The sequence below is a fragment of the Miniopterus natalensis genome, chromosome 9 (assembly GCF_054644295.1).
Source record: "Miniopterus natalensis isolate mMinNat1 chromosome 9, mMinNat1.hap1, whole genome shotgun sequence".
Taxonomy (NCBI): Eukaryota; Metazoa; Chordata; class Mammalia; order Chiroptera; family Miniopteridae; genus Miniopterus; species Miniopterus natalensis.
The window spans coordinates 79,406,605-79,478,693 of NC_142089.1; the positions used below are offsets into that span (position 1 = coordinate 79,406,605).

General features: G+C 42.8%; 1 protein-coding gene across 1 annotated transcript; it reads left to right on the plus strand.

Moving 5' to 3' along the window:
* Positions 1-17,120: 17,120 nt before the first annotated feature.
* Positions 17,121-42,260, plus strand: SLC5A7 (solute carrier family 5 member 7). Its single transcript, XM_016214312.2, has 8 exons — positions 17,121-17,298; positions 22,038-22,151; positions 22,904-23,059; positions 31,254-31,402; positions 33,655-33,798; positions 36,795-36,948; positions 40,352-40,569; positions 41,631-42,260. Exons 1-8 carry the CDS (start codon positions 17,121-17,123, stop codon positions 42,258-42,260), a joined length of 1,743 nt encoding a protein of 580 aa, XP_016069798.2.
* The last annotated feature ends 29,829 nt before the right edge of the window (positions 42,261-72,089 follow it).

Genomic DNA, 72,089 nt, shown 5'->3' on the forward strand with positions numbered 1-72,089 from the left:
TTCTTTATACTGCAGGCAGCTATTGCAAGCTTTTTTTGTACAGGGTTATGACTTTTTTAAAATTTATCTTTATTGTTGGAAGTATTACAGATGCCCCCTTTTTGTCCCTCATTGTCGCCCCCGCCCCAGGCCTTCACCACACTATTGTCTGTATCCGTGGGTTACGTATATATGTATATAAATTCCTCGGTTAATCTCTTCCTGCCCTCCCCCATTTCCCTCTGAGATTCATCAGTCTATTGCATGGTTATGACTTTTAAAGGGAAAAACCATTAAAATGCTTATTCCAGATATCACATTTACCTTCAATTCAGTTCTATAAACCAGGGATCCATCAAGCAGAAAACTTCAATCAGTTAGAAGATTTTGAAATTATATCCTAAGCCATTTGCTGCAACCACAGTGATCTCTCTCCCCATGGGTTATTTGGAATCCCCATGGGAAATAAAGACATGCAGTAGCAATACTCACTCTTCTCCACAGTCAAACCTCAGTTCTTGACGTCTTCCATCTTGAACAATTTGGTTCTTGACCAAGTTGTTCACAGAAAAAATGTCTCAGTTGTTAAACAAAACTTTGATTCTTGACCCAACAACCTTCTCAGGCTGATGATCAGTCATGGGTCTCTCAGGGACAAAGAAAGGAAAGAACGTGCTGGTAGAGTCACTTTACTATTAAACCTCGTGCTGCTAACCTCTCAGGATATGGTACTGTGAATATTTTTGTGTTTTTTTTGCTTTTGTTACTTATTATTATTAAATGCATATAGTAAGTCACCATGGGTCCCAAGAAAGTTGGCGATAGCAGCAACGTGAAAAGGAAAGTACTGAGAACAGCGATAGAGTTTGTGATATAGTTTTGATATATTAACACATTTATCATTACAAAATGTCTATTTTTCATCTAGTAAAAATTATGGTTATAAAGTCTATTTTCTATAATATTACTTTATTCACTCAAGCCCTGTTTTGAGTTATTACTTCTTGATATACTTTTTCATACTTTTACTTTCAACCTACTTGTGTCTTTGAATTTAAAGTATGTTTCTTATAGTTTTAGTATATACCTGGATCATGGTATTTTAATAATTAATTCTGACAATTTTCTGCCTTGTTTGGAAGGTTGATCCCTTCATAATCAAATAATTACTGATAATGTAGAATTTACATCTACCATATTGCTATTTGATTTATAGCATTTTTATATGTCTTATGTTATTTTGTTTAGCTATTACTTCATTTCTGCCTTCTTTTGTTTTCAACATATTTTTAGTATACTATTTTAATTATGTTGTCATTTCTTTTTCTCTTATTTAGAAAGAGGAAAGCAGGGCGGGGAAAGAGAGAGAGAGAAAGAGACATCAGTGTGAGAAACACTGATTGGTTGCCTCCTGCACACATCCCAACTGGGGATGGAACCCGAAACCTGGGTGTGTGCCCTGACCTGGAATTGAACCCGCTTCCCTTTGGTGTTTAGGATGATGTTCCAGCCAACTTAGCCACACTGACCAGAGCTCTTATAGTTTCTTTTACTATTCTTTAGTTACTTTCTTAGTAGTTGTCCAAAGTTTACAAATAACATTGTTATTTACAATAATTTCAATTAGCACTAATTTAATTTTAATAATTTAAAAAATCATTGTTCATATGTAGTTTCATTTCATTTCTATTCTCTGTGCTCTTATTGTGATAAAAATTACAGCTTATTTATTATGTGCCCATTAAGACAGATTCATAATTATTGCCTTATGCATAGCAATGTTGTTTTTTACATAGGTAGGAGAAAAAATATTACAAACAAAAACACATTTATACTGTCCTTTACATTTATATTGTTATCATTAACCATTCTCTTTAATTCTTCATGTAAATTCAGGTTACCACCTAGTGTACTTTTATTTAGTATGTACTTCAGAGCAGGTCAAAAAATAATAGAGAACTGAACTTTGGAGGAGCTCCACAGTGTTTGCCACTTTTTGCCTCTCTCTCTTTCTATCTGTATCTCTGTCTCATTAGTACTTTTTTGTGTGTTTGTTTTATCTCCTGGAATTCAAGGAAAACTCTGCGAAAACATCAGCTGAAAGTGAGCTAAAGGAACAGATATTTCAATGATCACACACAACAAGTAATAGTAGACAAATCCTTAAAAACAAACTGTCTTAAACAGGCTCAAAAATTAAGGGAAACATGGACAAGGAACTAAAGAAAATTATATATGCCCAAGATAAACATATTAACAAAGAGATAAAAGTTAAAGTTATAAAAAGCAACTAATCCAATATTTGGAGCTAAAAACTATGGTAACTGAAACAACAACAACAACAAAAAATCAACAAAAGAACAACAAACATTTTTCTGAATGTACATGGAACATCCTCCAGGACAGAACATATACAAGGGCACAAAGCAAATCTTAATAAGGTTTAAAGACTTAAATTATACAAAGCAAATTTGCAATCACAAGGGAATAAAACTGGAACTCTATATCACACAAAAAAACTGGAAAATTAAGAAATATGTGGAAATTAAACAATACAACACTCTAATAAAAATATACTAAGTCCTAGAATAAAACACAGGAAAAAAAGTAAAAATAACTTGAGATGAATTAAAATGAAAGCATACCAATATTTGTGGAGTACAGTAAAAGCAGTGTTCAGAGGAAAATTCATAGCCATAAACACCTATATCAATAACCTAACTTTACACCTGAAGAAACTAAAAAAAGAACTGCAAACTAAGTCCAAAGATAGAAGGAAGGAAATAAAGGTTAGAGTGCATATATATAATATAAAATGTAGAGAAGAATAGATAAAATCAATGAAAACCAAAGTTGGTTCTTTATAAACATCAGCAAATGTGACAAGCTAACTAGTTTTAAATAGATAAAAGACTCAAATTACTAAAATCAGAAATGAAATTGGAGATATTACTACTGATTATGCAAAAATAAAATAGATTATAAGAGAAGACTATGAACAATTGTATGCAAACAAATTGGATAGATAAAATGGACAAATTTCTAGAAACACGTAATCTAACAAAACTGAATAATGAAGAAATAGAAAATCTAAAAAGACCTATAACTACTAAGCAGATTGAATCAGCAATAAAAAAATTTTCCAGTAAGAAAGGCCCTGAGCCAAATGGCTTCATTGTAAATTCTACCAAACATATAAAAACACAAAACAAATTTTTCTCATACTCTTCTAAATAATTAGAGAGAACACTTCCTTACTAATTCTATGAGGCTGGCATTATCCTGACACTAAGACCAGATAAAGACACTAAAGAAATGAAAACTACAGATCAAAATTTCTTATTAATGTTAATGCAGATACTTCAACCAAATTTTAGCAAACAGAATATAACAACTTATTAAAAGGACTGTACACGTGACCAAGCGTGACTTAATCTCATAATTCAAAGATCATTCAACCTGAGAAAATAAATCAATGTAATATACCATATTACTAGAATGAAAGGGGAAAAATCCTACATGATCGTCACAATTGATGCATAAAAGCTTTCATATATTTAACACCCTTAAATGATAAAATATCAAAAAAGCAAGGAATTTAAAGAAAACTCCTCAACATGATAAAAGGCCCATATGAAAAACCTACAGTTAACACCATATTTCCTAGTGAAGGCTTACAGCTTTCCTGCGAAGATCAAGAACAAGACAATGATATTTGAATTTACCACTGTTATTTAGCATAGTATTGGAATTGTAGCCAAAGTAATTAAGCAAGAAAAATAAAAGAAATCCAAACGGAAAATGAAGAAGGAAAATGATCTCTATTTCCCAAAGAATACACACACTTAGAACAAAGAAATTCAGTAAAGTAGCAGGGTACAAGATGAATAGACAAAAAATAGTTGTGCTTCCTTGTGTTTCTATACACCAAGAGTAAACAATATAAAGAGTAAAAGTAAATGAAATTGAAAACAGAAAACAGAAAGAAAAACAAACTCAAAGCTGGTTCTTTGAAAATATCAGTTAAATTTATAAACCTCCAGAAAGACTGACAAAGCAAAAAAAGAAGACACACATTATTTTTTTTTTTATGCAAACACTTTTATTTTTTATGCAAAGGCCATTCTGAGAATTTATATAAATACAGGAGAGAGGTAACTGGGCAAGAGCTTCCAGTGCAGCTGTTGCCCCATGGGTCACTTGCAGGGTCTTCTGCTTTCCCCAAGGGGACAGATAGGAAAGCAAAGGGAGTTACTCCAACCTCAGCTGTGCCTGCCCTTCACAGAGCGCCTGGTTATCAGGGCCTTGGGCCTAGCTTGGGCTCCATTGCATCCAAGTTTGGGGGTGTTAGAAATGGAGGGTAGCAGAAGCAGAAGAAAATTGCCTGTGCTGAAGCACATTTCCTTGTTTATTTATTTACTTTTTTGGAGGGAAAGGTCCCTGCAAAATGCCTTCATCATAGGAGGGATCGGAGCACCTACAAATCCCGAGGGAAGTACGCAGGCCTGTGTTGGCTACAAGGACCATGACCGATTCCTGAGGTTTCCGAGCCTGCCGCAGTGGCCGACAGCGACCCCCCTCCCCTCCGGGCCCAGGGGCTCCTGTTCTAGCTCCGCAGGTGGGGGAGGCCCAGAGGGGCCCGGGGACGAGACAGCAGCAGAGGCAGGGGCCGGCGGGGAGCGGGGTCTGCCCGCGCGCCTGAAGAAGGCGTTGTTCACATGCGGGGGCCGTGGATTTGGAGCCCGCGGTCTGCCTGGGCCGCGGTCCTGAGGTCGTAGCTCTGTCTCCTGTGGGCAATAAGCAGACATGTCCCGAGAGCGCGTCCCCAGCCTCGGCGAACGGCGGTGACCGGGACAGGGCGCGGCCCTGGCGCCAGCGGGCCGGGGGCTCCGTCAGGGCCGTGGGCAGCCACGGTCACCACGGGGCCAGTGAGCCCGGCGTCCCCCCGGAGAGCCGACGGCGGCCCGGCCCCGAGGGCAGCGCGGGGTCCATCCCGCGCAACCCCCGTCTTTAGTTTCTAAGCTCGCCGTGGACTTGACCCGGGTGCCAAACGCGTCCACTGAGGCTGCGGAAAACGCTCGCCCACGGGGCGCCGTGGACACTCGGGGCAGGGATCGCCGGGGCTGGAAGGTGGCCTCCGCGAGCTGCCCCAGCAGGGCGGCGGGCGGACCTCACCGCGGGTGGGGAACCTTCTGCGGGCCGCGGGGACCCGGCCGCCAGGTGGCCCTGGAGCACGCGGGGCCCGGCCGCCAGGTGGCCCTGGAGCTCGCGGGGGCCCGGCCGCCAGGTGGCCCTGGAGCACGCGGGGCCCGGCCGCCAGGTGGCCCTGGAGCTCGCGGGGGCCCGGCCGCCAGGTGGCCCTGGAGCACGCGGGGCCCGGCCGCCAGGTGGCCCTGCAGCTCGCGCTCACGGAGAGTCCGGCGTCCAGCCGTGACGTCCGCTGCCCAGGGAGCGGGCCCGTCTACCTGCCCGGCGACCAGGGCGCGGTGCGCGGCTGTCGCTCGTCTCCCCGACCCCGTGCGCCCGCCCAGCGCCGGCTCCAGCGCCCAGCTCCTCCCTGCTCCAGCCTGGGCGGCGGAAAGCGGCGGGTCCCAGAGCCACGCCGGCACCGAGCAGCCGGTCCTTGAAGCGCACGTGCTTCTGCGGTGTGGCCGCGGGCAGGCCCGGCCCGCAGGTGATCACCTGACTCCTGCACCCTGTTCCGCTGCTGGGCCGGCCTCCTCCCTGGCCCCTGGCACCCGCGCTGCAGGGCAGGGCCCTTCCAGGCCCTCTGGGTGCTGTGGCAGGAACAGAAATCCCTGGGCGCGGCGGGCACTCCACCGCCTCGAGGGACACAGAGCGCCTGACCGCACGCACATCGCCATCTTCACCTCTAGAGGGCGGTGCTGGCGGTGCCTGCTGCTCCAGGTGCCATTGGGTCTCGGGTTCGAGCCCCAGTGGTGAGAGGTGGGTGCAGGGGAACCCCGACAGAGCCACCCAGGGCCCTGTGACTACCGGTCTCACCAGCACCCCACGAATTAGTAACCTAATTACTATAGAGGGGATATCACTACATACCCACAGACATTCAAAAACTAATGAGGCTTTAGAAAGTGATCCCCTGATAGTTCCAGTACCCAGCTGGCACCATCTGTTATTGACTATATTCCCTGTGCTGTACTTTACATCCCCAGGACTATTTTGTAACTAACAATCTGTACCTCTCAATCCCTTCATTTTCCCCCACTCTCCCAAACCCCTCCCCCTGACAACCATCAGTCTGGTCTCCGTATCTGAGTCTGTTTCTGTGGTGCTTGTTCATTTATATTGTTCTTCAGGTTCCACGTGTAAGTGAAATTACATGGTATTTGTCTTTCTCTGGCTGACTCATTTCACTTCGCATAATACCCTCTAGGTTTATCCATGCGGTCGCAAATGGTAAGGTTTCATTCTTTGTTATGGCCGAGTAGTGTTCTGGGTTTCTTCAGGAATATACCAAGAAGCAGAATTGCTAGATCATAAGGCAGATCCGTTTCTAATTTTGGAGGGAACTTCCATACTGTTTCCACAGTGGCTGCACCAATCTACCTTCCAACCCGCCCTGCAGGAGGGTTCCCTTTCCTCCATGTTCTTGCCAACACTTACTTCTATAGCCTTCAAATCTATTTGTTTAGTTGTTTCTTCGCTCTCTCCCTTCCTCTCTCTAAGATCAATAAAAACATATTAAAAATATTAAAAAACAAAAGAACCATATATGATTTCACTCATCTGTGGGATATAAAACTGAAAGCAACAAATGAACTAACAAGAAAAACAAAAACTCATAGAGACAACAGCATGGTGGTTACCAGAGGGAAGGGGGTTGAGGGGTAGTGAAGAGTAAAGAGGGTCAAATATATGGTGACAGAAGATGATTTGACTTCGGGTGGTGGACACATAATGCAATATACAGATCTTGTATCATATAAATGTAGACTTAAAACCTATATAATTTTATTAACCAAGTTCACCTCAATAAATTTAATTTAAAATTAAAATTAAATTAAAATTAAAAACATTTTGGTATCATGACTCAGCAAAATCTGCTTATTATGACCCAGCAAATCCACTTAATATGACAGCAAAATTGCTTACCATGACGCAGCAAAAATGGCTCATCAGGACAGCAAAAATACCCACCATGACTCAGCAAAAATCACTCACCAAGGGTGACTTGAGCACAAGCACTGTGCTACCTCAATAGTCATCTGATCATTGAGATGGCTACTAAGTCACTAATGGCAGGGAGTATATTCAGTATGGTGATGGTGGACAAAGGGACGATTCACACCCTGGGCGGGACAGAGTGGGATGGGGTGAGATTTCATCCTGCAACTCGGAATGGTGTGCAATTTGAAGCATATGAATTGTCTTTTTCTGGAATTTTTCATTTAATAGCTTCTGACAGTGGTTGACCACAGGTAACTGAAATTGTGGAAAATGGAATCACGGATAAGCGGGGACTACTGTACACAGGTTTAGTTGGTGCCACGAAGAGTAGAGAGTGGTGAGTAAGAAGACAAGGGTCTTGCCAGGGAGTGCCATAGGTCCGCATGAATTTGGAGACCACGACTTTAGAGTGGCCCCGATATGCCAGCTCATGTTACTTCCACCTGCAGGCTTGCAGATGTGGTCAGCAGAGACTCGTAGCTCGGAAAGACTGAGATTCAGGTCTCATCAGGTCTCACTAGGCCAATGCCATGGAAGGGTGGCGGGTGGGAGGGGTATGCTGAGAAAGAGGGGAGTGGGAGGGGTAGTCCACTCATCTTAACCTGAAAGAAAGTATGATATGAGAGTGCTGAAATTTCATTTGTACAGTAGGCCAATTTCTTACAGCAGTTGTGTATCTAAGTAGCATGTAGAATCGTAACTGCTCAGATTGATGTGGTGTGTTACAATTTAAAGAGCATGTTTGCATACTTTACTTTGTCTTCCCCTAACAATGATGTCTGCTATGTCTTGCGTCTGTCACTGTGCACACAACCATTATGAAATGCTTTAGAGGACTCTGTCCTTTTGCCCCTGTGCATCCTCCCTTCTCACCATACACACAGAGAGTCATGTCCCCAGTAAGCATTTAATAACTGAAGTACATCAGTTTTGATGAGTGGAGATCACTTAAAAGACCTCAGAATTTTTAGGGCATGTTATTCCAATCACTCTCAACCTTGGTTTATTAATGTTTACAAGGTAGGTTGCCTAGCCTCACTTTTGTTAATTATTATCTAAAACAATAAAATACCTATCAATAAATTTAAGCAAGGACATGTTCATAGGTTGAAAGTCTTAATATTGTTAACATGTCAATATTACTCAAAACAATCTACAGATACAATTCCTATAAAAATTACAATGCTCTTTTTATGCAGAAGTGGAAGATATAATTATCAAATTATTATAGAATTACAAGGGGTCTCAATAGTCAAAACAATCTTGAAAATGAACAAACTTGGAGAACTGACACTTCTCAATCTTAAAACTTACTATGAAGCTACCTTATCCAAACATTGTGGTAATAGCATAACCATAGACATATAAGATGAATGAAATAGAATTAAGGGTCCAGAAACAAACTCATATATTCACGGTAAACTAATTTTCAAAAAGTATGCCAGAACCACTCAATGGGGAAAGAATAATCTCATTAACAAATGGTTCTAATACAACTGGATAACCACATGGGAAAAAATGAAAATGAGCCTCACACAGTATAAAAAATTAACTCAAAACAGTAAATCTTTTAGAAGAAACATGTGGGAAAATCATCATGATCTTAGATTTGGTGATGTTCTTAGATATGACTCCAAATGCATGAACAACAACAAAAATTATATAAATTAAACTTAATCAAATTCAAACCCTTTATGCATCAAAAATATTTTCAAGTAATCAAGCTATAGATGACAGGAATTATTTGCAAATCACGTGTCTGATGAGAGTCTGTAACCAGAATACATAAAAACTGTTACAAGTCAAAACAAAAAAGACAAATCTTCCAATTAAAAGTGGACTAGAAACTTGAAAAGACATATCTCCAAAGAAGATGCCAATAGCCAAAAAGAAAATTAGGACAAGATGTTCAACATTGTTACTATTTAAGGAAATGCAAATCAAAACAGTATAGAGCTACCACTTTGCACACCTACGATTATGTCATAACTAAGAAAAATAAACAGGTGGTGAGATTTGGACGTATTGACACCCTGTTCACCGCCGGTGTAGATGTGAAATGGCCCAGCTCCTTGGAAGCCAGTTTTGTGGCCTCTCCTATAATTACCATATGAGCATGTGATTCAGTCCTAGGTACATACCAAAAGAGTTGAAAACAGAGACTGAAACATGTACATGCACATGCATGTTCACAGCAGCACTATTCACAACAGCCAAAAGGTGAAAACAGTGCAAATGCTCATGACCAGATGGATGAGTAAATAAACTGTGTTTTATACATACGATTAATACAGAATATTATTTAACCATAAAAAGGAATAAACATGCTACAATGTGAATTATATATTATGAAATTATTATGCTAAATGAAAGAAGCCAGACACAAGAGGTTGAATGTTATATGATTCCATTTACAAGAAACATCCAGAATAGATAAATCCATAGAGACAGAATGCAGATTAGTGGTTGTCAGAGGCTGGAGGAGTGGGGAGGTGGGGAGCACTGCTTCAGGGGTAAGGGTTTTACTTGGGAAATATTTTGGAACTAGATAGAGGTGGTGGTTGCAAACATTGTGAATATACTAAATGTCACTGAATTTTTAACTTTAAAGTGGTTAGTTTTACGTCACACAGATTTTACCTCAATCAATTACTTTTTTAAAAAAAACACAAAGGCAATATTTGGATATGACACCACCATAGAGGAAAGTTTTTGACCCTAAAATACATTATTTGTCACTGTTCATGTACTTTTTGAAACCATGATGGAGGCGTACAGTTGGAAAATTCCTGCATAACCTCTTGTTCTAAAAGTACAAGGATTTAGTCATCCTAAACCATTTATCATAAGAGTAAAAAAAAAAACACAAAAAACTTGGCATTTGTGGGCAATTGCACTTGACTCTAATTGATTAGTGGCCAAGTGATTAATTCTGGCGGCATCCTCGCCAGCACACGAGGCCTGTGCTCATGAGACCTGGTCCTTATTTGCTTCAAGTCTCATTTTCCTTCTGTGAAATGACAAAGCGGTTCATTCAACTGAGTTTTTAACGAGCAGCATTCCGGGCATAGTGCTAAGTGCTAAGTGTATGAAGATGAATGGAACAGGACCTTCTCCTGCTCAGAGTTCACAGACTAAGAGAGAAATAGGCGTGATCTGCAAACAACTGACACGTCGTAATAAGTGCCGAGGGGGAGCAGCTTCAAAGACGGGCACGGCCCCCAGTCTGGGCACAGGCGGGGGTCATGAAAGCCCTCTTCAGTCCAAGTCTGAGCCAAGTCTAAGAATAAAGGAATTAGCCCCATACCATGTGAAGAAGATGTCATTGAAAAGTTGCCAGCACACCGGCCTGTGTGGCTCAGTTGGTTGAGCATTGGCCCACATATCAAGAGGTCACCTACTCGATTCCCGGGCAGGGCACATGCCCAGGCTGTGGGCTTGATCCCCAGTAAGGGGCATGCAGGAGGCAGTTGATCTATGTTTTTCTCACTTATGAATGTTTCTCTCTTTCCGTCTCTCAAAAAAAAAAAATCAGTAAAAACATTTTTTTAAAAATAAAAATTGCCAGGAACTGTTGGTGAGGCTGACTGTCAGGCAGAAGAAGAAGCTGTATTTCTTCCACATGTATGTTTCTGAAAGTGTATTATTGCCACTCCTCCCAGCCCTGGCTACAAAGTAATACACTGGATTTAGTTAAAAATTGGTCAAGAATCAGAAGCTAGACCTTAGTCTATAGCATGGTTCACAGAACATGCGAACTCCTGAAGCACCTCTGAGGTTAGAGGCACAACATTTCTTTAGCATCAGGTAATGAAATGGGCAGGAACATTTGCTCCCCCTTTAGTTGTGAACTTAACCACCACCAGAGGCTGAGCGGCCAGCAGGCTCCCACAGGGAATCAGAGCAACTACAGGAGCCTGTACAGCAGCAGTTGTTTGTTGTATATTGAGCACCTGGTGTGTTAACGTATGCCATCTCAATTAATCTTCCCAGTCCCAAGACATCAACACTAACCTTGCACATTTCTTATTTCCACTTTACAGAAAAGAAAATTAAAACTCAAAGAAGATAAAAAACAATTTGCTGAAGATCCCATAACTAGCAAATACGAACTAGAATTGCCTATTTTGAATTCAAAACTCTTTCCATTCTGAAGCATAGCAGGATACCCCAAACCTAGCTGATCACCAGGATCAACAGGGAAAGTTACAAAAACTTCTATGTTCCTACACCCACAGTGAACAAGTGGAAACAAGTCAAAGAGGCAAAACCATTTACATTAGCACCCAAATAAGTGAAAGGAATATGTCTAACAAAATATACATAAGGTCCATATGAGGAAAACCATATAACCCTGATGAAAGGGATGAAAAACCAAAACCCTAAATAAATGAAGAGGTATTCCAAGTTCATGGATAGGCTAGGAAGACTCAATATTGTCAAGATATTAGCTCTTCCTAACTTGACCTATAGATTCAATGAAACTCCATTCAAAATTCCAGAAAGCTATTTTGTGAATATTGACAAACTGATTCTAAAGTCTACATGGAGAATCAGAAGACTCAGAACAGGTGCACAGTATTAAAAGAGAGGAATAAAGTGGGAGGACTGACGCTACTTGACTTCAAGCAATGAAGAGAGTGTGGCCCTGGGGGATAGGCAAACAGATCAATGTAAAGAATCAACAGCCTAGAAACAGAGCCCCATAAACGCAGTCAGCTGGTCATTGACTAAGGAGTACAGGCTTTATAATTGGGCCAAGGCAGTCTTTTCAAAAATTGTGCTAGAACAACTGGATATCCACAGGCAAAGAAAAATCCAGACACAGACTTTACACCCTTTGCAAAAATTAATACGAAAAGAATCACAGACCAAAGTGTAAAATACTGAACTACACTACTCCCAGATGATAACAAAGGGAAACATATAGATGACACGGGTATAAAGATGACTTTTTAGATACTACACCAAAGGCACACCCCATAAGAGAAATAATTGATAAGTTGGAATTAAATTAAAATTGTTTTGCAAATGACGTTGTCAGGAGAATGAAAAGACACGCTACAGATGGGGAGAAAATACTTGCAAAAAACATATCTGGTCCAAAAACGGACTTTGGTCCAAAAACACTTAAAACTTGATTAAAAATAGGACAACAACTTTAAAAGACACCTCACCAAAGAAGGTAAACAAATGGCAAATATACACTGAAAAGGTGCTCCCTCTACATCCCATATCGTTGGGAAATGCAAGTAAAAATAAAAATGCTGTTCTGTTACACATCTACTAGGAGGGCCACACTTTAGAACACGGACACCACCAAATGCTGACGAGGACGTGGAGCAACAGGAGCTCTCACTCACTGCTGGTGGGAACGCAAAATGGTACAGACATTTTGGAAAACAGTTTGACACTTTCTTAAAAACTTAAACATAGTCTTGCCATATGATCAAGCAATCACACTTTTTGGTATTTACCCAAAGGAGATGAAAAAATATGTCCACACAAACACCCGCACACAGATGTTTGTAGCAGCTTCATTCATAATTTCCCAAACTTGGAAGCAATCAAAATGTTCGTTAGTAAACCGGTACATCCAGGCAATTGAATATTATTCGGCAATGAAAAGTGAGCTATCGAATCATGAAAAGACATGGAAGAACCTTTAATGCCATTACTAATTGAGAGAAGCTAATTTGAAAAGGTGCCTTACTGTTTGATGCCACCTCTATGACATTCCAGAAAAGGCAAACTATAAAGACGGTGAAATATCAGTGGTTGTCATGGGTTAGTGGGGAGGGAGAGATGAGTTCACAAAGCACAGAGGATTTTTAGGGCAGCAAACCTACTCCATATGATGCCATAGTGGTAGGTACATGTTATTACACATCTGTACAAACCCACTGACAGCACACAGAGAATGAGCCCTAGCGGGAACTGTGGACTCGGGTGCTGACGTGTCAGCGTAGGTTCATCCGTGATAACGAATGTACCACTCTGGTGGGGGTGCTAGTGATGGATGCTAAGGGGGCTCTGCGTGCGTGGGAAGAGGGAGAATATTGACAATAAGTTATGCTCAAGTTTCTGCAAACCTAAAGCTGCTCTTAAAAAAAAAAAAAGTCTACTGAAGAAACATTTTTGAATTCTTGCCCAAGATTTACTGAATCAGAATCCCTGCCATGGGCCCTAGAATCTGCAGTTTACAGAGCACTCTGAGGGTCACTCTGGTTTTGAAATGACAGGCCAAGACTGCAATAGAAGCTAAGTACAACCAATTAAAGTTATAAAAGGCTCAAGTAAGAATTGTGTGAGGAAACTGGGACCTTATGAAGGATAAGGCCTTCAAGTTGATCCCCCAGTCTCATCGGCCCTTGCATTCATGTCTGAGTCGTGCTCAGTGCCCGTGTGCCGAGCGACGTCCTTCTCAGGTCAGCAGAGCTATTCAAAAGCAGGAAAGCTGATGCCACTGTTGCCCCGTGGCCCACACTCTGAGCGGCGAGGTTGTAGGCCGGCAGCTGGTAGAGGACAGCGGTCTTTGTTTCAGCCACTTGGGTATCTACCTAGCACATACGACAACTCCTGGCACACAGAGGGTGCTCCCCACGTGCTTGTTGAATGAATACATCTCGTCCCGCCTGATTAAGGCCCTGTGTTTTGCTCTCCCTGACATCTGTGTGCAGACATCTGCATCTTTCCGGGCATTTGCAGGGAACCCCTAGAGGGGAGCTTCTGTTCCTTTCTTCCTTCTTTCTTCTCATGAAAGATAAATTGCTTAAGGGCCGGGCCTATGTAACTTTCTACATGTTTCTCAGTGCTTGGAACATCGAAGGCACTCAGAAAACGTATCTGAAATAAATGGCTTGGAAATGAACCCCCTGCTTTTCATGCCCCAAAGCTGCAGAGGACCTTCCACTGCCTGCAGTCCCCTAACTCGGGCACGACCGCACGTTCTCAGGCGGCTGGAAGGCAAAGGAGAGGGTGCAGAAGTTCATCTGCAGCGTCATCCTTCCATCAGATGAGGAAATGTCTCTACGGAAGTGGACCAGAACGTAAGCGGTTGTCATTCTCAACTGGTGCTTTTCCACATGAAAACAGCTGCTCTGCCAGGTCAGAATATTTTGGGCCACCTTCAAGGTCATTGCACCTTCCCAGATCTGGCACTGAGTCTAGTCTGGCAAGTCTGGCTTCTTAAAGTGGATTAGGTGGGCCCAGAGAGAGACTGGCGTCCTGGCCGCCCTCCCGATTCATTCCCTAAAAGCCCCAGGAGGCTTCTCCGAGGACAGCCACCTCCTCCGTTCCCTTTGGGGCCGATCTAGCTCCCGACTCAGCCTGTGCCCCGCTGCACACACTGCCCTCGCCGCGCCTGCCCTGCCTGGCGGCTGGCCGCTCGCCATCGGCGCCTTACCTCTATTCCGGCAGGTAAGACGTAACTGAAACCTGTGCCCAAAGTCCAGACTCAGGGTCTTAAGACTGTTCCATGCACAACCCTTCCCTGTGCAAACGGGCTGTGCTGACAGGCCAGCCTTCCCCGAGAGGCAGGGGAGGCGGCTGTCCCCGCAGGCCCCGCTGTCCTCTGGGCTCCCCCAGGCTTCCCTGCCTCAGGCGGTGCTGGACGCAGTCACTGTTTCCGCAGAAACAAAGAAAAGGAGTCGTGATATAAATTTTAGGCTTCATTCCCATATCCAGTGTAAGAAAATGGAGGGTCGTCTGAAATGTTGCCTAGAAAGAGGTGGACAAGAGTTAATTTTTTTTTTTTTTTAACTTGCTTGTTTTATCAGTGTAGTTTACTGTTTAATACACTGGTAGGCGGAATGTGGAAAGACTACAGCTATGTGTACTGCAGATACGCAGCTATATTCACGAACATATGAATAATCTAGGCGGTGCGTAAATGCAGATGTCTGGGTGTGGGTAGGTAGATATTCTAAACGAGTGTAGAAAATTCCTTGTGGCGTTGGAAAGAGATCTTCCTGGGCAGGCGGCCTCGCTGCTCGGCGAGGAGCTGGTCCCCCGCCTCACCCGAGACCCCTGGCTTTGGACAGCTCCCCCAGCCCTCCAGCGGCCCCTCTGAGAGTGGGAGGGGCGCTAGGAGGGACTTGGAAACGTTCAAGAAACGCCTGAGGGCGGAACCGGTCAGCAGGGGCGCGGGGTCGGGCTCAGGGGGCGCGGGCCTGGCACCGCGAGAGAAGCGGGAAACCCCTCCCGGGGAGACAGGGCGCCCCCCCTCGCTGCCCGACTCCCAGCTCCTCCGTCGAAAATATAACTGCCTGAGCCCCCAGCCTCCCCCCCCCCCGCCCCAGCCTGGGAGCGAGGCTTGGGAGCGGCCCTAGGGAACCGCGCCCTGCCTCCTGGTGAGGGACCTGGGGCGGCAGGGCCCCCGCGCCTCTCCGCCACCGGCCCCGCGCCCCGCTCCTCGCGCGGCCCCCGCGCACCGTCCCGCGCCCGCCCCTCTCCGCTCTCCTCTGACGTCCGACCCTGGGCTCTGACGATCGCCCCGCCGGCCGCCCTTATAAAGGGGACTTTTGCCAATTCTGCGATCGATCGGCTCCGCGCCCCGCTCCCCGCGCCCCGCGCCCTCCGCCGGCGCCCACACCTGTCGACTCCGCGCGCCCAGGTTCCCGGGGAGGCCGGGCAGGAGCTGCCGGGGACCCCGGCCCCGCCCCGCCCCCTGCACCCCGACCGCGCCTTCTCGCCGCCTCCTCGCGCACACGCGCGCGCGCTGCGCCCCGCAGCCCCGCCGGCGGGTCCGGGCGCCGCGCTCCTCCGCCGGGCGGTGCCTGCAGGTAGGCGCGGGCTGGGGCGTCCGCAGCCGGACCGGCGCCCCGGCCTCTCCGCGGGGCCCGCGGGCCGCCCCCGCCCTGGCGCGTGGCTCTCGGTGCGAGGGGCTGGAAGCCTGGTTACAGAGGAGACGAGCCCGGCGCGGAGCGGGCGGGGGGCGCGCGCAGGACCGCGGCCGGGGGCACCGGGCGCCCAGAAAGAACTTCGCGGGTAGTTGCGCCCAAAGGCAGAGCCCGTCAGCGCCCGGGCTCCTTCGCCTCCCCCCGGAACCCTCGGGGCCGCTCTTCCCCGGCTCCGGGTGCCCACCTGCGGCGCAAACGGGGGTTTCCCCGAGCGCGTCCCGGGGACTGCGCAGGAGACAGCGGTGTCGGGAGGGGACATTAAAAATAAATTACAAAGTGAAGGCGCTAGGACTTGACGTCTGTCTTCTGAGAGTCCTGATTTGAATACCTTTGGCCCTCCGTTAGGTTTGCAAGGACTTAGTGTGTTTTTTACGGTCTCGGTCGGTACCGCGGAGGGCGGGGAGGGAAGGAACAAAGGCGGCTGCGGCGAGGCGCTCGCTGCGCCCTCGGTGGCTGCGGAAACTCGAGCCTCAGGCACTTGTTGAAAATTGGAGTGGATGTGGCTTTGGACTGGTTTTCCGAAAGTTTTGTTGTGTTTTTTTTTTAAGATATTTTCAGGGCAGGCGGGTTTTGGAGCAGCCCTGGGATGGTCTGAAGGAAGGGGCAGGGGCTGAGGGCAGGGCTGTGCTGGGGTCCCCAGGGCTCCGGGCGCAGGGACCTCCCCAGCCAGTCCGCGTCCAGGGAACCGAGCTCCCCAGAGCAGACAGGAGCACGCTCTCTGTAAGTGGTTTCCTGGCTGAATTACTGAATTAAAGGTTAACTGCATATTGAAATAATTTATTAAACAGCAGGATTATGATTACATTTGTTCCAAAGCGTTTTCACTTCTCTCTTTTCCTTGAGCGCTGAAAGCAGGGCTGTGTCGCTGAGCGCAATAACCTGAGACCCTGGCCGGTAGCTGCCCGCTGGGCGCGCGGACTCCCCGGGCTTCTCCTCCCGGCGGCCAAGGGTTTCTCGAGCCCGCCGGGCTGGTCCCTCACGCACGCCTCCTGTGTTTTCTCCAGAAGTCCAATGAAGCAGCAGCCGTGGGAGGCTCCAGACCCCTAGGCAAAAATGGCTTTCCACGTGGAAGGACTGATAGCCATCATCCTGTTCTACCTTCTAATATTGCTGGTTGGAATATGGGCCGCCTGGAGGACCAAGGACAGCGGGAGCGCGGGCGAGCGGAGCGAGGCCATCATCGTGGGCGGCAGGGACATCGGCCTGCTGGTGGGCGGCTTCACCATGACAGGTAGGGTCGGGGCCCAGCTCCTGCTGCGTGCCCTCCTGGGCTCCCAGAGGGAGCCGGGGGGATCCTTCGTGTCCATTACATACGCATTTTTAAAAATAATTTTACATTCATTTAAAACAAAAATGAAATTGTTCAACTCAGAAGTATTCGGACAAAGTGACTCTGTAATTAACCACTGAACAGAAGATTGTCAGTGAGGCAAACCTGGGCTATCTGGGCCCTTCGGTGGGTGGAAACAGTAAAAGCCAAGAGGCAGGGACAGTGCCAAGGTGTCTCAGTCTTACAAGTTCGAGCCTGTTAGCTAATGCGATAGAGCCAGCATCTCCCTTGCTCATTGGTGCAGGCACGAAGCTGTGACTTTGCACAGCCTGAAACGGTGAGATCAGTGAACACTCACAAGTGATGGTTTTAAACAGTGAATCAATCCAGGGCAACAGGATTCCAGATTGATTGACGCCCTGGGTTGAAACCTAATTATCCCATTTAATAAACTAATTTCCTTACAGGAAGCAATCAGATGTTAGGAATCCACAGCACTGAAAGAAAAAAATTTCCAGGAACCTTGATATAAAAGGAAAAAAGTTAAGGCCTGCCTTAGCGGGAATCCCAGCCCCCATCTGCAGCCCTTCGCTGGAACGCCCTCTGCGCCAGGAGGGGCTGGTCTCTATTCTCCTTTGCCCAGAGGTGGTCCTGTTCAAGCGGTGACTTATTTCTCTTTTATATTCTTTTTGGTCATTGAAAATATTTCTGAAAAACAATTTAAAATTATATTTTAATATTATTTGATATGTATTTACCACAAAATACTTTTCCGTTTAGAGTCTTATTAGGCTTGTAAACGTCTGCAACATAACCCACACGAACAGCAACTCTGAGTGCTCATCGGAAAATAGCCCATTGCAACCATATCCATACAATGCCCAGTTTCAGTCCTGAAGTGTAATTTAAAGTGATTTGCTCTCTATGTGAAATACTTTCCCAAACCAACCTATGAAGACTGTTTGGCCATCTGAAATGTACAATGTTCTAGAATAATTTGTGAACTATAGATTTTTCTTTTAGATATTCACATTTTCTTTTAACTCTGGGCCAAATGTACCTGGTTTCATTTGGTCTTTATGATCATCTTTGTATTTATATTTGAGCACTGTGAAAGGGGTCTGGGATTCAGTGAATACACCCAGTAACCTGGTTAACAAGGACCGAGTCCAGGCCAGACCCAGGTCTTCTGGGAGCCACGCCCAGGGCCTCCCCACAATGTGACCACTCTTAGCCCTCTTACTGGTTCCTCTTTATTTCTTTATAAATTTAAACAGTCTATTTTACCCTTTGTGTTTTGTTTTTTTAACATACACACATATATGGAACAAATTGTGCAAAATATTTTCTATGGTGCCTGATATGCAAAATTAGATAAATACAAAATCACAAAGAAAAAGAATCGGTCACTAAAATTTTGACATGGATTTCCCCATGTTTTCCTCCTATCACCCACCTGTTGGTGAACAGTGAGCACAACTTTATATTTCATTTCCATTTTTTACTGTGGCATTTCCTGTTTCCCTGAAAGACCCAGACCCGATTCTGGTGTTTGAGGTGGATGGAAACACTGTCACATCTCACTCAGATTTCTCCTGTTACAAAGAAAATGAAGAGCAACGCAAAGCAAAGGTGGTCATTTCACTAAAAAGCGTTGGAAAGAATGAATAAGCTGTTGTCTACCAAAGTACTTTGTTCATTATAAATTACTACAGTGCTTTATTACTCTAGAAGTTGAACATTCTTTTAATTTTGTTCATAAAATAATATTTCAGAATTTGTTCTTTTATCATTTACAGTGATTTTTTCATTCCATTGGGCTGTTTTTTAATCTCTCTCATTTATTTCTCCTTTCCTTTTTATTGAATTTATTGGTTTGACTTTGGTTAATAAAATTATGTAGCTTTTACATGTACAATTCTATAGTGAGTCATCTGTATATTTTATCGTGTGCTCACCACCCAAAGTCAAGTCTCCTTCCGTCACCATTTGTCCCCCCTTTGCCCTCTCCTCCCTCCCTCCACCCCACCCCCCTGCTCTGTTCTCTGTGAGGTGTGATTTTTTCCCCTTAATCCCTTCACCTTTTCTCCCAGCCCCCAATGCCCCTTCCCTCGGACAGCTGTCCGTCTGTTCTCTGTATCTGTGAGCCTGTTTCTATTTTGTTTGTTAGTTTATTTTGTTCATTAGATTCCACATATAAGTGAAATTATATGGTATTTGTCTTTCTCTGACTGGCTTACTTCACTTATAGTCTGTTAAATTATATAGAAAAACTTAAATTATGTTTTTTTATAAAGAGTCATGGTCTAGCTCAGTTTTAAAAGATTTTTTAAATCTCTCAGAACTGAAAAGAATCTTGATCAATATCATAATTTATTTAAAATCTGAACCATATTATCTAGCCCTTGTCAGATTTGTTGATTTTATCATTTTCATAAAAAATAAAAATTGAAAATGAAAGTGCACATAGTTTAGAAGAGTTCTCGTTCTAATTCATGAATCTGGCATGATATGTACAAGCGTGAAGAGCAAATGCTGTCCTGGAAGGCTGATAAAGTGGAGGGACGCTCACAGTGACGAGCAATGAAGCCTTCCCTTCTGTTACAGTGTCGAAGTCACTCAGGCACCAGTTTTCTATCTGGACGAGGGGAGGAGGCCTGCACAATGAAAATGATTACTAATAAGTTTTGTGCGTGTAAGAGCATGAGAGCGGCCACCCTGCGCAATGGAAGGTGGCTGGCGTGGTCTTAGCCGCTCCAGTCGCCGGCTGGAAGTGGGAGATGCCGTCTCAGGTGCTGTGCCTGGGAGGACTCGCTTCAGGGCCTGGTTACAAACACAGGGGCTGGGAGAGGGGAACCCTTTAAAAATTTCAGCAGGGCTTAGAATGGAAAAGACAAATGGTGGCTTTCTTATTTGTTAACACGCACACAAAAGCTACTATGAAGATGACAGTGGCTGCTAACTACGTGTTTGACCACTTCAGTGTTTTTACAGAAACTTTCCATTTAAATATACTTAAAATTTCTTTCTTTGCAAGAAGCTTTTTTTATGTTAATCCTTTAAAAATAATATTAACTTCAAAATAGTCTCTCTGCTTTGCTTTGTATTTGGATTTTTTTTAAAAAAAGCCAGATAGATTTTGGCATGAACACAAGAGAAACGCTTGTTTTCTGTAGTTTTATATACATATTTTTGAAACTTTACTTACATTATCTGAGATTTTAGAGAATTTTTCAGAGTTAAATTGTATGATACAGTTTAGAATTCAGTCTCATATCTGGTAAGCTTCTTGCCAACCTATGTTTCTCATAATTTTACACAAATTCTACATAGGAATTATTTTAAGTATTTTAACTGTACTATTAAAAATACATAAATTGCAGAAATTTAAGTGTTCCATTAACTTTAGTTTTCAGCAAGAATCAAACATTATATTGTATTCTCAGAGAAAATAGTAGAGTTTGTATATCGTCTTCAAACTTGTTTAAGCAAAATGTGGTGTGTGTGTGTTTTGAGGGGTTCCTTTACCTCTCCTTCAGCTACTATGCTACAGAAATTTTATTAAGTAACATCTAAAAATATTTATTATTCTTTATAAAATATTAAATATCTTACTAGGAGAGCCAGATTAGGACAAAGAATTGCAAATGGAAATGCAGTCAACATTCTAAATTATTCTGAATACTAGTCTAGGTCCTAAGTGTATGTTGGGTACTTGGGAAGAGAGTGGGAAAATGTAATTTAAACGCACTTTAGACACCTTTGAGTGTCATATCTCTCTTCCTTTCACTCTGTTTACAACTTAGTTATGATTTAAAGTGACTCTGTTAGCAAAATGTACACACAACCATCACTACACATGTGCACATGCACACACACACACACCCCTTGAGGACCGTAGTCTTGATCAACATGAACAGATCAATAAAATTAAAACAGCAGAACCTTGAATAAAGACATTTGACCCATGTTACAAAGATTGGGAGGAAAGTTGTAGTTTTATTGAGGATAGAAATAATCATGCACAAAGTGGTAGTTTCATTGAGGATGGAAATAGTCATGTACAAAGTAGTTTCATTGAGGATGGAAATAGTCATGTACAAAGTTGTAGTTTCATTGAGGATGGAAATAGTCATGTACAAAGTTGTAGTTTCATTGAGGATGGAAATAGTCATGTACAAAGTTGCAGTTTTATTGAGGATAGGAATAGTCATGGACTATATTGCATATGATCCCAAACTTTATGAGCTAATAAGGTCATTTAAAAGTGTTGTTGACTAAGTGGATTTAAAAAACACCTGGGGCCACCCTGTCCAATGGAAATATAATGAGACCCACAAATATAATGTTACATTTTCTACAAGCCACATTAGAAAACAAAGAATAGTTTAATTAATGTAAATAATGGAATCTATTTAATTCAATACATTGCAAATGTTTTCATTTCACCATATAATCAATACAAAAAATTATTGTGACATCTTACACTTAGTTTTTATACTAAGTCATTTAAATTTTTTTTTAACATGCTAAGTCTTTGAAATCCAATGTGTATTTTATAGTAATAGAGTATCTCACCTGGACTAGCCACTTTCCAGGTACTCAGCAGCACCTGAGGCTAACGGCCACTGCGTTAGGCTGAGCAGGCCTAGGGACCGACAGGGGTGCGAGGGCCTCCCTCACTTTCCATTCTCTTCCAGCCACCTGGGTCGGAGGAGGTTACATCAACGGGACGGCGGAAGCAGTGTACGTACCAGATTACGGGCTAGCGTGGGCGCAAGCACCAATTGGATATTCTCTTAGCCTGGTTTTAGGTAAGTGGACATTCAGACCTCAGCAACCCACTCAGTAAAGCACAAAGAACAGGGATGGAAATAACAAGTGAAATAACAAGTGAAACAATGTACACAACTGTTGTGGGAAAATGTTATCAGAACTCTTTAAGTAGCTACTACCAGAAATTGGTAGAACATACTTAGATTATTTGATCTCTTGATTGTGGAATATGTAAAAATATTCCCTTGATATTCTGGCTATCAGAACAGTGACTTTTTAAAAAAACTGAATGATGTATTTTTTTCTTTCAAAAATAATGTGGCTATATTATTTAAAATGAATCAACTTGAATTGTACTTGAATTTCTTTTTGTAAATCAAAGTAATAAAAGGTCAAGTATATACCAGAGTGTTCGTAACCTATTTTTGCACTTAAAATACTTTTACTAAATCTTGGGCTTAGAATATCTGAGTGCTTGCTTGCTGGGTGCTGCAGAAGGCACTTTAGTGGGGCCTGTGCTGGTCCACGGTTGCTAATCCCCGTGCCTCAGATGCACCACTCAGCTGTCCTTCGGATGCAAACGATGATAAATGTACTAAGAAATTTGCCTTCAGTTGCTAAAAATATCTTGGTTCTACATTCACATGATATTTCAGACTGGTTCCTTAACATATATAAGTATTGTTAACAATTCATTTCCCTTGAAAAACTGTAGCATCATAAAAGTTCGGCAGACTACTGAATTATGAACTTGTTATTTTGTCACAAACACTTGTTTGGTTTCTTTCAGGTGGTCTGTTTTTTGCAAAACCTATGCGTTCCCGGGGCTACGTGACCATGTTAGACCCATTTCAGCAGATCTATGGAAAACGCATGGGCGGCCTCCTCTTTATTCCAGCACTGATGGGGGAGATGTTCTGGGCGGCAGCTATCTTCTCGGCCCTAGGTAAGAGCTAGGGAACAGCGCTGGACGAATCTCTGATGGCTCAGCGTCAGATACACAGCTTCACTCTCTTCCCCCACGCCCAGGCCACCCCTGCCTCCCTCCGGACTGAGGCCACCGTCTCCCTGCTTGCGGTTTGTCCGCCTTCTGTAGTCTCCTCATGGGAGCCAGACTCAGCTTTCCAGAATGCAAATCTGATCATGTCCCTTTCCTGCTTAAAAAGCTTGTAAGCAGGCCCCTCGGCCCTTCAGGACTTAGCCTCTGCTCTCCTCTCGCCGCGCCCGGCCCCCCTTCCTTCCTTCACAACCGCAGGCCTTCCCTCCTGCCTCCGACACTGTGCAAGCCCAGGTGCCCTCTGCCTGGGTTTCTCCCTCCTAGTCCCTTTTTCACGTCTGCCTCGCGAACCAAAAAATGGCCTCCAGACCTTCTCATAGATGCCACTTCCTCAGAGCAGTCATCCTGAACAGGCTGGGTGCTTTTCCTATGGGCTTCCTTAGACACACAAAAACGTTGTTTTCAACAGACGTATCACTCTGTGTGATTATGTGCCTGCTTATTTCACGCTCAGTTTTCAATCTCATAAAAAAGATTATAAATTTCTTGAAGGCAGGACTATGTCTTAACAGGTATAATCCTATCACAAATGAATGAATAAACCATCCATATATATATATGTGGTGTTTCCCTTTAGTTACATTTTTCTCTTTTTAAATTCAATTTATTGGGGTGATAACGGTTATTAAAATTATATGTTTCAAGTATACAATTCTATAAATATCATCTGTATATTGTCTCTTTCCATCACCATTTATCTCCCCTTTACCTTCTGACTGCCCCACCGCCCTTCCCTCTGGCAATCCCCGAACAGTTTTCGGTGCTGGTGAGTCTTTCTTTTTTTTTCCTTTGCTTAATTCCTTCACCCTTCTCACCCACCTCAAACCCCTTCCCCTCTAACAGCTGTCAGTTTGTTCTCTGTATCCATGAGTCTGTCTCCACTTCGTTAATTTATTTTGTTCATTAGATTTCACATATAAGTAAAATCATATGGTACGTGTCTTTCTCTGACTGGCTTATTTCACTTAACATAATACTCTCCAGGTCCATCCATGCTGTCTCAAAAGGTAAGATTTTCTTCTTATTTGCAGCTGAGTGAGTAGTATTCCATGGTGTAAATGTCCCACGGCTTTTTTATCCACTCAGCTACTGAGGGTCACTTGGGCTACTTCCAAATCTTAGCTATTGCAAGTAACACTGCAATGAACACGGGGGTGCATATATTCTTTCGAATTAGTGTTTCGGTTTCCTTAGATATATTCCTGGAAGTGGGATCACTGGGTCAAAAGGCAGCTCCATTTTTAATTTTTTGAGGAACCTCCATACTGTTTTCCACAGTGGCTGCCCCAGTCTGCATTCCCACCAGCAGTGCACCAGGGCTCCCCTTTCTCACATCCCCGCAAACACTTTTTGTTTGCTGATTTATTGATGGTGGCCATTCTGACAGGTGTGAGGTGGTATCTCGTGTTTTTAATTTGCGTTTCTCTGATGATTAGTGAAGCTGAGCATTTTTTCACATATCTATTGGCTACCTATATGTGCTCTTTGAAGAAGTGTCCATTCAGGTACTTTGTCAACTTCTTGATTAGATTGTTTGGTTTTTAGATGTTGAGTTATATACGTTTCTTATAAATTTTGGATACTGAGTCCTTATCAGCTGTATTGGAAGATGGGTTTGTCATTTGTGGCCTTTATTATGTTGAGCTATGTTCTCTCTGTTCCTACGTTGCCAAGAGTTTTTATGATAAATGAGTGCTGGATTTTGTCCAATGCTTTTTCTACATCTGTCGATATGATCAAATGATTTTTATCCCTCATTTTGCATATGTGGTGCATCATATTTATTGATTTGTGGACGTTGTACCAACCTTGCATCCCTGCACTAGAGAACACTTGTTCATGCTGTATGACCTTTTTAATGTATAGCTGGATTGGTTTTGCTAATACTTTGTTGAGGATTTTAGCATTTATGTTCATCAGGGATATTGGCCTATAATTTTCTTTCTTTATAGTGTCTTTAAGTAGTTTTGGAATTAGGATAATGCTGACTTCGTGAAATGAGCTTGGGAGTTCACCCTTCTCTTGAAATTTTGGAATAGTTTGAGAAAGATAGGTGCTGGTTCTTCTTTGAATGTTTGGTAAAGTCACCTGTGAAGCCATCCAGTCCAGGATTTTGTTTGTTGGGAGTTTTTATTTTTTATTATTGCTTCAATTTCATTAGACATAATCTGTCTATTCAGATTCTCTGATTCTCCCTGATTCTGTTTTGAAATATTGTATGTTTTTAGAAATTTATCTGTTTTGTCCACATTGTCCAGTTTATTGCATATAGTTGTTCATAATATTTTCTTATAATCCTTCGTATTTCTTTGAATGTCAGTTGTTATTTCTCCTCTTTCATTTCTGATTGTATTTATTTGGGTCATCTGTCTTTTTTTCTTACTGAACCCCCTTAAAGGTTTGTCAATCTTGTTTATCTTTTCAAAGAACCAGCTCTTGGTTTCATTGATCTTTTGTATTTTTTTAGATTCTATTTCACTTATTTCTGCTCCTATCTTTTTTATTTCCTTCTTTCTACTCACTTTGGGATTTGCTTGCTTTTTTGTTTGTTTGTTTGTTTTTTAAGTGTTTTTAAATGTAAAGTTTGGGTTTTTTAAGATTTTTCTTGTTTCTTGAGGTAGGCTTAATGTTATGAATTTCCCTCTTAGGACAGCTTTTTCTGTGTCCCATATATTTTGAGTTGTTGTGTTCTTATTTTCATATTTTCAAGGCATCTTTTGATTTCTTCCTAATCTCATTGTTAGCCCATTTATTGTTTAGTAACGTGTTATTTAGCCTTAATGTGTTTGTGTATTTTTCAGTTTTTTTCTTGTGATTGATTGTTAGTTTTATAACATTATTGCCAGAGAAGATAATTGATATGATTTCAACTTCTTAAATTCATTGAAATTTGTTTTGTGTCCTAACATGTGGTCTATCCTAGAAAATGTTCCATGTACATTTGAAAGGGATGTATATTCTGCTGCTTTGGGGAAAAGTGCTCTAAAAATAACCAATTAAATCAGTCTGATCTAGTGTATAATTTAAGGCCACTGTTTCCATGTTGATTTTCTGTCTGGAAGATCCATCCAATGATGTCAATAAAGTGTTGAAGTCCTTTCCTATGACTGTATTACTGTTGATCTCTCCCTTTATGTCTATCAAGATTTTCTTTGTATATTTAGGTGCTCCTGTGTTGGTTGCATAAATGTTTACCAGGGTTATATCTTCTTGGATTATTCGGTCTCCTTCTTTGTCTCTTACTATAGCCTTTGTTTTAAAGTCTGTTTTGTCAGATATCAGTATGGCTACCCCAGCTTTTTTATTCATTACCAATTATATGAAATATATTTTTCTATCCCTTTACTTTTAGTCTGTGTGTATCTTTTATTCTGAGGTGGGTCTCTTAAAGACAGCAAATATATGAGTTTTGTTTTCTTATCTATTCAGTTTCCCTATGTGTTTTGATTGGAACATTTAAGCCACTTGCATTTAAATTGATTATAGATAGGTACTTATTTATTGCCATTTTATCCCTTTAAGTTTTTCTGTTCTGTTTTTTCTTCTTATACTTCTGAAATCAGGCCCTTTAACATTTTTGCTAATACTGGTTTGGTGGTAACAAACTCTTTTAGCTTTTTCCTGTCTGGGAAGCTATTTATGTGTCCTTTAATTTTAAATGATAGCCTTGCTGGGTGAAGTAGTCATGGTTATATGTTCTTGCTTTTCATCATTTTGAATATTTTGTGTCTTCTGGCCTGAAATATTTCTGTTGAGAAATTAGTTGACAGTCTTATGGGAGCTCCCTTGTAGGCAACTAACTGCTTTTCTCTTGCTTCTTTTATGATTCTCTGTTTGTCTTCAACCTTTGCCATTTTAATTGTGATGTGTTGTGGTTTGAGCCTCTTTGGGTTCATCTTATTTGCTACTCTCTGTGCTTCCTGTGTGTCTTTTTCCTGCGTCAGATCAGGGAAGTTTTTGGTCATTATTTCTTCAAATACATTCTTGCTTTTTCTCTTCTCCTGAAACCTCTATAATGAAGATGGGTTGTGCTTCATGTTGTCCCAAAGTTCCCTTAAATATCCTCATTCTTTAAAAAAAAAGTTTCCGTTCTGATTTTGTGGGGTTTTTTCCTACTTTGTCTTCCAAATTGCTGATTTGATTCTTCAATTCACCCAACCCTACATTTTATTTCTTCCAGTGTATTCCTTTTTTAAAAAAATGTTTTTATTGATATTAGAGAGGGAGGAAAGGAGAGGGGGCGAGAGAGAGAAACATCAATTAGCCGCCACCTGTACACCCCCCATGGGGCCCAAGCCTGCAACCCAGGCAGGTGCCCTGATCAGAAATTGAACTGGTGACCTTTCAGTGCATGGGATGGTGCTCAACCAACTGAACCACACTGGCTAGAGCTCCAATTTATTTTTGATGTCAGATATGGTATTCTTTTATTTTTTTAAAATATGTCTTTATTGATTTCAGAGAGACAAGAAGGGAGAGGGAGAGAGATAGAAACATCAATGATGAGAAAGTCATTGATCAGCTGCCTCCTGCACATCCCCCACTGGGGATCGAGCCCTGATGGGCAATTGAACTGAAATCTCCTGGATCATAGGTTGGTGCTCAACTGCTGAGCCACACTGGCAGGGCAGATATGGTATTTTTCATTTTTGACTGGTTCCTTTTCATGGTGTCTACGTTCTATTTTAGGCTGTTGTAGTTCTCACTAAGTTTCTTGAGCATTCAAATAACCATTACTTTTAACTCTAAATCTGATACATTTCTTGCCTCTATTTCACTTGACTCTTCTTACAAATGGGAATAAAGGGCTTAAGTCTACAGCCAGACTTTCAGTGGTCAAAGCAAAAGTAAGATAAGATGAAATTCTTTCTATGCTATATGTTCTAGACTACAAATTTGTCTTCTGGTTTCAGTATTATCATCAGATCTGGCCTCTATAATATCAGATATTACTTTACACTACCTTTCATTTCTTTTTCTCTCAAACTCTTATATAATCTTATCTTATTTTTTTGGTCTCCAACTGTAAATAAAGGAATGACTTGACTTAAAAAAGAAGAGAATTTTATAGTTATAAAATACTGTAATAACTCAGTGAAAAATGTTGGACTCTCCTGGTGCTAGATAACAATACTCCACAACTATCATTGCACTTATGTTCTGATGAAAATATGTGTAAAAATGCACCTCCTTTGCTACCTTGCTCTCATTAGCTAAGAAACAATAGTAGTTGTTTTTTTTTGTCATTGGTTTCAACACCAGAAAATATTTGTTTTAAGACAAACTGCCTACTGAGATATCAAAATGGAGTGGGCTGAACATCTGACAGAACACAAAATATTTATTCTCACTGAATAAAGGTGAATTTATATATCAGAGCCCTTAAGGAAGAATAGAGTTAATAAGCTGATATTACTAAAGTAGTTTGGAAATATAAAATGTAATAGCTAAACACTAAACTTCTCTGCAGTGAGTTATTTTTGTATATATGTGTGTGTCTACTTCTGTGTGCATGTCAATATATATGTGAAATATGTATTGCCTCTCTCTACACATACACACACATCAACAATATATACAAAAACATTAGTGCTATTGTTTGAAATATATGCTCTGATAAAGAGACTGTATGTCTACATTTTAATTAACACTTGTATTTTCTTCAAAAGTAATAGTTGGATATGATTCAAAGTTAATGTTTATTAGAAACAACTTAAAATACTTAAGAATAGACAAATATAAGATTTATCACCACCTTACTGTGAGGGTGCATAGTTCACCACTGAGACTTAGGAGAATCTTAAACTATCTTCTTGGTATAAATAGACAATATCCTTACAACTTTTTAAAGCAACATAATATTTACATTTCTGGTAGCTCAAATTCAGTGCATTTTCATAACTTTATTTACAGTATATGTATTTGTATGGCTGCATGAACAAATTAATATTTCACAGGAGATTTGGAAGCTTAACTTTGATTTTACTCACTACAAATTATGGAATTATTCAGAAAACATTTTAGAGAAAAATTTACCCCAATCTTAATAATGATAGAAAAATAAGTGACCTCTTTACAATCACTGAGTTAAAACCAAATGGCAGCATCTACTAGTATTCCAAATCTTTAGGTTTCTAGTCTAGTAATCTTATTTCTATAACATACAGACAGCACTGAAAAGAGGTAAGGTAATAATTACAGTATTTAAATATTATAAATATTATAAATATAAATATTTATAAATATTTATAAATATAAGTATTTCTAAATATTCATGGGATATAACTTAAAAATTTTATTAACTAGACCAAAAGAAAAATAGCCACTAGTTACATCTAAAGTTTAAATGTGTAGTAAATAATTTCAGAAAAAATAATTTGCTCGATATATACACAACTCAGTCAATTATCCAAAATCACTTATAATTAAACTCATCATCACCCTTCAGCTCCTTACCAGGCTTTTCTTTTTATTAATTGGTTTGTACTCAAGAAAGAAATGTAATTTTGTTTCCAAAGCCAAAGTACTAAGAATAATTTGTTTGGAAAATATTATGTAATATCTTAGATCAAAATATTTTGTTTCTTTTTGAGATAATGGATTTTCATCTCTGGTGGGTTGCATATACTACTAGAATATAAGATTACAATTAAAAATTACAGATTTGTTCCATGTGTGTTGTCTTGCTATCATTGCTGCATTTAATAATATGAACTACAAACTTTACAGCTTTTAAGAACAACATAAAAGGTTTGTAAAGCAATCAGTAAATTAAAATCGGACTGTTCAGGAACCACAGTGGTCTAACTGTCCATCCCATAATATCCTCATTGGAAATATAGACACAAACAAACACGATGAGCAAAGTCATAAAGTAAGAAAAACATAAATTTGATTTCTAAGACAGATTTAATTTTTTTTTAAAAATATATCTTTATTGATTTCAGAGAGAGGAAAGGAGAGGGAGGGAGAGAGATAGAAACATCAATGATGAGAGAGTCATTGATTGAGCCCGCAGCCCGGGCATGTGCCCTGACCGGGAATAGAACCCCGATCGCCTGGATCCTAGGTGGATGCTCAACTGCTGAGCCATGCCCGGCCGGGCCAGATTTAAAATTTTGATGGTGAAAATTACTTAAAACTATGGTGTTGGGCCCAGCCAGTGTGGCTCAGTGGGTTGAGTGTCATCTCATGCACCAAGAGGTCACCAGCTCAACTCCCAGCCAAGGCACATGCCCCAGTTGCAGGTTCGATCCCCAGTGGGGGAACGTGCAGGAGGCGGCTGGTAGATGTTTCTCTCCCATCAATGTTTTAATCTCTCTCTCCCTCTTCTTTCCTCTCTCTCTAAAATCAATAAAAACATATTTTAAAAAAACTAAAACTAAAACTATGATGTTCAAGTCTAGGGCTCTTCAATACACTGTTGTCCAAGGAACAGGACAGAGTGCTCCACCAATAAAATAAAATAAATAACACAAAATAAAATAGATCTTTCACAAAGTTGAAAAAGTTAATAGATGCAATTTGCCAATTTTGTTTTTTTCTCCTACAAATTTGTTTCAAACCTTGGTATCTTATACCATCTGCCATCTAATAAAAGCTATCAGGGGTCAGAGTTAATGCAAAACAGAGTATGAATATTAATTGTAAGATGTAGAGCGGTTATTATGCTTGTCATAAAGGGTTGTTTTCTCATAGATGTGAGTAAATATATTGCATATATTTAATATTAAGTTGGAGTTTTCAATAGTTGGTGGAATTAATGTAAGTTCTTATAGTAGAATTAAAATTAATATATTTCATGGAATTCTGAAATCGTATCAGGAATTTCAGGTGTCGTCACATAAATAAGTCAGTAAAGCACTGATTTTTAATTTAGAAATATATGTACGTATATACATATATGTACATGCATGTTCAATTTCCTGAGATTTAAAATTTTCAATATGAAAACTAACTTTAGCTGTCAGATTTCATATGACAGGGGAAAAGTATCTGCTGTCACTGAACTCTCAATGTGTCTTTGATAAGAATTGGAATCCATTGCGCTCCTTGACCGTGGCCTTCTGCTTGTGTCTGCCAGGCGCCACCATCAGCGTGATCATTGACGTGGACGTGCATGCCTCTGTCATCGTCTCCGCGTTCATCGCCATTCTCTACACGCTGGTGGGCGGCCTCTACTCCGTGGCCTACACGGACGTCGTGCAGCTCTTCTGTATTTTCATAGGACTGGTAAGTGGGGCCGTTCAGGTTCTCTCTCCCCCCTTCCCTCTTTCTCTTCCTATCCCTCCCTCTCCCTCCCCTCCCTTCCCTCTCTTCATCGCTATTTGGGGCCTAAAAACAAAGAAAAAGGCTGAATTATTATGTCAGGCACTAAAAAGATGTATTATGTGTTGCATATACATCCTAGGTTAAAGTAGACAATATATTTGTGTTTTATGAAATAAAAAGTACTGTATAATTAATTATGAGATATGAACATTGTTAGTGTTATATTAAAAGCACTTTTGTGTTACAAAACACATTTTAGTCAGTGTTTAGCCTTTGCAAACATCTTAAAATGTGACCATTGTAATTATACATATAACAATCTCCACCACGTAAGACGTTTGGAAGGAAGTATACAGAAAGGGCATGTGCACTGGGCTGGGGCTGGGGTGGGTCCCCACGTGTCCAGGCCGCAGCTGTGGATTCTGTAAGAGCGACGCCCTGTGCAAAGGCCACCGGCAGGGTGAGCTAGGCCTGCCCGTCACAACTTGTTCCCCACGGCTGATCAAAGCACCTTGGTCCTTCTCATGATGAAAAGCTTCTGACTCCTTTCATGTGTATACTGGATACATAAAGAGGAAAGTGAAGAATGAATTTCATACCCACTTTTGTTTCTTTTGTTCTTACTTTCTAGCATCTCTAATATACAGGAGAAGGAAAATTTAAAAGAACTAATTATAATGTCGCCATAAATTTACACATGCTAGCAATGATTATAATATTTTCTTTTGGACATTTTATTTGCATTTCACCAAATTTTACTTAAATACAAAAATATTTAGCTTGCTCAAGGACTTCTACACTTTTATTTGTAAATATCTAAAAGCAAGTGACTGATGAGATTCTGAATTTTCCTACATCATCATAAACTTCCAGAAATAAATCTCTGCTCTGAATGTCGGAGGTGAGGTTAGCTTGGCCCTGACAGCTCTCATAAAGGATGCTCTTGGTGTTTTAGTAAACACAGCTCCAGGGGACAAATCTGTGTATTTACCATGTATTGTTTTGTATTAGACCAGAACTTAAAATACACAAGTGCTCAGATCAAATGCAAATATAACCATGACAGGGCAAACATATGTAAGGATACATGTTAGAGCCTTTTTCTGCTACAAAATGTAACTAATTGATAAGGAACCAAGTTCTGTTTGTTACTACTTAGGGCCCTATTAAATTGGTGGAATAAAAAGCCAAATACAGTTTGTTCTCTGAGCTTCAAATCATGATACATACATATATAATGTATCAACTTACAGCATAAACCATCTCTTCTCAGATTCTCTAATTCTGTCCATTTTATCAACATCCTACAACTGTAAACTTGAGGCTCATATGTTAGTTTTCCCCCCTTCTGAACTCTTTCTTCCTATTGTAATAGAAGACTGTTGAACCTCTCTTTATAATTCTTTTTTATAACAATATCTTTTCATTTCCAATATCATTACTCAGCTTCAGGATTTTATCTGGGTTGTATCAGTGCCTCCTTACTGCTCTTTCTGACTCCTTCATTTTTCTAAACTCACTGTTCATATTTTTTAAACGCAGAAGAAGTTACTTTAGCTTCTAGTTGTAACAAAACAAATACAAATCTCTTAGCTTGCAGTTAAAGGCTCTCTCCTCATATCTATCTTTATTTCTCCCATTCCCCTAAGCTGCCCCCATGCAAGCAAGGCTTCTGACCCAACAGACGTGCACACGCCTGTGTACAGCCCCCCCCCACATACACACGCACCCCATTTGTTCTCCTCTTTGCCTTGCTCCACCTAGACCACCTGTCCCTTCACTTCCTTCTTCTACCACTTAGGTGCTGGGCTCACCTTTGAAGTCTTGTTTCCACCATCAATTTCTCAATCAAGTTGTTTCTTGTCACTTGAGTGAAAAGATGTATTTTTCTAATTTAAAGAAAACATAAAAAGTTCATATATGTATGTAATGTTCACAATTTTAATGTTTTCTCCTCTAAGTTCCTAGTGACTTCTCCTACAGTTGATATTATTGGTATAATTAAACACGGACGTAGGCAATATGTTACTGTAACTTTTCTAAATCAGCATTTCATGATGTTCCCCAAGCAGGATTCCAGGCTCTCTATCTGAACGGGAGGAACTACTGAGCTCTGTGGTCTGTGAGAAAAAACAACTAGGTGGCTAAATCTTGCATGTATTAAACAGCTAAAAATCATTGCCTAACACTCTATCGTCACTGTTTGGTTGCAGTGGATCAGCGTCCCCTTCGCATTGTCACATCCCGCTGTCACCAGCATTGGGTTCACCTCTACACATACCAAGTACCAGGCTCCTTGGCTGGGGACCATCGAATCGTTTGAAGTCTACACTTGGCTTGATAGCTTTCTGTTGTTGGTAAGTAGTGTCTTACCTGAGGAATGCAACCTGATTTCTCCTAAAATCAAATGCATTTTCAGGATTTTGATGTTTCTATGTAAATGTCACCTACCGGCTCATGTCTGGACCTACTCTTTCTATTGGAAGGAGGCAGTGACGGGCAGACTGTGTAGCTGCCTGGTGTCATAGTGGAAAGCAAGCGAGGCCTTAAGGGGATAGTGCCCATGGGGACCGTGTGTGCACATTTCTGTTGTGCCCTAAGTGAACCCTGTGCCGCACCCAGATAGCTCTCCAACCGAAGGCCAAGCCACCCAAAAGTTTTCATTTGTAGTTTGAATAGGCATTAAAAGCCAACTTCTTCTGAAATAATTAGCTCATTTGGTCTCTTCATGGTAAGTGAATTAGAGGTGCTTGCGGCCTTAAGGGTCTGAGATAAACTGGGAAAGGGGTCTTCAGAGAAGAGGCCTTGGGCAGTCGGAGGCGACCTGGAAATAGAGGAACCTGAGGGCAGAGGCACTGGCAGAGAGAGGTGGGCACAGATCAAGGCAGATCGCAGGCTCAGGGAAGAGGGAAAAGCCAAAAGAACCTGCCAGATTTTGTGATTTTGCTAATTAGAGGGATTCTGTATAAAATAAAACACTTAATTTTCATATCAAAATTAAGGGAAATTATTTTTTCTCCTCTTTAGAGGAGTCACGGTGTGCTGTGATTGCACTTTGTCTTTGTGGCACTTTGCTAAGATTTAGCCCTGAAGTTAGACGTATCTGTCTCAGTAAAGAATTTTCTGGTAGGAAGGCAGGAGAGCAAGAAGAAAGGAGTTTCCTGCGGCCGTCAGGGGTCTTTCCCAGGGATTCACAAGAGATGTGTCAGCTGGCGCTATTCCTACGTGGTTTGCAGTTCTGGATTTAATGGAGAAGGGAATCAAACTGTACATGTGTGTGCAACTGAACCTGCATGGCAGCTACATTTATGGTCCTATGCGATGATGAGAATCGGAGAAGCTGGGCCATGTGTTATAACCACCCCAGATCTGCTCACCTTCAAGATCAATGCCTCTAAGTTTCTCCACCTCAAAAAGTTACATGATGAAGTCATGGTCATTCTTTAAATTGTAAAATAAGCTGAAATGAAGTAATAGATGCTTAGTGAACGAATGACTAAGGTGTAGAAGCCTTGAAATGTTTCACCAATGGTCTCTGGCCTTCCAATTGTCAGATAAATGACTTGTCAGGTCCTGCTCCTGGTGCCTTCGAGGTGTCTCTCAATCCCATCCTGACTGCCCGCTGTCCCTGTATCAGCACTAGCGCAGGCTGACCGCTTTTCTCTCTGCCTGTTGCGATCACCCGTCAGTGGGCTCCCTGAGGTCAGCCCACGCACCTCTCACTCCTCCAGCCCATTTCCACCAGCCATCAGAGCTCCTGTTGGTCAGTGGAGGTCAGAGTTTACCCTGCTTGTGACCTAAATGTCCATAGTGATCAGTATGTAAGTTATGTATCAGTTGATATAATCATTGATATTTTTGAGCAATATGCATTTGCATGGAAGAGGTTAATGACATTGATTTACAGTTTGCAAAACGGAAACATTTGGGAAGGCTATATGGGGTAATGCATTTTAGAACTTTTTAAACTTTTTTTTTACTTTTGAACATGTATGGATTTTATAAGAAGGGAATTGTTCTGGAAATGGTATGTGCCAGGCACTCGGATTGGCACAGATGTAACAATGACAAAGAAGGTGGACATCCCTTGATTTAGAGGCCGGTGAGAGAGACGGGCAATTAAAGGATCAAGTCAATACGTTGTGCTACGGGAAGCCCATTCACAGTTCACGCATTCCTGCGGTATATGTTTATTGAACCTGACTGTAGGCCCTTGGGAGGAGCGTGGCAGTAATGAAGGGGCAGGGTTTTCCCAGCCTCCCCTCTGGCCTCTCGCACACCCCCCGCTTCCAGTCCCACGAAATGCGCAGTGTTCTCAACGCAGCCCTTTTCCTTTCTTCTCCCATTGGATTCGCTGCCAGAATCTCTATCACTGTCTCGTGACACCCTCTCAGTGCCTAAGGACTTATTCAGATGTTACTGCTGTAGGTTTTCTATTTATTTATTTATTATTTATTTATTTATTTATTTATTTATTTATTTATTTATTTATTTATTTAAATTTATTTTTATTGTTGAAAATATTACAGATGTCCGTCTCCTTTCCCCCCCACCTGCTCCCGCCCTGTCCCACTCCCCAGGCTTTCACCGCACTGTGTCTGTGTCCACCGGTTTTGCATATATGCATATAAATTATTTGGCTAATTTCTTCCCATCCACCTCTCCCTCGGTGACAGATAAGAAAAGGCTAAAGGAGTTCATCACCACACCGAACCAGTACTACATAAAATGTTGAAGGGGCTTCTTTAAGAAGCAAATGAACAAAATAAACTGACGAACCACAGCAATATGACTTTTAGGGATGAGGTAAAATGAGTATAAATAGAAATTCTGATAGCTGTGATGCCGACTGCATGGTCCGGAGCCTCTGCACAGCCGCTTAGGAGCAGCTGCACTGCCTCCCGGGGCCAGCGGGCCAGCGCAGAGCTGTCCCACTCATCCTGGTGCCCTGGCTCCAGGGCCTTCCCTGCACAAACTGGAGTCCAGGAGTATGCACCGGGTTGTGTGGATTCAGATTTTAAAAGGCCATATTTTCAGAATCTTAATTTTTGAGACAATTTTGTGATGGTTAGGACCCCAGATAAGAGCAAATAGGCTTCCGGGAAACTGTCACCCAGCTTAAAGTAGGTAAGTTTAGGAAAAGATGGTCCTGTGTAATTACAAAGGAAAAGAACCGGAAGGGATTCTGCACACTTGTAAATACGACAAGGGCATAACAGGGACAATTGAGGGGCGTGGCCCGTGGGGCCACTCTTTACACTCGGGCTCTTCTGAGTGTGACCCTGACGCAGCCTCGTGGTAAGGGAGCCTGGGGGCCTGCCCTTCTTTCTCAGTGCCTGTGGTTCCCTCGCAGATTCTGGGTGGAATCCCGTGGCAGGCCTACTTCCAGAGGGTCCTCTCTTCCTCCTCAGCCACCTACGCGCAGGTGCTGTCCTTCCTGGCGGCTTTCGGGTGCCTGGTGATGGCCATCCCAGCGGTGCTCATCGGGGCCATTGGCGCGTCGACAGGTAACGCTCCCGCAGCTGCACCGATTGGCCCACTCGGGCTCCCGCAAGGTTACCAGTTACCAGTTACCGCAGATGCCCTCCTCCCACCCTCCCTTCCCCCACACAGCCCATCGCTTCTCACCATCCTCACCAGATTATGTATATATGAGAAAACGTTTATAAGCACCCCCATCAACCGCGTGTATGTAATCCTGTCAGCAGTGGGACTCAGCCAAGGTGCCCATCAACATCATCTGGGGAGGAGGGGGACTCTTTAAAAAATACCTGTTTCTCTCTCACTCTGCAGGGGTTTTATTCTAATAATCCAAGATAGAGCCGGTGAGCACGGTTTTTTAAAGTCCCTTTCATGAGTCAGAGTGCAGCCAGAAGCTTACCTGCCATTCTGACGGCCACTTTAAACCTGAGAGTCCTGCTCTGCCTTTTCAGTAGTTTGTTAATTAAGCTTTCCTTCTTTGCGAAATCAATCAATAAGTGTGCAGATAACGATAAATGAAGGCACCTAGTCACTTAGAAAATAACTTTCTCAAAATTGGTAAGAAGAGCGTCGGAAGAGGCTTACCTCCCAGGTAGTTTTAAATTTAAACCTACAACAGTTTTAAATTTCACCCTTAACTGTACTGAACTTACTGATTATTCCTGAGCCTTATGTTCCCATGTTATACAGCTTTTGAGTATTTTATGCAAATATGTCACATTAGCCCAAATTCGAAGGAGTCCTCTAGGTCCAGTGTGTTAACACCGATAGCAGAAGTTGGCCTTTCACGCTGTTTGTAAAGATTATCCAGGATGGTACTCACACCACGCCTACTCTGACTTGCAGTTAGCAGAGCTATCTATTGGATGACTTAAATTTTAAAAGAGCAGTTATGGTTCATACTCTATGTTTTCTACTCCAGTTGTGTGATGAGAAAACAAGTCTGGCCGTGTGTGTGCGCGTGCGTGTGTGTGTGTGTGTGTATGTTGCAGAACAATAGACTGAAAAAAATGTAAAGTTTAGTTTTTTTCCTGGATTAAGTGCACGTTTTTGGTGGTTGTTTCTGGTATCATAACATCTCAGTTAATGCTAAAAATTGGGGTTCATCAAATCGTGGCTTTGAACAATTTTAATGGAAAATGGGGGGAAGAGAAAATGGCATGATCCAAGGGAAAAGACTCCTATTTGATTCTGTAAATGTGACATTAAAGAAGTTCCACAAATAAAAAAAGAGCTATATTAATGTACATATAAAGAATTTATTGTATTCTTTAGCACATGCTAGTACAGCAGCCCCCCTTATCCATGGAGTATGCATCCCAAGACCCCCGATGGAGGCCTGAAATTGCAGATAGTACCAAACTTTATATAATAAGTCCTCACTGATGGGTCCTGCGACTTTAAGCAAAATGACATATAACAAAATCAATTTTACCATAAGCTAATCGATAACAAGCAAGGGTTAGGTTCCAATTGTATCCCATCACTAATATAACAAGACAACACTGAACACGATGACATTATTCGAGGGCCTGATGTCTATACTGTTTTATTTCATACATACACACCTAGGATAAAGTTTAACATAAATTAAGTACAGTACTAGATTAACAACTAATAATAAAATAGAACAATTATAATAATATACTGTAATAAAAGTGATGTGAATGTGGTCCTTATATCCCTCAAAACAGCCTATTGTGCAGCACTCATCCTCCTTGTGATGACGTGAGATGGTTCAGCGCCTACCCAATGAGGTGCAGTGAAGTGACTGGCCTTGGCACTGTGACACTGCATGGGGGTTACTTACGCGCAAGCAGCTACTGCGTGACTAATGGGTGGGGAGTGGATACAGCATGGACACACCCCTGGCCAGTTGGGGTGGGACAGTGCAAGATTTCATCAGGCTACTAAAACGTAGTAGGTTAAAACTTCTAAGTGTTTTATTTCTGGAGTTTTCTATTTTGGGACTGCGTTTGAGCTCGAGTAACTGAAACCATGGAAAGCAAAACCACAGATGGGGAACCACTGTATTAAATACTGCATTAAAGCACTGTATTAGCCCACTAAATATGAAAGGAGCTATCTAGCCAAAGATAAACTTATGTTTCAAGTCCTTTTACCACAGAGCCCCAAAACCTGAAAAGTTCAGCTTTCTATCTGCACTTTAAAAAAATATGTATATCTTGATTTCAGAGAAGGAAGGGAGAGGGAAAGAGAGAGAGAAACATCAATGGTGAAAGAGTCATTGATCGGCTGCCTCCTGCACGCCCTCTACTGGGGACCAAGCCTGCAACCCGGGCACTGAACTGAGATCTCCTGGATCCTAGGTCGATGCTCAACTGCTGAGCCATGGTGGCTGAGCTGTATCTGCAATTTTTAATCAATAAAAAGGGGCTTCCCTTTATCTATCAAACTTCCTATTTCTAGTCAGTGAAAGTCAATGCAAGAAGGAATTTAACTGGGGAAAAGTAATGCCAAGGAAGCTCCAGAACCAAGTTTATATACAGGGAGAGGATGGGTGGGAATAGCCCCAGTATGGTCTTCATCCACTTGTGCATTTATAACTGAGGACTGAGGACTGAGACGTGGCGTGTCTGCTCACATCTTCAGATGATTGAGGAAATCTATACTTCAGTTCATTTTCTCTATGATTCTGTACAATGAATGCCACCATTGCAGAAGATATGGGTAGGTAGATAGATGCTGGGTAGAGAGATGATTGGTAGATCTATCACCACCACATTCTACGCAGGTCTTGTGAATAAGACTAAGGGTAACCTAAACCCTTTAGAGGCCAGGACCTATAGGACAATTTCACTTGACCCCGTACATGGACTTCCCACCTAAGAGACTAACACACCTAGTTAGAATAGTTAGACTTCCCACCTAAGAGACTAACACACCTAGTTAGAATAGTTAGACTTCCCACCTAAGAGACTAACACACCTAGTTAGAATAGTTAGACTTCCCACCTAAGAGACTAACACACCTAGTTAGAATAGTTAGACTTCCCACCTAATGGACTAACACACCTAGTTAGAATAGTTAGACTTCCCACCTAATGGACTAACACACCTAGTTAGAATAGTTAGACTTCCCACCTAATGGACTAACACACCTAGTTAGAATAGTTAGACTTCCCACCTAATGGACTAACACACCTAGTTAGAATAGTTAGACTTCCCACCTAATGGACTAACACACCTAGTTAGAATAGTTAGACTTCCCACCTAATGGACTAACACACCTAGTTAGAATAGTTAGACTTCCCACCCGACAGACTAACATGCCTCGTTAGAACAGACTTCCCACCCAATAGCCTCACACATTCTGAATTTGTCTCAGAAACTGCCTCGTGGACGGACCACCCGGGATGACAAAGAACACGCGACTCCTTGGTTGTCACGCTTCTCTCTGTCTCGCCAGACTGGAACCAGACTGCGTACGGGGTTCCGGACCCCAAGAGCAAGGAGGAAGCCGACATGATCCTGCCGATCGTCCTGCAGCACCTCTGCCCCGTGTACATCTCCTTCTTCGGGCTGGGCGCGGTGTCGGCCGCCGTGATGTCCTCGGCGGATTCCTCCATCCTGTCGGCCAGCTCCATGTTTGCGCGCAACATCTACCAGCTCTCCTTCAGGCAGAACGTGAGGACGTGCCTGTTTACTGTTACGTCATTGCTGCTGCCTGTCCGTGCACTTATTGGGCGTGTGATAGTCTATGCTTGTCGACACGCGAGGTTAAGGGCTGACCCCTTCAGTGAGCGCGCGGTCAGGTAGCGGGACTTTCACTCGGCGCAGCGAGTGTTTTACGGCCGGTTCTCCTTCACGCCGGCGCTGAAGGAAACAAAGCACTGTGGCTGCTGCCCGAGGCAGTTACATTGTTGCCATTTTAGCCCTCCTGTCCGATGGGAGAGAGACGGAACCTACAGGGCCTCAGAAAGGCGCCGAGTTTCCCTGGCTGGGTGGGCGGCGGGGGCTCCCGCCCCGCGGCTGCGGCGGCTCCTGTGCGCGCTCCCTGCCCGTCCAGTCCCAAAGCAGCCTCCCGTCGGGTTTTCTGAGGACACCCGGCCCGGGGGCCCTGAGCGCCCCGCAGCCCCTCCACGGTCCTCCGTGACTGAGGCTTGTGTTCCTCAGATCTCCCAGGTCCCAGTTAGCAACACGGTCTAGCCAGTTTCCAAGCTGTAGCCTCAGGGCTGGCAGGGCTCCTGCGGAGACAGGAGGCGGGATAAACGGCGCCTCCTCGCTGCCCCCGAAGGGCTGTTGCTTGACCTGCGACGTGGGCAACATCCCTCGGGGTGCTGCTCTTCTGTGAGGGCCCGTGGCTCGACCCCCGGCCCCTGCAGCCCCAGCCAGGGAGAGGCGCGGGTGGTGGGGGCTCAGAGCCCTTCCAGGGGTCCCAGGGAGGCGGCAGGCTCCGGCCGCGCGGGCCCGTGCCCACCCCGTCTGCCCCGCGCCCGTGCCATCTGCCCCGCGCCCGCCCCGTCTGCCCCGCGCCCGTGCCATCTGCCCCGTGCCCACCCCGTCTGCCCCGCGCCCGTGCCATCTGCCTCGCCCCGCCTGACCCGCCCCGCCTGACCCGCCCCGTCTGACCCGCCCCATCTGCCCCGCGCCCGCGCTGTCTGACCCGCCCTGTCTGACCCGCCCCGTCTGCCCCGCCCCGTCTGCCCCGCGCCCGCGCCGTCTGACCCGCGCTGTCTCGCACGCAGGCCTCGGACCGGGAGATCGTGTGGGTCATGCGCATCACCGTGTTCGTGTTCGGCGCGTCGGCCACCGCCATGGCCCTGCTCACCAAGACGGTGTACGGGCTCTGGTACCTGAGCTCCGACCTGGTCTACACCATCCTGTTCCCGCAGCTGCTGTGCGTGCTGTTCGTCAAGGGCACCAACACGTACGGCGCGGCGGCCGGCTACGCCTCGGGGCTCTTCCTGCGCATCACGGGCGGGGAGCCCTACCTCTACCTGCAGCCCCTGTTCTTCTACCCCGGCTACTACTCCGACAAGAACGGCATCTACAACCAGCGCTTCCCCTTCAAAACCCTGGCCATGGCCAGCTCCTTTCTCACCAACATCGGCGTCTCCTACCTGGCCAAGTACCTGTTCGAGAGCGGGACCCTGCCCCCCAAGCTGGACGTCCTGGACGCCGTGGTCGCCAGGCACAGCGAGGAGAACATGGACAAGACCGTGCTGGTCCGAAACGAGAACATCAAGCTGGACGAGCTGGCGCCCGTGAAGCCGCGGCAGAGCCTGCGGCGCAGCTCCACCTTCACGCACGCCGAGGCCTTTCTGCACGTGGACTCCAGCCCCGAGGGCTCGGGGCCCGAGGACAACCTGCAGTGACGCGGCGGCGCGCGCCCGTCGGGGGCCGGGCGGGCCGTGCGCAGGGACGGTGCGCAGCGCGGGGTGCCTGGAGGTGACGCCCAGGAGCGCAGGACCCGCGTCGGAACCCGCGTCGGAACGCGCCCGCGCCCCGGGGAGCGGGGCCTGTGAAAGCGACAGCTCTTTCCCCTGCTGCTCTCCCATCCCATCTGGTTTTGTGTCCGGCGTTTCCCTGAGTATCGGGTACTGAGGAAGCCCCACTGGAGGAACAGAGGCCAAACGGAGCGTCCTTCCTGCGAAAAAGGAACTGGAGGCGAGGGAGCCGCGGGGACGGGGTTGACCCAGACCTTGCGGCTGAGGCCTGGCGAGGGCGTCGGTCACCGCGCGGAAGCTGCGGGAAGGATGCACGAGCGCCCCAGGCGCTGCGCCCCGCGCGCCCTCCCCGCGCGCCCTGGCCGACCGGCGGCGCCGTCCCAGCCGGGGCGCCGCGTGCGCCCGGACACCGCGCGGCGGTTGGTGGCAGGGCAGGGGCGTGGGAAACGCACCCCGCCTCCCAGCGCCGCGCGGGGCTTCTCCGGGCGGCCCCTGGCGCCTGGACGGCGTGGTTCTTGGGCAGCCTCGGAGCCGTGAATCCAACTGGGCATTAAGAAGCAGCAGGGAAACGGAAGATTTTTATCTTCTTAGGAATTTGTGAAGCTCCGACTCATGATCGAAGGAGTAAGGTCTTGGCCGACCGCCTAAATCAGTATCGGAGGGGAACGGGCGCCCCTGAAGGTGAGGTAACCGGTGGGGTTCAGGAGAGGCGCCCTGCACGTCCCGAGGGCGGTAAACCAGAAGCATAAAACGCGCTCCATTTTAGAGAGTCATTTATTTATTTTAATTTTAATTTTTCGGTTCCAGTTTATAGCCAACATTACTTGGTATGATTTTCGGGTGCACAGCATGGAGGTTAGACAGTCCTACACTTTACGGGGTGACTCCCCCCGGGTTTCCAGTCCCCGCCTGGCACCGCGCAGTTACTCCAACATCCTGGGCTGCGTTCCCTGTGCTGTACTTTTCCTCCCTCTGACTGTCCTGTGGCACCAATCTGCGTCTAATCCCCTTTATTAATGGGGACAGCGCATCGCTAAGGGGTGACGCTGCTGGAGGGTGGGGCTGGGTGCAGGAGGCAGGGGATTAAGCGGAGGGACCCAAAGGAGCTCGAGGCACAGACTTCAGTAGGGTGATTGCCCCAAGGAAAGGGGTGTAGGGGCAGGTAAAACAGGGTGAAGGGGTGATAATGGTGACAGAAGGAACTAGACTTTGAGTGGCGAACACACAGTAGGACATACAGGTGATGCGTTATAGAGCTGCACACCGGAAACCTAGATAGCTTTATTAACCAACGGGACCCCCATAAATTCAATAAAAAGCAAATATCTAAAAAAAGCTACTCTGTGGCCCTTCATACAGGCTGGCAGTGCTTTGTAGTGGACAGGTCACCACTACAAAAGTATACCGTGAATTTTAAAAGGCAGAAGAAAGCGTGAAGTACAAATAAGCCCTAAAGGGACCAAGCCACTGCTTTTAACATTTGGTGTCTACATAAAACCCATGATAGGTCATTAAATATTATTTTGTTCCTTTTCTAGACTTAAAAAAAATGTGTGTCTAGATATAATGGTTTGTATCCATTTTAGAACTTTAAATGCTTTCCCACCAGTCACACAACAGAAAAGAACTGAGCTGTGAAAAAGCAGAGTAACCTGATGAGCTGAAAAATTATCTGAGCATTTGATCCGATAAAGAAAGGCAGCCAGAATTACTCAAGTGAAAGTACTTTTTCTAAAAGTATTTCTTTTTTGTGATTCATAGACAAGGTGAAGTTAATTCAGCGTTTGCCATTATGTATAAAAGTTGCGATCAAGAAGCTGGACTTCCTTTTATTAATTGTACTTGTCCAAACAGCATCAGATAACATATCTCTCCGTTATTAAACATGAATTAAATTTACAGGGTGATTTTAAAATATGAAGTTAAATAATTGTACCTGTTGTAACATCCCACATTTTTAATGCTTCACCAAAGCTTGATGGTGCCTAGGACGTCGCATTCGGAATCTTTACTGAACAGGGCCCAGGCCTAAGTGAAGGGCGCTCCTGCTCACCTGCCTCCGCAGAACCTGCTCCGTGCCCAGGCCCCTGGAGCACAGTTTTGGAAGCGTTAGGGTGGGGTACCAGGATCCCCAGGCAGGGATCTAGAAAGGGCCAGGGGCAGGACACACTAAGGAAAACCACAGAGATGCAGTCACTTGTCACGCGAAAGTGGTTGATTGACGGGGCTTCCGCGTGTGGCAGGCCTGCTGCTCGGGCTGTGCCCTGCTTTCTAGCGACCCCTCGAATCACATTTGCTCCCTTCCACCACCACTGGTTTCTGTTTCAACCGGCTTAGGCTTGTGCACGCACAGAAAACCGTTACGACAGAGTCCGCATCGTAGCAGGGCACCACAGGGAGTTTACTCCCTTCACAGACCTTATACTTTACAACTGTCCAAACGATAGCCATGTGAAATCCAGTGAGAAGAATATTAATAGTGAAACTTTCTTTCCTTTCATTCATTTTGTAATAATAGGAAGATGAAGGGGAAATAGTTTACCTTATCCAGAATATTAAAAATGAGATAACTAATTTTAGCTACCAGATAATGTTCTATTTTTATTAAACCTGTTATTTTCTACCTATTCTCAAACCAGATGTATTAAAAAAAACAAACTAAGTTAGTAGAAAATCCACTAATAAATGAGCTAAATATTAGCGAGATGATTTTCTAAAAGAACGAAAGTAGAAGGAAGGACACAGCGATTGCAGGGTCTTTATTTAGGCACCTTCACACACATGTCCCCCCGTTCCCACGGAAGGACAAAGCTGCGACATGCGGAAGACGCCGCTTTATGCTCGTCACTGGCGCTGTTGGGACATCTCGGGTCATGCAGACAGCTCCGCATCCTTCCAGCTTTGCTCAGTGGACCTATTTTTCCAAAGCCCATTCTCAATGGGAATAAAGCAGCAGCACCATTTTAGACACTGGCCATATTAACCTTTGGAGGCAATACCTGTGTAATAAAGCATTAGAACAAAACATTTTATTTTCATACTTTTACAGTATTATAATGTGTTTTTTGGGTAATTTTAGTGTTTCTTCACACATGTTTTTCAAAACATCAAATTTGCACATTCAACACAAATAGAGTCAACAACAAGCTTTCAAATACTCTGTCAAAATCCAACATTATTGCTACACTTGTAAGTAATGAGTTTTATGTGAATATCAAATGAATGTAAGCTTAAAATAAGTGAATCTAATATAATGGCTATTAGCTTTTTTATTTGGAAATAACTAGCATTGTATCTTTTTAGCCTTCAAGAAAATTTACTCTGATATATTGTATAATTTATTGTAAGTTTGCTACTGAACAGACAGGTACATGAAATGTTGCTAAACGTATATTTTTGTCTGTCAAAATATATAAATTATGCTTAAAATAAGTAAGTTTGCAATTCTATGTGTAAATGTTTTAAATGTGATGTTTCTGTATTAAATTGTGCTGGTACAATTCAGGATATCCTGCCTAGGCTTGGCTTTTTGGGGCCCTTTCTTAAAACAAATATAAATGGTGTTACAAGACAGTCATACAATGGAATTGAAATAAACCATCTAATTAATGGAACTTATACAAATGCCAAATGGAAATGGTGCACCTGCATAAATCTTGGGGAAATATATGACATTATATCTCAAAAAAAAAAAAAAGTGAATTATTTTTCTTGGGAAAGAAGTTCAACCACTATACATAAACCTTTCTTTGAATCAAAGAAGTCAATAGACATAATTTCTGTTCCACTAATATCAATATCCCATGTTAAAAACCAAATAGCTGTCTGATAATTGTTGATTTGGAATATGCAATCACTAAATGACAAACTGGTTCTCATTATGCTCTCAGTATGTACTTCGTATCTTTTACCCAACTCACAAGGTGTCTTTACAAGTGTAATTATACCTACCCTTGGATGAACTTTGGCCTCTCACACCTTAATCACAAACATTTGTGCCTTTGGGTGTCTGTAAGGAGTAGGGATCTGGAGGGACTTGCGGATGAATGAAGGAAAGGGTAAGTAGCTGCCTCAGGAAACCTCGCACAGATTTGTCTGCCGTTGTGGACACACCTCTGGAGAACATGCATTTTTGCTTGATCACAAATCTATACTCTAGAGGAAATTATTAGCAGCGAGGGAAAAAAGTGTATAAAATATGATATTGGAGCCAGTGTATACTTTATTTTACCAGTTAGTGTTTAGAGAGTCGAATTTGATCTTAGCACTCTCCTCAGACATTCTGAGAGAGACCCAGGGAACTACAGGATAATGATAAATGATTATATTTTATTTTTTTCACACAATCACTCAAAAAAGCTCCAAAACAGTAAAAAGAGCCATCGCGTATCATTTAAATTTTCTAAAACCAAAGAGTGTATGGTAATTTTGTTTTGATTTTTAGATGAAAACCTATGGTTAACTATTTAAAAGAAGTACTGCTTTGAAGCCAAAATGCTGTGTTGGATCTAAATAGACTGATCAGCAGTGAGGAAACAGAAACAACCATCAAAAACCTACTAAAAAACAAAAGTCCAGGACCAGATGGCTTCACCAGTGAATTCTACCAAACAAACATTCAGAGAAGATTTAAAATCTATCCTCCTCAAACTCTTCCAGAAAATTGAAGAAGCAATACTTCCTAACACATTTTATGAGGCCAATATGACCCTGATACCAAAACCTGGCAAGAATAACACACACACAAAAAAGAAAACTACAGACCAGTATCTCTGAGGAATACAGATACAAAAATCCTAAACAAAATACTAGCAAGTCGAATGCAGCATTGCATCAAAAATCATACATCATGATCAGGGGGGTTCATTCCAGGGGCACAAGGATGGTTCAACATATGAAAATCAACCAATGTAGCACACCACATCAACAAAGAAAGGATAGAAATCATATCTTATCAATAGATGCAGAAAAAGCATTTGATAAGATACAACATCCATTTATGATTAAAACATTCAATAAAATAGGAATAGAAGGAAAGTGTCTTAACATAATAAAGGCCATATAGGACAAACCCTCAGCCAATATTACACTCAATGGTGAAAACCTGAAAGCTTTCCCTCTCAGATCAGGAACAAGACAGGGATGTCTACTCTCACCACTCTTAGTCAACATAGTTCTGGAAGTCCTAGCCAGAGCCATAAGGCAAGAGAAAGAAATAAAAGGCATCCAAGTAGTTAAGGAAGAAGTAAGAGTGTTACTTTTTGCAGATGACACGATTCTGTATTTAGAGAACCCTAAAGACTACACCAAAAAACTTAGAAACAATAAACAAATATAGTAAAGTTGCAGGATACAAAATCAATGTACAAAAATCCATTGCCACCCGGCCAGGCGTGGCTCAGCAGTTGAGCATTGACCTAGGATCCAGGAGATCACAGTTGAATTCCTGGTTGGGGCACATGCCTAGGTTGTGGGTTCGATCCCCAGTTGGAGGCGTGTAGGAGGCAGCCAATCAATGACTGCTCTCTCATCACTGATGTTCCCCCCCTCCCTTCCTCTCTGAAATCAATAAAGACATATTTAAAAAAAAAAATTCATTGCCTTCCTGTATACTAACAACAGAACTTCAGAAAACGAAATGAAAAAAACAATTCCTTTTGCAATTGCAACCAAAAGAATAAAATACCTAGGAATAAACTTAACAAAGAATGTGAAAGACCAATATACTGAAAATCACAAAGCATTGTTAAAAGAGATTGAAAAAGACACAACAAAATGGGAAAATATCCTGTGTGGGTTGGAAGAATGAACATAGTTAAAATGGCCATATTACCTAAAGCAATATACAGAATTAATGCAATCCTCATCAAAACCCCAATGTCATTTTATAAAGAACTAGAATGAGAAATCATCAGATTTGTATGGAACCAGAAAAGACCCCAAATAGCCAAAGCAATCCTGAGAAAAAAGAACGAAGCTGGAGGTATCACACTACCTGACTTCAAATGATACTACAGAGCTATGACAAGCAAAACAGCATGGTGTTGGCACAGAAACAGACACCCAGATCAGTGGGGCAGAGTAGAGAGCCCAGATATAAAACCACATGTATATGGACAGATAACTTTTGACAAAGGAGCTAGAAACACACAATGGCGTAAAGATAGTCTCTTCAATAAATGGTGCTGGGAAAAGTAGAAAGCCACATGCAAAAGAATGAAACTGGGTTACAGTTAGTCTCATGTACAAAAGTTGACTCAAAATGGACCAAGGAACTAAATGTGAGACCTGAAACAATAAGTTACATAGAAGAAAACATAGGTGCCAAACTTATGGACCTTGGTCGTAGAGAACATTTTATGAACTTGACCCCAAAGGCCAGGGAAATAAAGGCAAAACTAAATGAATGGGACTGAATCAAACTAAAACGCTTCTGCTCAGCAAAAGAGACTGACAACGAAACAAAGAGGCAGCCAGTGGAATGGGAGCTGATATTTGCAAACAGTCGCTCTGACAAAGGTTTAGCTTCCAAAATATATAAAGAACTCATACAACTCAACACCGAACAAACAAGCCAATCAAAAAGTGGGCAGACATCTGAACAGACACCTCTCCAAGGTTGATTAATTTTTTATCTAGACTCGGTTAAAAACATAAACCAGGTAGGACTTGAGGCCCGTGACAGAGTTCGAGGAGTGTGTTAATGATGGGAAGGGCTGAAAGCAGCCCCCGGCGGGGCCACACGGTGCAGCTGATGGGATCCACAGCCCAGGACGCTGCTGGAATCAGACTCGCTGGCTCCCGGCTGAAACGGGTGAGCTGCGAGAGTTACTGAAACTCTCCGGTCTGTTTTATAGATGGAAGCTTCTGATTTACATCATCTTTAAGGTCTCTCATATCTTTAAATTTTGATTACTCTCTTAGTTGGAAAATGATTTAGAGAATTGTAGCATAAGTTGGTACACAAGAGATGAAAGTGGGCATGTAGAGTAAGACACATATGGCTTCAAACAAGACGGCCCCTGATTGAGGGTCTCACTAGCCATGTGATCTCAGCCGCGTCACTTAACCTCTGGGGCCTCAGTTTTCCAAATGAGAATTGAGTTTACCTGTTATGAGGCTGCCATTATATGGTAAGTAAAAGGCTAGATGGCACAACACACTTAAGTGTGAAGATATGGAACTATAAAGACAGCTTTACACCTGGGAAAATTATGACAAAACATATCTAGCTATTTTGGGAAAGCACGGATTCCAAATCAGGGGTAAGAAGGGGAGCCATGTTTTAAAGCCTATGTAGCTATAGATCATATTTGCTTTAGTTGGCTTTTTGAGGACCTGATTTAACAGAATTGTTGCTGCTCTGCATGCACCCAAATTGTGGGCCCTGCAGGAATATGAGCTAAACTGGGAAAAGCTCAGTCTGCCAAAGAGTTTGCCTCGGGATCCGTCTTGGAAATTTCAGGCGACACCACCCACCAAGCGCTTTGTGCTGGGAGGAAGGAATAGAAAGTCAGTGGGAGGTTCGCAGGTTTGAACAGTCAGTGACTTTTCCTTAGTTGCTTTGTAGATTTCTGATCATTCCATTAAAAAAATCACACTATTTAACAATCTTTATAAAGGTAGTAAAGAGTATAGGAGGTTGAAAAATCGAATTTTGTTTGCAAACCACCCAAAGCTGGTCTTCAAAGCCCATAATTATAAATGTTCTGGTGGGAGTGGGGAACAAGTGCAGATGGATGCAAATAAAAATAAAATAAAATTTAAAAACATCAAGGTCAAGAAAGCATTGCAAACCACATTACTCTATATAGGTTAAAATGTCCCGCACAGCTGGCCGGGGGCATAAAGTGCGGAGCTATGATTTAAGTGCAGGGAGCAATCTGGGCCGAGCCCATGGGAAGCGAGTGCAGACAGGCCCGGCCGCATTTGTTTGTGCTCACGGAGCTGGAATATCCTCAGCGGATGCACATGATCTGTTTTCTCTTAACACTAAGTTGAAATTTAGCCCTCAGAAAAAGCCTAACCTATATAGGCTCCCATTTTATGACAACATCCTTCCCATTTTATTTTAGTTTTTATAGTAAAATTTCTTTGAAATAACACTATGTTTAGTAAAAATTTCCCATATTTCATTTTTCAGAAAGAACTACAATTCTCCAGAAATCCAGTTTATACAAGAGGTTTTTAAACATAATATAAATTTAATTTACAAAAACTAAAAACAGAAGAGCAAATTAAACCCAACGTACAGAGAAGAGTAAGAAATGAAGATAAGAGAGGAAATAAGTAAAATTGAAAGAAGCCAATGAAAATGAACATCTCTTTGAAAAATCCAGTAAAGTTGATAGACCTCCAGCTTTAGCCTTCAGGAAAGAAAAAGCGATAGTAAGTGTTGGTAAGGATGTGGAGAAATCGAAACCTATACACTGTGGATGAAAATCCAAAAAGGTGCACATCTATGGAACACAGTACGGAGGTCCTCCAAAAATGAAAACCAGAGCCGCCCTGCGATTCGGCAGCCCCGTTTCTATTATGCACCCAGAAGAACTGGAATCAGAAGCTCAAAGATGTGTCTTCACTCCGCGTCACTGAAGCACCGTGACCAATGGTGAAGACGCGGGAACAACCCAGTGTCCTTCGACGGATGAGTGGAGCAACGAAGTGCGGTGTGTACACGCCAAGGAACATTATCATCTTTCAAAAATAAGGAGCCGCCAGCATTTGCAACAACGTGGACTGAGCTGGAGGACATCATGCTCGGTGAAATAAACCAGCTACAGGGGGACAAATGCGTCACGAGTTCACTTACGTGGGGTTTCTACAATAGCCAGACTCACAGAATGAGAGAACGTAATGCTGGTGGCCGGGATGAGGGGTGGGGAAAATGGGAGCAATTTTTCCGAGGGTATAAAGTTTGGTTATGTCAGGTGGATAAGTTCTAGAGATCTGCTGTATGGTAGTGTGTACTTCAAAACTTGTTTAAAATGTACATCTCATGATAAGTGTTTCTACTGCAAATAAAGTACACAAGGAAACCTTGAGAGAAAAACATAGTATAAAATAAATACATATATTTATGGCTTCATACATATTTGATTCAGTTTTCTATTCTGTTTATCCCTATTATCTATAAAACATTTCTGAGATCAATTTAAATTTAATTTTAGTTGACTTCACCTTCAAATTAGAAGACTTTAAACAATAAAATCTGAAGCAAAAGCAAGTTATCAACATTCATGTTGAGCCCAGCGGAGATTCTACTTTCTTACCATTATCTCCCCTGAAGTGGGGGTTAGGAGATGTTCCCCTTTATTCCCGGTTTTGCTCCTGTTTGATCTTAGGTGACCTAATTGACCTTTCTTGGCCAACAGTCATTTTCTGTAAAGGATGATCTTTAGGGCATCTCTCTGGCTTAGAACTTAATGACTATGTGAGTCTATATCTCCCCACCATATCTCTTTCTGGAACTATGCAAATTATTGGGTTTCCAAGACCTCGGATTTAGGGTGTCCCATAAACTGAAGCACTGTTGGAATGGCAGTAGGACTTGTGCAGATGTATCTGTTGTGTATTGTGATTGTGGCAGCGGTTATGCAAATCTACTCAACTGACACAGTTGTGTAGAGTGTGGGAAACGAACTTACCTGGATACCTCAGTGTTCCTGTGAGAGCCCACATTTTCTGAGACTCAACATCATGAGAATTAATTCTGTAGCCATTTTTTAAGTTAACTGATCTGATCCAAAAGTGTAACAAAACTTCTCATATACGAAATGACTACAAGCCAAGTAAAAAAATGCCATACTCCACATTATCAGAATGACAGACAGTAATCACATCATCATCTCAATAGATGCAGAAAAAACAGCCATGGATATCCCTTGTGTAATTAGCATAGTGCATTTCTGTCATCTTCTGCCTTTATTTTTTAAAATGTAGCTAAGGCAGTAGAGAGGAGGCTGACTGGCAAGATAACAACTCAGAATGAAAAGTCTTGGTCATACTGTACTTAGGTTGACCACTCCAGTTACTGAAGAATGTTCCATTCAGAAGAAATATACATTCAAGTCTAAGAGGTGACAAAAAAAGTTTCCACCACTTCACTTATACAGAACATTCCATCCAATAGCAGCAAAACCTCTGCTCTTCTGCAAAGAGAAACTTCTCCAGGATAAATGATATGTTAGTTCACAAAGCAAGTCAGCCAATTTTATTATTATTATTATTATTATTATTATTTTAAATATATTTTTTATTGATTTCAGAAGGAGGAAGGGAGGGGGAGAGAGAGAGAAGCATCAATGATGAGAGTCATTGATCGGCTGCCTCCTGCACGCCCCCTGCTGGGGATCGAGCCCACAACCCAGGCGCGTGCCCTGACCAGGAATCAAACAGCAAACAGAACCAGATAGCTTCCTGGATGAATTCCACCAAACATTTAGAGAATAATTAATACCAATTATTCTTTTCATCCAAAAAGTTGAAAAGGGAAGAATACTCACAGATTTATTTTTTAAAGCCCAAATTACCCTGATACCAAAGCCAGATAAGAACATTAAAATACAAAAAAACATAAAACTGCAGAGTAATATTATTGATGAATATAGATGAAAAATTCTCAACAAAATACTAGCAAACTGAATTCATACACCATGATAAGTGGAATTTATCTCTGAGATGCTAGTGTGGCTCAACATAAGCCAAATAAAAAACATCAAACTCCACATTATCAGACTGACAGACAGTAATCCCATGATCGTCCCAATATGTGCAGAAAAAGCAGTTTACAAAATTCAACATCTCTTATGAGGAAAGATTTCAACAAATATGAAAGAGAAGAAATATACCTCAATAAAATAAAGTCCATATGAGACAGACAGCTAAGGCTATACTCAGCTGTGAAAGGTTGGAAGCTCTCCAAGATCAGAAGAAAAAGTGTGCCCCCCTCACCACTCCTATTGAACATTATACTAGAAGTCCCAGCTAGAGAAATTAAACAGAAATAAAAAGAAAAAAGAAAAAGGAATTAAAACTGGAAAGAAGTAAAATTGTCTCTGCTGATGATATAATGTTTTATATGGAAAATTCTAAAGACCACACCAAAAAAATGTTAGAACTGATCAGCAATCAGTAAACTTGCAGGGTACAGTCAAAATTCAAAACTTCCTCTCATTTTTCTACACTAACAATGAGGTATCTGAAAAAAAGGAAAACAATTCTATTTACGAAAGTATTAATGACAATAAAATTTTTAATAAATTTAACCAAAGAAGTGAAAAATCAGAACAGTGAAAATGTAAGACACCAATAAAAGTAGTAGAAAAATACACAAATAAAAGATACCTCATGTCCATGGATCAGAAGAATTAGTATTGTTAAATGTATATACTACTGAAAGTCATCTACAAATTAAAATTCTAATGGCATTTTTCAGGGAAATAGAAGAAATAGTCCTTGTGCGCTCTGGGGCAGGGGCTGGTGGCACTCTCTCCTCCCTCCCCTCTGCCTTGCCCACCCTGCCAGTATCTCCCAGAAAGAACCCTGTACCCTCACCTAGCACCTTGACTTTGGGGCTGCCGCCCAGGGAACCCCTCCAGGCTGCCTGGTATCCAGTCGGGCTTGCACTCGCGAGTCCCACAGGGCTGAGGCCAGCGGAGAGTGGGTTTTTAATCAGCCACCACCCTTGGTGCATAGCAAGAGGCACAGACTGAGGTGTCTGGTGTTTCTGCGAAAGAGCCTATTAGCCAATAATCCTGGCTGCAGCCTGAGAGGCAGGTTCCTGTCTAAACTCACAGCTAAGGGCTGACCGTGATCTACTCCAGAGATCTTGGGAGGTGGCTGCTGTTGCTGTGCTCTCCTCCTGCCAGGCTCCAGAGTGCCAGTACAGCCCAAGGGGAACTTGTACTTGTGTCTGGTGCCCTGGTTTTTACGTCTTGTCTTAGCTTTGGTGGCTACAGCCCAGGGAATGTACCTTGATTGCGTGACTCTGGTGGCCAGTGGGTGTTTCCTAGGTCCCATGGGACTATAACAATTAGAGACAGTTCTTGGGCAGCTACTACCCCAGGGCACAGCTCCGCCAGCCATCTGAAACACAGCCTGATTTATGCTGATCTCAGGCCAAGGATGGCCAGTGTGACTGGTGCCTGTGGCTCTTATCATGGTTGCCAGACACCCTCAGCATCTACCATCAGGAAACTTTGAAGGAAAGGAGGTCTATTATTTATAAGTTTTGGAAATTGCAGCACTCCTGGGGCCACACCATGAGGTCACAGGCAGAGAGTGAGAGAGAGTGAACATGGGCCTAAGATTCTGCTTTTATTGGGGTTATGATTGGGGGCCTAGGCTTTCATGGGTATTCTCTTTATCGGTGAATTTAAAGCATAGGAGCAGGAAGTTAAAGCATAGGAAAGAAAAAGAACAAGATGTCCAAATGGTCTGTTCTCCAAAACAACCAAGAACTCTAAAAAAAATTAGCTGAGGGGATGAAGTGGGCTGGGCCTGGCTTGTTATTTAATCATGAAGCTGGAGATGTGTTTACTTGAGAGCCATCTTTGAAGTGGAAGCTCTTGGAAGTAAAGCTTGTCAGGTACTTGCATTAGAAAAAATAGAAAGAAGGGAGGGAGGGAGGGAGGGAGGGAGGGAGGGAGGGAGGGAGGGAGGGAGGGAGGGAATAAAAAGAAAAGGGGTGACCTACACACCCTGAGTTATTCTGTGAATGAGGCTTGTCTGTTTGTCCTGGAGCTTTGACCTGAGGGAAAGGCCTCTGATTTCCACACATCAAGGAGCCCACTGAAATGCTCTCCGGGAATAACAATGGCGGATACCATTTTTGCACTTCTTTCTGCTGTGCCCCAGGTCATCAGCATCTCCTTGAAAGGAGCTTGTACCATTGTTTAGTGCCCCAGTTTCGCAGCTACTGTCATACATAAGAGCACCTAAATACATAAAGCAAATATTCACAGACCTAATAGGAGAAATAAACAACAATTCAAGAATAGTGGGGGACTTTAATGCCCCACTTTCACAAATGAATGGATCTTCAGACAGATCATCTGGAAGGGTGGCCTTAAATGACACATCCGACCAGAAGGAATTAACAGACATACAGAACATTCTGGCCAATAGCAGCAGAAGACACATTCTTCTCAAGCACACATGGAGTATTCTCCAGGATAGATCATATGTTAGGCCATAAATCATCTTAATAAGTTTAAGAAGATTAAAATTATACCAAGCATCTTTATTAACGACAACTATATGAAACTGCAAATCAATTCACAAATATGTGGAGATTTAACAACATGTTATTAACCAACCAGTAAATCAAAAGAGAAATAAAAAAATACCCTGAGACAAATGAAAATGCAAGTACAACATACCAACACTTATGAGATGCAGCAAAAGGAGTTTTAAGAGGGAAGAGCATAGAGATAAATACCTACCTCAAGAAACAATAAAAAAATCCCAAATAAACAACCTAACTTTATGCCTCCAGGAACTAGAAAAAAAGAATGAAAAAACTGTAAAGATAAGTAGAAGAAAGGAAATAACAAATATCAAGATATAAGTAAATGAAGCAGAGAGTAAAAGAGAAAAAAAGACCAATGTCACTAAGAACTTATCTTTTGAAAAGAACAACAAACTTGGCAAGCCTTTATGAGATCCACAGGAAAGCAATAAAGAGCACTCAGAATCAGAAATGAAAGAAAAGATGTTACAACTCATACGGAGAAATACAAAAGACTGTAAGAAGCTAATGTGACCAATTGCATGCCAACAAATTGGATAACCTAGGATAAATGGGTAAAATCCTAAAAACATACAACCTACCAAGCCTGAATCATGAAAACTAGAAAATCTGAACTGACTGCTTACTAGTAATGAGGTTGAATCAGTAATCAAAAATCACCCAACAGAAAGCTCAGGACCCGTGTGGTGAATTCCACCAAACATTTTAAAGAAGAACTAATAACAGTCCTTCTCAAACTGTTCCAAAAAACATAAAAGGAAGAAACAAACTCAGTTTACAAGGCCAGAATTACCTCACTTCCAAAAGCAGGCAAGGATGCCGCAAGGAGGGAAAAAATGTGCGGCTGTCTCTCTGATGAGCACGGGTGAAAAGTCCTGAGCGAAACAGCAAACCGAATTTGACAATACAGCGAAAGGGTAATTTACCACGAGTAAGTGGGATTTACTCCATGGATGCAAGGATGGCTTAACTTCCACTAAACAAATAATAATACACATTAACAAAATGAAGGGTAAAGGCCATAGGATCACCTAATTGATGTAGAAAAGGCATTTGACAGAATTCAATATTTTGTTATGATAGAAACTCTCAGCAAATTGAGTATAAAGGGAATGTACCTCAGCATAATTAGACATAAATGACAAGCCCACAAGTAACATCGTACTCAATGGCGAAAAGCTGAAAGCTTGTCCTCTAAGATCAGGAAAAACACAAGGCTGCCCAATCCTAACACTTTCATTCAACAGAGTATTGGAAGTTCCAGCCCGAACAGTTAGTCAAGAAAACAATGCGTATAAGGCATCAAATCAGAAAGGAGGGATAAAAAGCGTCACTATTTTCAAATGACATATTATATGCACAAAACCTAAGCATATCACAAAGAACTCCATTAAAAGAATGAACAAATTCAGCAAAGTTGTAGGATACAAAATCAACCCAGAAGATCTGGTAGATTTCTACACACCAATAACAAGCTATCAGAAAGAGAAATTAATAAAGCAATTACGTATGTGGAATCTAAAGAACATAATAAACTGATGAACAAAACAGATGCGGCGACACGGAAGCATGGAACAGACTGAGGGATCTCAGGGGGAAGGCGAGAGTGAGTGGGGAGAGATTAACCTAAGAATTTATATGCTTATATGCGTAACCCAGGGACGCAGAAAACAATGTGGGGAAGCCGGGGGTGTGTGCATGTGTGCGCATGTGTGTGTGCGGGTGAGGGGTGGGAGGGGTTAATGGGGGAAAAAGGGGACATCTGTAATACTTTCAACAATAAAAAGAAAAAAGAAAAAAAAGAATGAAATACCCAGAAATAAATTCAACTAAAAAAGGTGAAATACCTGTACACTAAAAACTGTAAGACACTGATGAAAGAAATTAATGAAGACACAAATAAATGGAAAGATATTCTGTATTCTTAGATTATAAAAATTAATATTATTAAATATTCATATGATCCTAAGCAGTGACATTGTTCACTGAAACAGAAAAAAACTCTCCTAATATTTGTACAAAACCACAAAAGTCCCCAAACAGCAAAGCAACCTTAAGAAAGAACAAAGTTTGTTCACATTTCTGATTTCAATATTTATAGAAAGCTATCATAATCAAAACAGCACAGTGACTGCCTAAAAGCAGACGCATAGGTCAGCGATTTTCAACCATGCGCCACGAGAGTTTTAAAACGTGGTACCTGACTGTTTAGTCAGGGCCACGGGCCTCTTTCCCTAGACGGTCAAATAAAAAATGACGACAGCCAACACAACAGCCGCCACTCGGTGAGAATGAATCAAAATTATCCCTATTTTTTGTCAGATTGGCAAAAAATATATTTTTTAGTGTACTGCAGAATTTTAGTAACCAGTTTCTGTGCCATGAGATGAAAACGGTTGGAAGGCGTTGGTCTGGAGGATCGGGCAGCTTCCTGCGCAGGCTGATCTTGCCGTTCTGTTAATCCTGGGTGGATCTTTTGACACAAACTTTTGAAAAATTTGAAATGATACCTCTGCCGAAACATATCTTATGGCTTTTTGAGATTCTAATAACAACATAAGTGCTGTATATAGCTCCTGGAAATCTACCACAGCCCTAAGCAGGGACACTTAACATGGCATTAAAACCCACGAAGAGCCCAGACTCTACACCTGAGTCGCCGGGCAGAGCCTAGGCTCCCAAGTCCCCCGAGCGCACGCGTTGCAGTTTCTCAGTGTGGCCCGTGCCCGGGCCGGCGCGAGGAGGGTGTGCGGGCTGCAGGGCACCGCAGCCTCCGCCGCTCGGGCTGGATTTCCCCAGGGCACCCTCGCCAGCCCCGCCTGGCGCGTCGGCTGAAGGGAAGGAAGCAGCCGAACGCCCGGCCCCTGGCTGAGCAGCGGCGAAGGGGCAGGACATTCCCGGGCCTCTGACAGGGCAGGCCCTTCCAAGCTCACCACTGACCGAGGCTGAACCCTGCCTGGGGACAGACAGACAAACGCAGAGCCAGCCAACAAACCCATCCTCTCCATGGGTCACTTCCCGAGGCTGGAGCCCACACCCCTGAGGGCGCTGCCCACGAGAGGGTGGCAGCAGGGCAGGACGGGCGACACCAGGCCGCATCAGCTTAGAGCCACACCTGGCGTAGGGAGCCTGGGATGAGACGGCAAGCGGCTCAGGGAGAGGCCGGCCTTCGCTGCCGCCCTTCTGAGGCTTGCAGAAGACACTCTCTCCAAAGCGTGGGTTTGTCCTGCAGGGTGTATTTTTTACAGGACAGTCTACACACGTGCATGCACGGACGCACACGCACGCACACGCACACACACGCACACACACACATGCACACACACGCACACGCACGCACACACTCCAGAGGAGCTCTTCAGCATACGTGAACATTCACCCTACGGAAACATCCTTTACTTTGCTTTCAAAACGTGCAGGGCCGAGCGCCACCTCCCAGCACGTCGTAGTTGACTGTGATACGTGCTCCCCCAGATGTGATAGGCACCATGAGAAAATACGTCTTTGGTTTTGTTGTTGTTTTTTGTTCTCTACAGGCTATAAAACTAGTACATAAAATAGGAAGCAAAATTATGATACATAAATTTTGGCAGGCCTTAAGGAATGTTTTTTCTGAGAACTGCTTGTAAAAATAAGACTGTCTTGTTTATAAAAAATATTACTTACATCTTCAATATACCATGGAAGAAAGCTAATTATTTTGGAGATGTTTCTTTAGTTTATTTAAGCCTGCACAGTGTTTGCAGCCTCCGAGTAGAATACCAGTCCCCAGACAGATGGCAGGAAAGGTTGGCATCTGGACAAGCGACTTGCCCAGGCACCGTTCCCGTGTAAAGCCACGGCTGAAAAGCTGTGCCCAAGTCCTGGGCCTTTACAGATCCAGAATGTGGGTTTGGGAGCGGGAGGCAAAAATTCAGTAACGTGAGAGTTAAGATGAAGGCAAAATTGGAGAGCTGGAGAGAGGTTGGCAGTCCCATGCAAAGTGCTCCATGAATGAGAACAGCAGAAAGCTGTGCCAATCAGAGGAACCAGAAGGGGATGACAAGACTGAGGCTTTGACGGTCAAAGAGGAGGTTTCCATGAGGAAGCACAATGTCTCACAGGAGACGGCACGGCATGGTGCTGGTGGGCCGTGGGCTCTGCCCCGAGGCGTGTGGGCAAACAGGAAGGTCCAATCTGGAAAACCAGAAAGGGTCCTTAAAGAGAACCAGGCCTCAAGGGTGGGGAGAGGCGCACTCTCTGCCCAGGAGGACTGGCTGCGCCACAGGGGGAAACGGTGAGGCTCCCGGGGAGGCGCAAAGCACCAGCGCAGCGGGACACTGGGCCTCGGGAGCCTGGGGCACCGCCACCCACCGAGTCCCCAGGGGAAGGGTCTCGGGGCTCCGCTTCAGTGCCCCCGGAGCAGAGACTTGGGAGACGCCGTGTTGGTGAGGAGAGTAGCCCCCAACTCTTCCAGGGGAGTCGAAAAGGAGGCGGGCGCCCACAGGAAGGCTGGGAAGCGTGCCTGAGATGCCGCGTGCAGCAGGAGCGCCCACAGGGAGAGGGGCAGCTTCCCAGGCGCAGGCAGCGTGCAGAAGCCAGCAGCCTCGGAGGCCCGTGCCCACCCAGCGCCCCTTCCTGCTCCCTCCCACAGTGCTCACCCAGTAGATGTCCCCCGCCACTGCTCCGGCCGTTCATCAGCATAACAGAAGCGTAAATAAATTCTGGTCCATTTCAACAGAAGCTCACCTGGTGACAGTCCGCCAGTCAGAGAGCCTGAGGCCACACGCAGGTGGTGCATCCCAGCGGGGGGGTGGGCCGAAGTGGACATGGACCATCTGCAAAGGCCCATGACATGGTGCATGCTTCTGTGAAAATAAATTTACCTCTCATCACTGGAGTCTAAACCTGTAACTGTCAAAAAATATATACATTATAACCACTATTTGCTTAGCAAACAATTTTGGAAATTATCTAAAGCCAGCCTGTGGGCTTCTTTGAGGGAACTCTAGGCTATGGTGTCTGTCTAATCCTGATGTTATAACGCCATGGCGCTGGTGTGGCGCTGTGATATGACACAGTTGTTTGTGGTGCTCAGAGGAATTGCATCACATCATTGCAGCAGAGCTCACTGCCAGAGAGAAACTACTCAGAATAGAAAGAGGGAATTGGAGAGAACGCCCTCGGTGGGTGGGAGAGACTGGTCTAGACGTGTAGGAGGAAACTCTGGGTTGAGACAGGCCAGGAATAAGGAACCTTGGCAGGAAGACCTCTCTTTATTTATGGTGGGACTTAGGAGCTCGAGAGAGAATGTTATACTGTTAAGATAATTTTTTTATTTCTTGATTTTTCTCTTAATTTCCCCTTTGTCATTCCTTTGGTGACATTTTCACAGGTTATACTGTCTCTGCTAAGAGGAATCAGAAAACATTTGTATCTACTCTTGGCTCAGGTATTGAAGGTGTAAGTAATATCCCTCCTGCCAGGGGCAAAAGTGATGGAAGAGGTGAGCTCAGGGGCAGAAATGTCGGGCCAGAGCCACACCTATCATTCAGTGTCCCTTCCTGATGAGGGAGTCTCTTCCACTGGTAAGGTTGGAGGCGTAGGGTTTTATTTTATGAAGCAAGACAATAATTCATTGACCATAACAGCCAATAGTAGGTAGTATTTATCCATTATAAATACTAAAAAAAAAACCACTAGTATTTATTAAGCAGCTGCCCTATGCCAGACCTGTTACACCCATCACACATTTTTAACTTATTAAATACTCCCTTAATAATCCCCAGTTACAGATGAGTATCTGAAGGTCAAAGACTAAAGCAGCACCCAGGACAACACAGCTAGGAGATGAAGAAACCAGAACTGAGCCGCAGGAATAGTCACTGAACGCACCACACTGTTTGCTACGAAGAGAGTTGTCAGCTCCTCAACGGATCAACTGACAGTTCCGGGCAGGTTCCAAACCTGTGATCCTCCTGGGCTCCCCACTGTACAGCAGGAGCATCCCTAGCCCTTCCCCGGACCCCAAGGATCTGCCAGTGTGAGGTCATGCTTCGCACGGCCTTGGCTGTCCCGGCACCTGGATAAGCACCTTTTGTCATACTTGACATCTAACAGCTAATGTTCCCAACTGCACTTGACCACGTCTCAGGCTTCTGGTCTCTCTTTCTCTCTGGCACACAAACTAAGACTGTAACTGCTTCTGCTCATGTCTCTGTCCCTGAGTCTGACATCGACAGGAGGGCTGCTGAGTCCCTGGAGGCATTACTTAGAGTTCTCTCCAAAATTTTAGGTGCCTACTCAATTCCTTATTAGCACAGACAGACACTGCCCACAGGAATCCCTGTGTACATTGAAACCTCACTGCCTTAATGAATTTCAGCGTGGCTAAAACCTATCTCAACTAGTACACAGGTAATCAATAAAAATAGTCTCTCCCTTACTTTCTGTGGACACTTCATTATTTGTGAAAACACAAAGTGAGTGAACATACATTTATTGTATTACTTACCTGTGGAAACAAGCAAAAAAAGAAGAAAATTAGTCAGTTCTGCTATAACTTAAGCTTTGAAAACATTAATTGGCTTCAATGTGATTGCTATTTAGGGAACTGGGTATAAAGCAAATTTCACCTTCACTTACACTCTGTTTTGTTCTCTAGAAACTGTGGTGAACGCAGGAAACTGCTCCGGCTGTAAGGAGCCACATCTGAGCACCCAGCGCACGCACAGGCCTCCGAGGCCACCGGCGCCCTCCACTCACCCCTTCCTGGGTGCAGCTGATTTTCAGTCACTCCCCCCACCCTCAGCTCCGCCTCAGGGGCTCACAGGCTGACCCTCAGGCGTCCCTCCAGCCCGACCGGCCTTACTGTCTGTGGCATTTCTGTAGGTCGTCACCATTGAACAAACAGAATGGTGCTCCTGTTATTTTCGGTCTTTGCTGCTTTGTGCGTCATAGACAAAGGCTTTGCGTGCCGAGTCCCTAGTCTCGCATTCCTCATAGGCCTGTGGTATTGGTCGTGGGCACAGTTATTCTCTGACTTGCGTGTCTCATTGGGCAGAGCTGGCTGTAAATGAAGCGGGTTTGATGGAGACCCATTTGACCCAAATCGGGCTCTGGGCGTCCCTGGCGAGGGCAGTATTGTAGGCTGTGGATCGAGTCGCTCGGCTCCGGAGCAAGGCAAGGGAAAGTGGATGGGACAGGGGTCCGCAGCTCTTCCAAAGGCCGGTGGGGGGAAGGGCACCATGCTGTGCCAAGGAGCAGGGTGGCCGCTGGTCGGAGAATGGGAGGGCCTCTTGGATGGCCTCCGCGAAGCCTAAGGAGAAGCCTAAGGCAGTGGGGGGCACGCCCAGGACAGCTGCCCGAGGGTTAGAGCTGGGAGAGCGGAAGGGGGTGTCGGTGGGAGCCCTGCTCTCTCCTTGCCGCCCCCTTATGCTTCCGAAGGATAGCGTAGCCCGGTCCCTGATGCTTTAACTCTCCTGCCTGAATCTATAAAATCTCATTTTCGCTCCGCCGTGCCATGCAAAAGTCCCAGCGAGGTCAGCAGCCTCCTCTCAACCCACCTGCCCATGCCCCTCAGTGTCCGCCTTCCTCGCCCCGACCTTTGACGGGGATCTCGTCTTGTGGCCCTTCCTCCCGCACCCCAGTGCTCACAGCCCCCCTCCTCGCACCCCGTCACAGTTTCTGGGCTCTCTCCCTGGTCTTGTGTCCCCTCCATTCCACACTGCGGGGCCTCTTTTGCTACAGTCCCTTCTCCTCAGCCTCAGGCAGGACTCTGTCACTGGCCTTTTTCTTATAAATAGCCTCCCTCACAAGGACATTGCTTCATCTTTTCAGTTTTAACAACTGCCTACATTACAATATTCCTCAAATTCTCATTTTAAAGCCTGATTTTTCATTGGCGGTTCCATTTCCACTGTGAACTTCTACAGACATCCCAAATACCTCCTGTTCAAAGTAGAATCCACTGTGTTACTTGTCCTCAAACGAGCTCTTCCTCCTGGATATCCCTTCCCACTTGGTGGGACTCACATCCACCACGCACCCAAGTCAGAGCCTTGGGTCATCACCTCACACATGCAGTCCCCACGCCCTTCCAAGGTTTCTGTCCACACTTTCTCACTGGTCCTTCCTTCTCCATCCCCCTGCCACTGTCCTGACTCCACTAGTCATCCCACACCTGGACCATTGTCCCAAGTCTCAAGGTTCTCAAATCTGTAGACTAGGCTCTGAGCAGAAACAGCTTTCAAAATGCAGATCTGAGTATGGCACTCATCCGATTAAACTGTCCCAAAGCTCAAAGTCTGGAGAATAAACACCCACATCTTTTACGTATTTCAGAAACTCCACAATTTTCTACCACCAGGCAATACCCCTCCTCATCATTTCCTTCCTCAAACTTCAGCAGGCCGGGACCTGCGTGGGTTGGTGGTTCCCGAAGGGCCTGCTGCCAGGGCTCGGGGCCTTCCGTGTGCCATATTCTCCAGAGCTTTTTCCTCCTGCCAGCACACTTATTCACACCTTCAGCTGTGCTAAGCCATTCCCTGACTATCCCAGACATAATTCATTTCTCATCATATGTATGATTTATTTTCAATGCAACTTTGTTTGTGTGTGATTTTTTTTATTTATGTTTACCTGCTTATATCCTATACTGGTCTGTAAGTTTCTCATGCAGTTATGCCTACGGAAAAATCAGATGCTGAGTAACTGAAAGTTGTCCATGATGTCTATTACTGATAACTTTTCCTTCAGTTGGTTAATTAAAGTGATTGTCTTTATAACTTTTCTCTCTGCTCAGGAGAATATATTTGGGGGAATTTTAAACCATTGCAGTGAGTGTGTTTATAAGTATGCAAATCCCTTATTAAACTTTCATGGTTTTCTCTTTTCCCCAAATCTTAAGATACCTTTTTAAAAGGAATAATACCCAGTGCTTATCCTTTGTTATCTTTAAGCTGCACAGAGACTGACCCCATATGTGTTTGTAGCAGCGTAAGACCATGACCATGGGAATGGGGAAAAGTAGAATTTTCTCATTTTTTTCACCTTTCTCTTCAAATAAGTGTTAGGAACCCTAAATATATTTGCAAAATAAATCATGTTATAAATGTAAAAAGTCTGAAAACTCTCCACAGCCCATAGCCCAGGCCCAACCACAGAGACACTGCTTCATTCTTCTGTAATCCCAAGAATCTATTTCCCTAAAATCCAAGAAGACACACACTACAAAAAATCATGAAATATGAAAATATGCATCCATGAAAGTGCTTACAGACAGAGTTTATAGTTTATATGACAGTGTTTGGGAAGAGCTGTTTGTCAAGGATTGGAGTTACTCAAGCTACCAGATACTGATCACACAGCTACCACGTGCCAAGCAGAGTGCTAGGTTTTCGGGGGCATTAAGTTGAATTAGATCATATGGCTACACTCAGAGAATACAAAATGCTACTGTGAGGAAATAAAACTCAACCATCTGAGTAGTCTCTGGGTCCAGTTAAGAAGGACACAGTATCTTATCTGTGTAACTATTTAAGAATTCTGAAAAAGCAAAAAGAAATAAAAACACAAAGTAAGACAAAAATCACCATTGTTTGGTTTGGTTTTTTCCCATGTCTCCAGTCTTAGATTCAGGTTAGTCTGAATTCCAGAACTTCCCAGCAGGTGTGACCAGGAGAAACTCTATATCTGATCAGAGCACTTGTTGGGGTTGCCCCAGAGGAACATAGATTTTTCACAAAAAAACATGGATACCAGAAAACAGTGAAACAAAAGTTTTAGTGCATTGAAAAAAAAAAAAAAAAAAAGAACTGTGTAGAGTGCCTAACATTGTTTTTGTTTTTTTTTAAATATATCTTTATTGATTTCAGAAGAAGGGAGAGGGAGAGAGAGATAAAAACATCAATGATGAGAGAGAGTCATTGATCGGCTGCCTCCTGCACGCCCCCTGCTGGGTATTGAGCCCGAATCTTGGGCATGTGCCCTGACTCTGAATCAAACCGCTATCTCCTGGTTCCTAGATTGATGCTCAACCACTGAGCCAAGCTGGCAGGGCTGACATTAAGCTTTTGATTGCTGTGACATCAATTTCAAAAGACATTCATCTTGAAAAACACATTGCCAGCTGTATGTCACAACTACTAGCAAAACAACCAGAATGGGAATTACACCACTCCTACCCATGAAGTTCCCTCTTAAGAAAGCCCAAGATAACCTAGATAACCGACCATTGATTGGTCCCACCACTCCATTCCCACACCCTAGTTCCCACACTGTTGCTTTAAATTAGCCAATAAAAAGTGAACTGAAGAAACCATCCCACCTGCAGACCTTAATAAGACAGAATAAGGTCTCTATGTCCCTCTCTCCCCACACCCATCCTCACTGTGGGGCTCTTGAGGATGCTCCATAACCTCTAGGACCAGTAAGTAATAAATCTTGTTCCTCAAAGTTTTTTGATAAGTTGCATTCTGCACTCATGATAAGAGCATGGCTGGTCCAGCCACAACATTGGCCCCGATAGGAAAAATGTCTGAAAGGGCTCCCTATGAGTAATATGGGCCCAGGTGAGTCTTTCAGGCACTCCTAGCTAATAGTATCATTATCAAAAGGCTGGGACAAACACAACAAATTGTCAACCAGGAATTTTATATCCTGTGAAAATATTCTTCAAGAATGTATGCAAAATAAAGATATTCTTAAATAAAATGAAGAGAAAATGTTACCAGTCACATGGGCTGAAGGAAATGGTAAAGGAAGATCTTTAGGCAAAAGATATCAGAGGAACCTAATACTTTAGGAATAAAGAAAGAACAAAAGAAATGGCAAGTATATGAGTAAATATAATAAAAGATAATTTTTCTCCTAAGTTTGACCTTTAAAAGCAAAAATTATACCCTTGTCTGATAGAATTTTCAGTGATTATGGATGCAATTTATGTAGTAATTACAACATGAAGGGGGAGTATAAAGAGATCTGTATGGTCATATGGTTGCAAGTTCTCTGCATTGCATTCAGAGCAATAAATACTAATTCTAAGTAGATTGTGAACAGTTAAGTTGCATGTTATAATCCTTAGATCAACCACTAAAAATATTCTACAAAAAGCCAATAAGTAAATGCAAATAGAATACTAAATAATATTCAAATAATATAAAAGACTTTGTGAAAGGGAAAGTACAGTAAAGAAAAACAAAGGGATCAAGCAACATAATAAAATTGTAGAACAAAATCTTCCTGTACTAATAATTACACTAAAGGCAAATGTTCTAAGCATAGCACTCAGATTGAATTTAAACAACAAAAAATCATCCAATCATACGCTACAAACCCTATCAGAAACCCACTTTAAATGTTATGGTATAAATATGTTGAAAATAAAAGAAGAAAAAAAATGCAATAAAAACACTAATTTAAAATAAAAAGCTGGAATGTTAATATCAGAAAAAGTAAGCTTCAGAACAAGAAAAATTGCTAGCCAAAGCAAGAGACATTCCATAATGATAAAAGGGCCAAATCATTAAGAAAATAAATTAACGTAACTGTTACTGGAGAATCAAATTCCTCCCTTGCTCGTGGGAATAGGGTTCTTAGAATATCTTTATAAAATAAATTTTCTAGGATTTGCACCTGGAGAATGAGATGTGGTGAAAGACTTTATATGTGCGGAGTTACATTGCTTGGGTTGTAACGTCCTATGTCCCTTTATCCAGTCCTGAAAAAGGTGCAATTGGGGTTCCAGCAGAGCCAAAAGCAAGTCCAGTGTTTAGAGCTTCCATTCCATGTAGTAGCTGGGTCCAGTTCAGCATCTGTTTATTAAAGTCCATTAGTCCACTGTGTGGAGCCCACATGGCCATGAGGCCCATGCACAAATGCAAGGGAAAGCGCACCCTGCAAAAGGAGTCCCAAGAGAGCTAGAAGGCCAAGAGCCAAGAGCCAAGAGAGTTAAAATAGTCAGGTTCCCTGCCCTTGCAGTGACCACGCCTACTCTAGCCACTGACTCCTTCCAGGTGTCAATGACAGGCAAGAATCTTCCCACATCACTTAGACCTTACTGGGCATGTGTCCAAACTGCTTTGTCCAGTCCCTTCTCCCATCGATCAGCAGGGAACAGACTTGGAGAGTGTTAAATTAACGAAGTGGTATAAATGGCATGCCTATATTATCTAGTTTTCCCTTTACTCCTTTCCTGTTAAATAATAACCAGATTATCACAATGGTATCATAACCACCACATTAACAGATTGAAAAGAAAAAAAGAACATTATCATCGCAATAGATGCAGAAAAAAACACATTTAAAAACATTCAATATTCTTTTATAATAAAACCTCCTCAGCAGACTAATAAAAAGAAACTGCTTTAACCTGACAAAGAGAATGTACAAAAAACATGCAGTTTGCAAGATACTTAACACTTTCCTCCTAGGTTCAGAGATAGTGAGGTAAGGCTGTCTACTTTTGCCACTTTTATTCAGCAGCATCATTTCTGGCCAATGTAATAAGGTAAGAAAAAAATAAAAGGTATACAGAATGGAAAAGAAGAAATACAACAGATAACATAATTGTTTATGTAGAAATTTTCAAGGAATCTACAAAAAATCTCCTACAACTAATAGGTGAATTTAGCATGGCTACAGGAGTCAGCACAATACTTAATCATATTCGTAATTGAACAATTATAAATTGATCAGTTGTAAACTAAAATTAATAAAACAGTACCATTTATAATAGCTCCCTCAAAAGATACTTATGTGTAAATAGATAGAACAACATATATACAAAATCTATATGCTGAAAACTATCAAATACAGATCAAAGAAATAAAACAAGACCTAAATAGAGAAACATGCTGTGTTTATGGATTAGAAAAATTAATATAGGTTATATACCAGCTCTCCCAAAATATATAGAGAGGTTATCTCAATTGCAATCAAAATCTGAGTCCATTTTTTAGATATAGATGATTCTGAAATGATATGGAAAAGCAAAGTACATAGAATAGTCAAAATGAATTTTAAAGAATAAAGTTGGAGGACTCACATCATCAGATACATAGCTCCAGCAAAAGTGTAGGCACAGAATAAAGTCCAGAAATAGATCCATAATAATATGATCAACTGTTTTCTGACAAATCTGTAAAGGTAATTCAAGGGAGAAAGATAATCTTTTCAAGAAGCGATGATGGAACAATGTGGACAGATGGACTACGAAGGAGCATGAGGAAAACTGGGGAGATAGCAGAAATTTTCTTTATTCTCATTGTGGTGGAAATTACATGGTTTTATTTAAGTGTTAAAACTCATAACTATACAACAAAGGGAAGTGAATTTTATTGTATGTAATTTTTTAAAAAAGCATTTACATTATTTTCTGTTGAACAGTCATTGCGCAACAGAAAGGGTGCAAGAAAAACCCTTCGGTTGCAGCTCTGCCTTTTCAAGTTTGAGCGCCTGGGCATCCTGGGAGTCCTACCTTCACCTGGTTCATGTGTGAAGTTGTGGCACGAATACCTTTCTCCAAATCTTCGTGTGAGTGTTATATATGAAATAATGTGCATGAAATAATGTGCAGAGTAAAATGCATTATACTACAAATATTGAATGTAAGTATGAGAAAATAAAAGTTTTAACATAATCTTGAAATACTTATTTAAGGGGTATATTAAAGTCCAACCAGGAAAGATGCTGCATACTCAAACTGGGAAATTTTAGGAGAACATACACAGTATGTACAAAAATGTAGGAAAGCCACAAAAAATGAAAACAACCTGGCGATAGCAAACAACTGAAGTGGTGTTGCAAGGTAAAGTCAATTCTTTCATACTTGGAATTGAAATCTAAAGGTCACCTCTAATAGCAGGGGGCCAGAGGGGAAAAATTAAATAGTTAATTAACAGGAAACATAGCTCATAGATCCCAGATCTGTTGCTGTTTATGAAGAGTAAATTGGTCATTATAGCTCCATACTCCACACCTAACTTTTGTTCCCCTACCCTTTTATCCGTTGCAGCCATATGGGATCACTCAGTGGGATGAATCAAACCTTTATTCCTTCAAGATTTGAATCCTTGTGGATCTGACTTTTTGATTGCTGCAGGTTTTTAGAGACCAACAGTCTTAGACAAGAGAGTAATAAGAGGTTCCCCAAGAAATCTCTGACCCAGGCATAGCTTTTTTACTCCTTATATATGGTAGTTACCTAAATTTCCATTGGTAACTGTGATCAACCCCTGTAGCCACCATAGCGACACCTTAATTTGGTTCAAAAGCTTGAGGAAACCAAAATGACCAGGTGAAAGTCTCAGCTTCCAGCTCAACGGAAGGGTGATAATTTTCTTGGGTAGAAGCATTTTCTCTTTAGGTATTAGATCCTCTACATATGTAAGCCCAAGATGGTAGGGATGGGAATAAAAAATACTACACAGGTTAATGGGTAGAATGGTGAGGGAGGCAATCCCCACCTCTTCTTGTTGGCTCCCAGGTCTGAGCATTTTGGTGATGGTGAAAATCACACATGTAAGAGTATAAACTCACTTCTTAAGCTGTGTTCCAGCTAGTGCCATAATCGATTCAGTCAGTATCCTATCAGGACAGATGCTTCTGGGACATAGGACCTGATAGCCAGTTAAAGCTACTATAACAAATACCATGGACTCAGTGGCTTAAACAACAGAAACTGATTTTGCACAAATCGCAGGCTAGAAGTCTAAGAACAAGGTGCTGGCCAAGTCAGTTCTTGGGGAGAGCCCTCTTCCTGGCTTGCACATGACCCTCTTTTCGCTGTATCCTCAATGGCAGAGACCAGAGACAGAAAATATGGTCTCTCCTGTCTCTTTTTATAAGGACACTATTCCCATCATTAGGATCCACCTTCATGACCCAATTACCTCCCAAAGGCCCATCTGCCAATACTGTCACATTGGAGATTAAAGTTTTAACATATGAATAGCTGAGAAGAAGGGATGAATTCAGTCTGTGGCAGGGGTCTTGGTTAGAACCTGTGAATCCCAGGGTTGTGAACCATTGTTGTATTTCCTTTGCTGTAAATGCATCCCCTGGGCAGAGACTGGTAAGTCACTGAATACAGATTTCTTTAAGTCCAGGAATAGTGGTTCTAACAGAAAAGCTACAGGAAAGAAAGTCAAATCCATAACTGAAATGTGTGTCCATCCATCAAGGGCAGTGGCTTGGAGTCTACTCTGTCCAGCAGCCCCCACATGTCTGGCTGGTTCCTCTGAGGAAGGCGTCAGAGGGGGTTTCAGTGTTGTTTCTGGTGTTGGCTTGTTGGTCACGCATCTTCCTCCCTCCTAATCTCCTGCTGCTGGTCCCCACTGTCCAAACCCAACCAGGAATGAGTGTCAAGACTTTCAGACCTCCTTTTGTCCAAAGGAGGAACTCTGAAAGCCAGTGGGGCACACTCAGTTCCTTCCTCTTCTTTCACGCCCCTTCGAGCCCTAGCATTGTTTTTAAGTTTTTATGTCTTCTCTTGATAAACATCATGAGTGATTATAACTCTCATACTGTGACGGATGAGAGTAAATCATTACTTCCATTTTATGATATTTAATTTTGTCTCATATTTGATTACTGAGACATTATCTTTTCATGGTTATATGTTTCATGTAATGACCCATAGGAAGGTTTGAAATGATCAGTTACCAACCCTGTGAAAGTTAGTTATGGCTGAAAACCGAAACCTCTCTAACGCTCAACATATAAACATTGGCCAGTAAATAATACATATTTCTCATCACCTGTGTCAGGTTCCCTTGCTTTATTGTCAAGAATAAAGCTGGCATCTAAATCACAGAAGTTAGAATTTTACTGGCATTGCATCATACGAGGCCTCCTGTTGGAAATCAGGCTGCAGGCATAACACTAACAGAGAGCTAACTGCAGCAATGATCAGAGAGGCGAGAATGTATAAGGTATCACCAGGAAAGGACGACTCTTTCATTATTGCTGCTCAGGTATATTTTACTGTTTGTTTGTATGGAAACTACTCACATGATAGAAGACAATTCTGATGTAGCAACTTACCTTTTGTTGCTCCAATAGGAGAAAATATAAAATTCAAATTCACAAATTAGATCATTACCATCCTGATGGAGCTTTATCACTGAAAAAATGAGTGTCAAGAATTTTAACGATCTTTTAAAATGCAAGAAAAGTCAACCTTAGTGTTTTGGATTACAATGAAGTTGTGATTAACCTTTCAAGACATGGAGCCAACAGTTAGTGCTAAAGAAATGGGCTCCACAAAGACATGCTGTTTCTCACCCAGCAGGGTGTTTTCCATTTCATTAAAATATTCAGTATTTTTGCACCCATTAGATTTACTAATTATGTCTAATCTAATGTTCTCAGAAAGCTTAAAAGCAAATATGGAGAAACAGATATTTACAAGAACTTATGACTGATTAGCAATATGTTTCTATAAACAGGTGGCACAGCAGTTGGCCTACCTGGTGAGATACTATTAGACCTTGATGAAAAATGTTAATTTTCATTTGTGTTAATGA

Coding starts and splice junctions, on each gene's coding strand:
- SLC5A7 (XM_016214312.2), top strand. CDS start 17,121: ATGGCTTTCCACGTGGAAGGACTGATAGCCATCATCCTGTTCTACCTT. Junction 33,799..36,794: donor TTGATAGCTTTCTGTTGTTG/GTAAGTAGTGTC, acceptor GTTCCCTCGCAG/ATTCTGGGTGGAATCCCGTG. Junction 40,570..41,630: donor AGCTCTCCTTCAGGCAGAAC/GTGAGGACGTGC, acceptor TCTCGCACGCAG/GCCTCGGACCGGGAGATCGT.